Genomic DNA, 72,089 nt, shown 5'->3' with positions numbered 1-72,089 from the left:
ATCTCAATAGATGCAGAAAAAGCCTTTGATAAGATCCAACATCATTTCATGATAAAAGCTCTAAGAAAACTAGGAATAGAAGGAAAGTTCCTCAACATTATAAAAGCTATATATGACAAACCTACAGCCAGCATTATACTTAATGGAGAAAAATTAAAACCATTCCCTCTAAAATCAGGAACCAGACAAGGATGCCCACTATCTCCACTCCTATTCAACATAGTACTGGAATTCCTAGCCAGAGCAATTAGGCAAGAAGAAGGAATAAAAGGAATACAAATAGGTAAAGAAACTGTCAAAATATCCCTATTTGCAGATGACATGATCCTATACCGTAAAGACTCAAAAAACTCTACCCAGAAGCTTCTAGACATCATCAATAGCTATAGCAAGGTAGCAGGATATAAAATCAACATAGAAAAATCATTAGCATTTCTATACACTAACAATGAGCAAACGGAAAAAGAATGTATGAAAACAATTCCATTTACAATAGCCTCAAAAAAAATCAAACACCTAGGTGTAAACCTAACAAAAAATGTGAAAGACCTCTACAAGGAAAACTATACACTTCTGAAGAAAGAGATTGAGGAAGACTATAGAAAGTGGAGAGATCTCCCATGCTCATGGATTAGTAGAATCAACATAGTAAAAATGTCAATACTCCCCAAAGTAATCTACATGTTTAATGCAATTCCCACCAAAATTCCAATGACATTCATTAAAGAGATTGAAAAATCTACTGCTAAATTTATATGGAAACACAAGAGGCCACGAATAGCCAAGGCAATACTCAGTCAAAAGAACAATGCAGGAGGTATCACAATACCTGACTTCAAACTATATTACAAAGCAATAACAAGAAAAACAGCATGGTACTGGCACAAAAACAGACATGAAGACCAGTGGAACAGAATAGAGGATCCAGATATGAAGCCACACAACTATAAGCAACTTATCTTTGACAAAGGAGCTAAAAATATATGATGGAGAAATAGCAGCCTCTTCAACAAAAACTGCTGGGAAAACTGGTTAGCAGTCTGCAAAAAACTGAAACTAGATCCATGTATATCACCCTATACCAAGATTAACTCAAAATGGATCAAGGATCTTAATATCAGACCCCAAACTCTTAAGTTGATACAAGAAAGAGTAGGAAATACTCTGGAGTTAGTAGGTATAGGTAAGAACTTTCTCAATGAAACCCCAGCAGCACAGCAACTAAGAGATAGCATAGATAAATGGGACCTCATAAAACTAAAAAGCTTCTGTTCATCGAAAGAAATGGTCTCTAAACTGAAGAGAACACCCACAGAGTGGGAGAAAATATTTGCCAATTATACATCAGACAAAGGACTGATAACCAGAATATACAGGGAACTTAAAAAACTAAATTCTCCCAAAACTAATGAACCAATAAAGAAATGGGCACGTGAACTAAATAGAACTTTCTCAAAAGAAGAAATTCAAATGGCCAGAAAACACATGAAAAAATGCTCACCATCTCTAGCAATAAAGGAAATGCAAATTAAAACCACGCTAACATTCCACCTCACCCCTGTTAGAATAGCCATCATCAGCAACACCACCAACAACAGGTATTGGCGAGGATGCGGGGAAAAAGGAACCCTCTTACATGGTTGGTGGGAATGTAGACTAGTACAACCACTCTGGAAAAATATTTGAAGGCTACTTAAAAAGCTGGACATCGATCTACCATTTGATCCAGCAATACCACTCTTGGGCATATACCCAAAAGACTGTTACTCCAGAGGCACCTGCACATCCATGTTTATTGCAGCACTATTCACAATAGCCAAGTTATAGAAACAGCCAAGATGCCCCAGCACTGATGAATGGATTAAGAAAATGTGGTATCTATACACAATGGAATTTTATGCAGCCATGAAGAAGAATGAAATGTTATCACTCGCTGGTAAATGGATGGAATTGGAGAACATCATTCTGAGTGAGGTTAGCCTGGCTCAAAAAACCAAAAATCGTATGTTCTCCCTCATATGTGGACATTAGATCAAGGGCAAACACAACAAGGGGATTGGACTATGAGCACATGATAAAAGCGAGAGCACACAAGGGAGGGGTGAGGATAGGTAAGACACCTAAAAAACTAGCTACCATTTGTTGCCCTTAACACAGAGAAACTAAAGCAGATACCTTAAAGCAACTGAGGCCAATAGGAAAAGGGGAACAGGTACTAGAGAAAAGGTTAGATCAAAAAGAATTAACCTAGAAGGTAACACACACGCACAGGAAATCAATGTGAGTCAATGCCCTGTATAGCTATCCTTATCTCAACCAGCAAAAACCCTTGTTCCTTCCTACTATTGCTTATACTCTCTCTACAACAAAATTAGAAATAAGGGCAAAATAGTTTCTGCTGGGTATTGAGTTGGGGGAGAGGGAGGGGGTGGAGTGGGTGGTAAGGGAGGGCGTGGGGGCAGGGGGGAGAAATGAACCAAGCCTTGTATGCACATATGAATAATAAAAGAAAAATGAAAAAAAATTGAGAAAGTTATTTCAAATATATATAAGCCTCAGTTTTCTAGGAAATGAAGAGAATAATATGTAGTGCAATATTTTGTATGTATAATGTGTACAAACTATTTACATCATGCTTGATACACAGTAATATCCAACATACACTTTGACGTTTTAATTTTTTTATTGTTGTGCTGGGGGTATATTGTGACATTTACAAAATCTTACAATATTATCATAGTTGAATTCACCCTCTCCCTCATTCTCCCGTAACCCTCTCCCTGACTTTTTTAAATGACGGGAATAACCATGAAGGACTCTGCTTTTCTTACGATATCAGAAAATATAAGGTGTCTTCAGGGTAGTGTGAATATATGCCAACAAATGAAATGATATCCCACGTATATGGATTGAAAGAATAATTCTGGTGGCTCATGCCTATAATCCTAGCAACTCCAGAAACAGAGGTCAGGAGGATCATGGTTCTAAGCCAGCCCAGGCAAATAGTTTGTGAGACCCTATCTGGAAAATACCCTTTACAAAAAGGGCAGTGGTGGACTGACTCAAGGTATAGGCCCTGAGTTCAAACCCCAGTACCATAAATAAATATACAAATAAATAAAATGTGAATACTACTCAATGTGATATGAAGATTTAACACAATCACTATCAAATTCCCCATGTCATTTTACACAGAAATTAAAAAATAACTTCAAAAATTCACATAGAAGCTGAGAAAACTGAATAATTTTTAAGTTATTTAAAGTCATATCAGTGGCTGTGTGGTCATGATGTCAACACTAGTAAAATTACCTTAGGAAGAAAAACAAAGTTAGAGACATCACACTTCTGAACTAAAAATTATATCATAAAGCTATAATATTAAAAATAATGTTGCACTGGCACCTAGACAAATGGAACAGAATCATAAAGCCTAGAAATAAGCCCACATTTACATCATCAATTAATCTTCAGCAGTGGAACACAGAATAAAAATAAGGGAAAGCTACCCTCTTCAATAAATAGTGCTATGAAAGCAGATATCCACATGCAAAAGAATGATATTGCACCATAATTTAAAAAACAAATCAAGATTAATCAAATACTTTCATATAAGACCTGAAACCTGTCTTAACTTCAGAACCAACCACAATTACTAAGAAACCAGATATTTAGTAGGAAATATATAAATATCTGAAGAACTGTCGCTGGCATCAATAATTTTGCAACTCTCCAGCTTCCACAGGGTCCTTTATTTCTATGTAGGTCAGAAACATGGATATCCTTAACTTATATAAAAAAATGGTGATGGGATAAATATAACCCTTTTATGAAACCCCATCCCCAGCTATAGTGAAAATCAGGAGTGTGTGGCTGCCCAAAATCCTCTTAAATATATCCTGAACATCTTGTTAGTTTCCAATGTATGAGTATATTTTACTAAAATCCTAAGAATTACATCTCTTTCTGCCCCCAACACTGGGTAAAGACTTTGGTTCTACCAAGCAGGAGCATCTGAGCGAGTCTGTGTGCTGGTATTTGGTTTTTGAGGCTTAGTTCTGCATCAGTGGAACAGGTTAAACCATTTTCTCGACTTACATTCAAAAACAAGAAATATGACTGTCTAGCAAGTGCAAAACCTATGTTCAAACTCTAGTATGACCCCCTCCCCCCAAAAAAAGACAGAAAAGAAAAGAACTGCGCCTTCAAAATCTGCTCTTATCTCTGGACAATACAACCTCCTTTAGACAAATGTCTCCCTTTTAATTCATGTCTGTGCATATTGTGGAAGCCTGCTGTGTTGACCCAGATTCACACAGAGTCATACTTTGATCCTTCAAGCAAGACTTGTCCGGAGAAAATCATACCTGCTGATGGTTCAACCACACCGGTAGGGACATAGGGCCAAGGGAGGTCAGGAAACTAGGAGAGAGCAGTTCAGAAACTGCCAAATACATTAAAATGTACTACAGCCTCTCAAATTCCTGTAATACCAGTCAGCTCAGAGTATTATTCATCACAGAAAGAACATCCTTTCTTAATTTAAAAAGGATGATTCTATTATAGTTACCAAGACTCCAGTAATCAGGAATGTTTGTAATAGCTAAGAGCTATTGAGCTTTTAGTGGTAATAAAATTTTACATGGATTATGTATTTGATCCTGAAAATATCAATCATTACTCTTTAACTCAAACAAGTGTGGTTTGGCAAAGTTCACACAAATTCACAAGGTCAGCTCCAGGCAAAAATGTGAGACCCTATCTGAAAAATAACTAATGCCAAAAAGGTTAGAGTCACAAATGGTCAATGCCTGCCTAGAAAGTAGAAAACCCTGAGTTCAAATCCCAGAACTGCCATAAAACAAAAAAGAACAGAAAGAGCACAGCACCAGTGGCTCATGTCTATAATCCTAGCTACTCAGGCAGCAGAGATCAGGAAGATAGCAGTTCAAAGCCAGCATGGGCAAGCAGTCCTTGAGACACTATCTAAAAAACCAATACACACATAAAAAAAGATATCATGGAGTGGGTCCAGGTATAGGCCCTGAGTTCAAGCCCCAGTACTGAAGAAAAAAAAAAGAACAGAAAGATAAGATGAACAAAAATATTCATATCATGTCTTTTTTAATTTATATTCATTTATTCACATGTTTGGGTCATTGCTCCCCCCTACTCCCACCCACTCCCTCTCCTACCCACCCCCTTCGCTTCCAGGCAGAATCATTTCTATTTTCCCAAAATAATTCACTTTTATTTTGCGATTGCAAAGGTAGTGTTCTTGCACTGTATGATTTTTGAAGCATTGAGAGTTCATGATTCTCATAGTTTTTGCTATGAAAAAGTCAATGATCCATTAATAGGCAAAATACAATGAAAACCTACACCATTATTGCTTGAAATATGTGCATAGACCACTTTCTTAGACACATTTAAATAATTTACTTAAAATGTAGATATATCTGTCCAACAACAGTCCTGCTGCATAGATTTTTTTAGAGCTATGTCCTTCACCAAGACCCCTAAGGATTCTGACAGCCAAATGGGCAGTAAATAAAACTGAATGAGGTATTTTTTATAATGATAAACAAGTTAATGCCCAACCCTTTCCTTAAAGGGCTTAATATGCAAGCAACAACATTCTCTGACATATACTGTTCACATGGAATAAAATCTTAGAAATAATAGACTTTTCTCTTTAGCATTTGAAGAATTAAGTAATTTCATGTTTTGCAATTATTTCTCCTTTGAAGTAGTTTTGACCCAGAGTTTTTTCATAGAGGTGTTTTTCACCTCTACATTTCTGAGGGTGTAGATTAGAGGATTTAACATAGGTGTTATCATGGTATAAAACACAGCCACAGCTTTATCAATGGAAGAGGTGGTTACTGGGTGCAGATACACAAATATGCAGGGCACAAAGAATAAGAGGACCACAGTGACATGAGAAACACAGGTAGACAGAGCTTTACACTTCCCATCCAAGCTGTGAGATTTCAGAGTGTCAAGGATGACCATATAAGACACCATCAAGAGGAGAAAGTTTAACAGACAGATTAATCCACTGTTGGCAGCAACAAAGAGACCCAGGGTGTGGGTGTCCATGCAAACAAGTTTCACCAAAGGGTTCAAGTCACACATAAAGTGGTCTATGACATTGGGGCCACAGAAGGGCAGCCAGACTGTGAAAAGGATCTGAATGGTTGCATGGATAAAACCTCCAGCCCAGGCCACTCCCACAAGGAGGCTACACACCTGTTGGTTTATGATGATGGTGTATTTCAGGGGTTTACAAATGGCCACATAGCGGTCATAAGCCATCACTGTGAGAAGGATAATCTCAGCAGCACCAAAAAGATGTTCAGCAAAGACTTGTGTCATGCATTTACTAAAGGAGATAGCTTTTCTCACAGAAAGAGAATCAGCTAGCATTTTAGGAGTCATGGATGAAGAACAGCAGATATCTATAAGCGATAAGTAAAACAGGAAGAAGTACATGGGGGATCCTAGGGCCCTGCTGGTGCTGATGGTAATCATGATGAGAAGGTTGCCTGCCAAAGTAACCAAGTAGACAATTAAAAACACAACAAATGAAAGTTTCTGGAGCTCCATATTTCCAGTCAAACCCAGAAGGATGAACTCAGTGACATTATTCATTTTGCCATCAATTAACTTCACATGACAGCTGACCATCCTGAAAAGAAAAGTCATACTCATCCTTAATTTTGATACATTCACTTTATAAGAATCAAAAAGAAAAACAAGAAAAACAACTTTTATTTCTTTAACAATGTAACAGTGAAGGTGTGCTTATTTTATTCTTTGTGCTTAGTTTTCAATTTTCTACAGTAAAATAATGTCATTTTTAAATTAGAAAAGAATGACCGTAGGCATCGACTTTCAAGAGGCAACACATGATGTAGCCATATATGCAGTATTTAAAGATACATAAGATATATATATTTAATCTGAAAATAGGTGGGCATACTTACCAAAAAATAAACTTATACCAAATGTTTTGAAAATAATAGACTAAATTTAAGTTATACAAAAAGACTCAAGGACACAGATTCTTTTATGAGACATCCATTCCTTTTTATACTTTGTCTGAAAACTTCTCATCTTCCTAAGTACTTAAAATCGTGCTGTTACACCTTTCCATACTAAGGTAGTCTTAAATGTCCATTACAGAATTTGCTACATTGTCTTATGCTCATCTCTCTGTGTTAATCACTATGAGTCCTTGAAGGCAAAAATCTTGTCTTACTACAATTATAGTCATATTTACTTTTGCATTACTAGTGCTGGTCAAAACATAAACATTTATAAAGCTAAGAAAAGAAGAATAAGAGGCTACAGCGAAAGAAAGTAAAAGAAATAAAAGAGGAAGGGGGATTAGAAGTGCATTAAACAGTAAGAAAACAGGCTAGAAGTGGCAGCACACAACCGTAATCCCACAACTTGGGAGTTGAAAGCCAGAGGATCAGGAATTTGAGGTCAGTCTGGACTACATAACAAATTCCAGGCTGGCATGAACTACATAGGGAGATCTTTTCTCAAAAGAGAGAACACAGAGAGATAACGGGCCCAAAATCCAGAGACATATTTTGTAGTCTTGAATCTATCCATCATTAACAATATAGTATTTGTATAGTTCAGTTTTATCTGTTAATCTAAGGAAAATTATACTTGGGATTGCTGTGAAGGTTAAAATCATTTTCAACTTACTACTATTGTGGCTATATGATTTTCCTGCTCTCAAGGTAATATTAACAAGGAAAACTTTAAATTTTTTTCTGTAAGCATCTGCAATAAATAATCTGGAAATGTAAGCTGACTAAGTAAGGAGAGAAAGAATGACGGGGACACATGTCCAAAATAAAAGTCATTGGGGCTAGGGGTGTGGTTCAAGTAGTACAACATTTGGCTGGCATGCATGAAGCCCTGGGTTCAATCCCCAGTGCCACACAGAAAAAGGGAAAAAAAATATTTGGGGGAACCAGTAGAAGAGATGAGGAGTAAGGGAAAGAATGTTGTGGGAGTGAATAGGATCAAAGTAATAAATAAATAAATAAATAAATATATATATATATATATATATATATATATATATATATATATATATATATATATATATATATATATGTGAAGCACATTATATATGTACATATATATACATGAAATAGCACAATGAACCCCACTAAAAACTGTTTAAAGTGGAGGGAGAAAATAAGGCTGATAACAAACAGTAATAGGAGTGAATTAGATCCAAGTACATTATAAATACATATGGAAATATTATAATGAAACCCCTTTCTACTATTAACATGCACTAATAAAAATGCAGAAATAGGAAAAGATTTTTTTAAATAATAGAATAATAAAGGTCATCAGATTCAATGAGGAAGAAAGAAAATGAAAGCATCTTTAACAGAAAAACTTAATTACTGTTCATTTTGCACCTTTATTTGTGGGAGTTATTGTCTATTTATTTCATTAATTCACTTGTTGGAGCCAAATTTGGAGGAAATACATTTTCTGTGTGTTGGCATATGGCAGTAACAAATGTGGAACTTGGGGTAAATATTAATCCTACTTCAGTATTCAAATATGTACTTAGTAGATTCATTTTTGTATCTATAGTGCTGGCCAAAATTCAAAGACAAAAAAATTTAAAAAGAGTGTAAGAAAGGGTATATGTGCAATATGAGCAGAGAGAATGGATAAGAACAGAGTAATAGAAGAGAGAAAGAAGGAGAAGAAAAAGTAACAGTGAAACAAATAAAGGAAACAAAATAAAAAGGAAAAAAGATGAACACAGAATCACCTGGGGATAATTTATCTGTAAGTATATGTAGTATAATGTTCCAAATAAGTGTTTCACTTGTATCCAAAGTTTTGATCAAACTCATTTGCTGGTCATGACCATTAGGATTAACGTCAGAGAAAATTACTGACAAATGGCATAGGCTGAACTGCAAACTTGTAAAGAAAAAGGGTTCATTTTTGCACAGATCCTTATTGAGGGCTATAAACTACATATTTGTCTTCAGTTGATTCATTGGAGACTCAATATTACTTAAACTTTATCAGAATTTTCTTCAGTGCGATATATGTACAATCAGAGTAATAGTCATGTGAATTTACTGCTTAGAAACAAAACAAAACAAAAAATAGCATTTCTGGAAAAGGAAAGCCTAAAGTAAAATTAAATAGAAGGAAATCACGCTCTCACAATTACCGAAGATTACCCCATCCTGCGTGTCTAGCAATTCTCACTATGGCCTGAACGTATCTGATAATTCACTATCCAAGATGATGGATACATTGACTTTGTGTTTAAATGGAATTTGGATTTTGAAGAGAGTGAGGTGTTTTCAGCAGCACTGGCACATTTCCTTTTTCACGGGACTCATAGAAATATTAGAGTTTTCACATACAACTTGGTCCAATACCCTTGACATGGACCCTGGGAACTAGGCAATCATTTTTAAAGCTAAAAAAATACAAGTCCAATGACAAAACAGCACATGATGAAACACACCCTGGATGAGAACTCTCCTGAAACCAGTTCTTGCAAGTGTTGGCTTACAGCATTAGTACTCAGTGCAGAGCCACAGATTTTGGTCCTTAGGAGTGGGGTTGCTTTCTGTCCAAATTTCAGGAGAATCCCAAGTCTAGTTCCAAATGCATATGAGAGAAACACTGCCTTTGAGATTAGATTTGCCCAGAAATCCTCACAGCCCCAGCATCTCTATCCCTTCAATTCTTACAGTATATATGCATGACTTTTATATGAGAGATAACTGTTCTGTGCTATTTCCTCAAGGAAAGGGCAATTAATTTTAGAAGTCTTTGCCAAAATGTCAACAAAACACTTATCTCATTCCCCTTCTGTCCCTCTACTGGGGAATAAACTTTTGATAATGTTGGAGCCAACTTGACCATTTTTCTGGGATTTACTGCCTGTCTGGAATTTACCTTGGTTTCCCCACATTGAGTCTGCAAGCAGCTTTTTGCTGCCTTTGCAATATTGCACACTCCCAGCTAGCCCTGCAATGTTTCCTGTAACTGTAACCACATTCTATAGGAGAATGGGGGGGTGCAAATTCTGTAACCAGCTTGTTTTCCTGTAACTGACCCATATAGTGCAAAAGACCCCCTGTTTACCTAACTCTCCCAGAGAGTATATAACCGAGCTCCTGATCAGGGCTAAGGGATTGAGAAATTATCTCCCCAGAGTTTGCTAGCATAATAAAATTCCTGCTTCCTGTAAAGTGGTCTTGATGACTTTGTTTCCCTCACCATTTCCCACAACAATAAGAGAATTTATCTATAGGGCTGGGATAATCATCAGCCTGGAATCAAAATCTGAAAGAGTTATCTTTTTTCTTAACAAATGTTCTTTAAACATCTAAAATGTATCAAGTGTAGAGTTGTATGCTAATAACATTGACAGTAACTATCCAATATTATATGCCAGATTCTGTACTAAACACATTACATGTGATGCCTTTTGTGATTGATATGATTATTCTGATTTTGTAGGTGAAGAGACTGAAACACCGTAAGTTTAATTAATTTACCCAATACCACAAGTGAGTAGGTGACAGAACTGATATTTAAATCCAAAGAGTCTGCCCAAATAGTGTCTCTGCCCTCGTGATGCAAAATTTCAACTATAAAAATACAAAAGATGTTACACATAATAGAGCACACCTGTTAACCCATCTACTAAGCAGGAGTAGGCAAGAGGTTTGCAAGTTTCAGAGTGGCTCAGGAAGAGTTAGGAAGACCCTAACAACAAAAACAAAAGTTCTGGGGACATGGCACTAATGCTACAGCTCTTGCCTAGGAAGAGGGGTGGACACTATGAAAAGGACACAATGCTATTTGCCTGTGTAATGGGGATGTGGGCTAAACTGTGGTGGAGGTGCAATGTTTAAGGAAGACTTTCTTAAGGAAGTGATGTTAAAGTTGAAGCCAAAAGATAATACTCAAGGCCTATGTGAGAAAAGTGAGTGGGGGCTTCAGAAGGTCACCAAGTTTTAGAACGAAGCTGGATAATATTATTTTGTGAACGTATGGAAGATAACTATGTGAGTCCTGTAGGTCCATTTGTAGTTCCATCCTATTTTAAACTGAATCTAATCAGTTTCAGTTTTCCAAAGGTATCTCCTAGTGCCCTATAACCTCAAACTGTCACTCTCAACAATCTGGAAATTACTCAAGGAGAAGATGAATCAAGCAAGTAGAAATTCCAGTTACTACATATTTGCCTACAGGCAAACAAAGACAGCTCAATGGAAACAGATAGTGAATAAATGCAGATAAGTTTCTAACAAAAATTGAGCCATAAATATGGAGGTTTTTTTACCTTAAAAGAAGGTACATGGCCTTATGGAGCCACAATTTTTCTCATCTACAGAATGGAATTAATTTAGATGAATTATTTTTAAAGATTAATTAGGCCTATTATAAAAAATCAATAAAAGGCACAATTATTATTATTATTTTGAAATAAGCACAGGTTAATTCTTTCTTTCCAAACTCCTACGCATTTTTTTCTTTCTAGGTTATATTGTTAAGTACCTCCAGGGATCCAAGATGACGACTGGGACACAGTCGCAGACTGCATGAGCTCAGTGTGAATCAGGGACCTTGCTGAGGTGCTGGACACACTCTTGGCTGAGGTAAAGTACCAGGCAGAGCTGAAAGATCGGCACTCTGAACCCCTAGCTCATGGAAGTCTTATCCACACCACATTTTACTAAAAGAACTGCCAGCCTGAAAAGCCCCCACCTCATAGGCCAGCAGAGCTGCCGCTCCACTCTACTGGACACCTCTGCCCCTCAGACCCATCAGGCCACAGCTCTACATGGGCTGTCGGATCTCCACTCTGCCAAGCACTCCACCCCTCAGACCTGCCAGCTCCTAGCTCTGCATGGGCCCGCCAGGCATCCATCAGGCAAACCCACTAGGTCCCCAATCTGAAAGCATGCTGGACCTCTGCTCCACCAGGACCCCACCCCTCAGGCCCACCAGGACCCAGCTTGGCAGGCTTTCCAGATATCCACTCCACCAGGCCCTGGCTGTGAAGGCCCACAAGGTCCATGCTCTGAAGGATTACTGGATCTCTGCTCCACGGACCCACAACACACAGGCCTGCCTGGCCCCCTGCTCTGCAGGCCCACACAGCCACCACTCTGCCAGGCCTTCTCAATGCAGGCATGCTGGATAGCCACTGCACCAGGACCCCGCACAACAGGCCTGCCAGATTGCCACTTTGTTAGGCCTCCACCCAACAAGCCCTCCAGGCCCCTGCCAGCCCACTGCCTGCCACAGGAGGGCACCAAACCTGCCTAGGAGACACAGACAGACAGGACTGGAAGCTAAAGGAGTAACACCAGAACAACTAAGGCTATAATTCAACTGTTCCAGAACAGGTGATTTTTTTTTTTTTGCCTTTCTTTAAGGGTTTGGCTGTCTGGTTTGCTGTTTGATCATCCACCATCTCTCCCTGTTGTTTTCTTTGGTTCTCCATTTTTTTCTTTCTTTTGTCCTTCTTTTTCTTTTTCTTTTTTTCTTTCTTTCTTGATTTTGTTAGTATTACTATTGTAACTCAGCTAATACCAAATTAACATTGTCCAAGCTAGTAGAAACAAGGGAAGATGAAAAAGGGATGGAAACCATTATCCGCCAAAAATAAATTAGTACAGGATTCAGAGGGAAATGAAGAAAACAGATACCAAGATCCAGACTCCAAAAAACAAACATAAACTATTCCAAGGAACCTAATAAAGTCTACAAGAACTTTCTGAAAGTAGAAATCCTGCAAGTAATCAAAGAGAATTTCATAGACATGTTACTAGACATGGTCAACCAAAGCATACAGGAGGCACTCAAGAAATTCCAAGACAAAAATAAAAAATATGAGAAAACACAAAAACAAATAAATGAAAACATAGGAGACCTACATAAACATGAAAAAACAGAGAACACCATAAACAGAGAGATGAATTAAGGATGAAAATTGACAATATTAAAGAGGAAGTAATCCATGATATGGAAAACCTCAGAAAAAAGAATGAAACAGAAATACAAAACAAAATAGAAGGCCATTCCAGCAGAATAAAAGAAACAGAAGACAGAATCTCAGAACTTGAAGATGAAATGGTAATTAAAGGAAAATCTAAAGAACTATTAGTAAAATAACTCAAGACCTGTGAAGGAATGTGCAAGAATTCACCAACTCCATCAAAAGATCAAACCTGAGAATCATGGGCATTGAAGAAAGAGAAGAGGAGAAAGCAAAAGGAATGTATAATATATTCAACAAAATAATAACAGAAAATTTCCCAAATCTAGAGAAAACTATGCCCATTCAGCTACAGGAAGCCTCCAGAACACCAAACAGACTTGACCAAAATAGAACTACTCCACAACATATTATCATTAAAACAACAAGCACAGAGACTAAAGAAAGAATATTGGAGGCTGTGAGAAAAAAATAAATGACATACAAAGGTAAACCCATAAAAATCACAGCAGATTTCTCAACAGAAACATTAAAAGCAAGAAAAGCATGGAGTGAGGTCTTCTGGGCACTGAATGAAAATAACTTCAATCCTAGGATTCTCTACCCAGCAAAACTATCAGTCAAAATAGATGGAACAATAAAAGTCTTCCATGATAAGCAGAAACTAAAACAATATATGACCACCAAGCCACCACTACAAAAGATTCTCAAAGGAATTCTGCACACAGAAAGTTAAAGCAAAAAACACCATGAAAGGGCAGGCAGTACCAAACCACAGGAGAAGAAAAGGCAAGAAAGTAGAGAGTAACATTGATTCAGCTACACACAATCAAACCCTTAAACAACAAAAACAACTAAATGACAGGTATCACCACATACCTATCAATACTAACACTGAATATTAATGGACCTAATTCCCCCATCAAAGACACTGATTGGAATACTGGATTACAAAGGAAGATCCAACAATCTGCTGCCTACAGGAGACCCATCTCATCAACAGAAATAAGCACTGGCTAAGAGTGAAATGCTGGAAGATTTACCAAGCCAATGGCCCCCAAAAACAGGCAGGAGTAGCAATCCTTATCTCAGACAAAGTAGACTTCAAACACACATGGATCAAATGAGATAAAGAAGGACACTCCATGCAAATAAAAGGGGAAATACACTAAAAGGAAATAACAATTATCAATCTCTATGCACCCAATGCCAGTGCACCCAATTTCATCAAACATACTCTGAAGGACCTTAAAACATATATAGACTCCAACACAGTGGTAGTGGGAGGCTTAATACCCCCCATCACCAATATATAGGTCATCCAAACAAAAAAAACCATAAAGAAATTGTAGAACTAAATGACACCATAGATCAAATGGACCTAGCTGATGTCTACAGAATATTTAATCCAACTGCTACACAATATACATTCTTATCAGCAGCTCAAGGAACCTTCTCTAAAATTGATCATATCTTAGGGCAAGCCTTGGCAAATATAAGAAAATAGAAAAAAATCCCATGCATTCTATCTGACCACAATGCATTAAAACCAGCAATCAACAAAAAAACAGTAGTAAAACTCCTAAAAAAACAAGAACAAGCAAAACCCAAAACAAGCAGAAGGAGAGAAATAATAAATAGAAACAAAAAAATATCATACAAAGAATCAATGAAACAAAAGCTGGTTCTTTGAAAAAATAAATAAGATTGACAGACCTCTGGCAAACCTGACTCAAATGAGGAGAGAAAAAAACAAAATCAGTAAAATAGAAGTGCAAAAGGGGAGATAACAACAAACACCATGAAAATCCAGGAAATCACCAGAGGCGACAAAAATTATGAAGAAATGGACAGATTTCTTGACACGACCATCCAAAACTGGACCAAGAGGATATTAATCATCTAAATAGATCTATAACAAAAAAGGAAATTGAAGCAGCCATAAAGAGTCTTCCAAAAAAGAAAAATATAGGACCTGATGGATTCTCTGCTGAATTCAATTAGATGTTTTAAGAAGAAATAATACCAACCCTCCTTAAACTCTTCCATGAAATAGAAAGGAAAGGAACACTGTCTAACTCATTTTTATGAAGCCAATATTACTGTCATCCCAAAACCAAAGACACCTCCAAAAAGGAGAACTATAGGCCAATTTCCTTAATGAATATTGATGCAAAAATCCTCAATAAAATAATGCCAAACAGAATCCAACAACACATCAGAAAGATCATACACCATTACCAAGTCGGCTTCATCTTAAGGACACAGGGGTGGCTCAACATATGCAAATCTATAAAAGTAATACAGCACATCAATAGAAGCAAAGACAAAAATCACTTGATCATCTCAATAGATGCAGAAAAGGCCTTCAGCAAGTCCCAACACCACTTCATGATAAAAGCTCTAAGAAAACTAGGAATATAAGGAAAGTACCTCAATATTGTAAAGGCTATATATGACAAACCTTTAGCCAACATCATACTTAGGGGAGAAAAACTGAAACCATTTCCCATAAAATCAGGAACGAGACACAGGTGCCCAATATCCCCACTCCTATTCAACATAGTACTGGAATTTCTAGCCAGAGCAATTAGGCAAGATGAAGAAATAAAAAGAATACAAATAAGTAAATAAACTGTCAAAATATCCCTATTTGCAAATGATATGATCCTATATCTTAAAGACCCAAAAAAGCTCGACCCAAAAACTGTTAGACACCATAAAGAGCTACACCAAGATGGAAGGATACAAAATCATATTACAAAAATCTTTAGCTTTTCTATACACCAACAACAAAAAAATTGAGAAAGAATATATGGAAACAATTCCATTCACAATAGCCTCAAAAAAAAATCAAATACCTAGGAGTAAACTTAACAAAGGATGTGAGTGACCTCTACAAGGAGAATTACAAACCCCTGAAGAAAGAGATTGAGGAAGACAACAGAAGATGGAATGATCTCCCGTGCTCACTGATTGGTAGAAACAACATAGTAAAAATGGCTATACTACCAAAAGCAATCTACATGTTCAATGCAATTCCCATCAAAATCCCAATGACTTTCATCACAGAGATTGAAAAATCTACCCTAAAGTTCATTTGGAAGCACAAGAGACTACAAATAGCCAAGGCAATACTCAGCAAAAAGAGCAATGCTGGAATCATCACAATACCTGACTTCAAACTATATTACAAAGCAATAGCAATAAAAACAGCATGGTACTGGTACAAAAACAGACATAAAGACCAGTGGAACAGAATAGAGGAACCGGATATGAATACACACAACTACACCCACCTCATTTTTTACAAAGGTGCCAAAAATATACGATGGAGAAAAGACAGTCTTTTCAACAAATGTTGCTGGGAAAAGTGGTTATTCCATCCGCAAGAAACTGAAACTAGACCCAAGTCTATTACCCAGTACTACTATCAACTCAAAATGGATCAAGGACCTTAATATCAGACCTGAAACTTTGAAGTAGTACAAGAAGAAGCAGGAAACACTCTGAAAGTAATAGGTATAGGCAAGGACTTCCTCAATTGAACCCCAAGAGCTCAGCAACTAAGAGAAAGGATAGACAAATGGAACTTCATAAAACTAATTAGCTTCTGCACTACAAAAAGATGATCTCTAAATTGAAAAGACTATCTGAAGAGTGGGCAAAAATATTTGCCAGCTATACATCAGACATCAGACAAAGGACTGATAACCAGGACATACAGGGAATTTAAGAAACTAAACTATCCTAAAATCAATGAACCAATTAAGAAATGGGCAACTGAACTAAACAGAACTTTCTCAAAAGAAGAAATTCAAATGGTCAAAAATCACATGAAAAAATGCTCACCATCCCCTTGTTGTGTTTGCCCTTGATGTAATGTACACATATGAGAGAGAACATACGATTTTTGGTCTTTTGGGCCAGGCTAACCTCACTCAGAATGATGTTCTCCAGTTCCATCCATTTACCAGCGAATGATAACATTTTGTTCTTCTTTATGGCTGCATAAAATTCCATTGTGTATAGATACCACATTTTCTTAATCCATTCGTCAGTGCTGGGACATCTTGGCTGTTTCCATAACTTGGCTATTGTGAATAGTGCCGCAATAAACATGTGTGTGCAGGTGCCTCTGGACTTTGAACACATGATAAAAGCGAGAGCACACAAGGGAGAGGTGAGGATAGGTAAGACACCTAAAAAATTAGCTAGCATTTGTTGCCCTTAACTCAGAGAAACTAAAGCAGATACCTTAAAAGCAACTGAGGCCAATAAGAAAAGGGGACCAGGAACTAGAGAAAAGGTTAGATCAAAAAGAATTAACGTAGAAGGTAACACCCACGCACAGGAAATCAATGTGAGTCAATGCCCTGTATAGCTATCCTTATCTCAATCAGCAAAAACCCTTGTTCCTTCCTGTTATTGCTTATACTCTCTCTACAACAAAATTAGAAATAAGGGCAAAATAGTTTCTGTTGGGTATTGAGGGGGTGGGCGGGAGAGGGAGGGGGCAGAGTGGGTGGTAAGGGAGGGGGTGGGGGCAGAGGAGTGAAATGACCCAAGCCTTGTATGCACATATGAATAATAAAAGAAAAAAAATGCTCACTATCTCTAGCCATAAAGGAAATGTGAATCAAAAACACTCTAAGATTCCACCTCACCCCTGTTAGAATAGCCATCATCAAAAATGCCACCAACAACATGTGTTGGCGAGGATGTAGGGAAAAAGGAACCCTAGTCCACTGCTGGTGGGAATGCAAACTGGAGCAACCACTCTGAAAAAACTTGGAGGCTTCTTAAAAATCTAAACATATACCTGCAACATGATCCCGTAATACCACTCCTGGAGATATACCCAAAGGAGTGCAACACAGGTTACTCCAAAGCCATCTGCATACCCATGCTTATTGTAGCATTATTCACAATAGCCAAGTTATAGAAACAACCAAGATGCCCCACCACTGACGAACGGATCAAGAAAATGTAGTATTTATAAACAATGGGATTTTACTCAGCCATGAAGAAGAATGAAATCTTATCATTTGCAAGTAAATGGATGGAATTGGAGAACATCATTCTGAGCGAGGTTAGCCAGGCTCAGAAGAACAAAAACCATATGTTCTCCCTCATATGCGGATTTTAGATCTAGGGCAAATACAGCAACGTGGGTGGACTTGGATCACCTGACAAGGGGAGAGCACATACAGGAGATATGGGAATAGGTAGAAAATCCAAAATATGAAAGTGTTTGATGTCCTCACTTCAGAGGATTAATACAGAAACTTTAAAGCGACAGAGGTCAACATGAGAAGGGGATCAGGAACCAATGTAAAGATCAGTTAGAGTTGAATCAACATGGGTGGTAACACATGGGTACATGAAAGCAATAGTAGGAATCTCTCTATATAGCTATCCTTAACTCAACTAGCAAAAATGCTTTGTCTTCCTTATTATGCTTATGTCTTCAACAAAATTAGAGATAAGGGCAGAACAAGTTCTGCCTGGAAGCGAGCGGGGGAAGAGGGAGAGGTTGAGGGAGGGAGCAGCGGGAAGAAATGACCCAAACAATGTACGCACATGTGAATAACTGAGTAATAATAATAATAATAATAAGAGGACATCCAGTACAATCATGAGCAGAAATAAAGTGACTGATCTTTACCTTGTTTCTGATCTTAGCAGTAAACCCATTTTTGCACTAATTCACTGCAACCTGTTTGTAATGCCTTGTATCATTTTAAAGATTTTACTCTTATCTCTAAATTGCTCAAAATTTTTATCATAATGGGGGAGGAGTGATATGTTAATCAAATGGTTTTTATATGGTTTTATTTTGTTAAAAATTGAATAAATTAATTTCTTTTTTTTGGTGGTGGTGGTATTATGGCATAAAATCTTACACACCTACCATCAGAGCAACTAAATGCATATAGCAAATATTGACAGATCCAAAGTGATAAATCTGTTACAATAGAATAAAATTCATAGACTTCAATGCCTCTATTTCAATAGTGGATACAAATTTCAGTTAAAAATCAATTGAGTTTTTATTTAATTTGAACAATATTATAAATAAAATGCACTCAGCAGACATGTTCAGAACTTTTCACCAAATAGCCGAAGGCTAGATTTTCTACCCAAGTGCAAATACAAATTGCTTACTGTAGGTTACATGTTACATTACAAAATATGCCTTAACAAATTTAAGAACGTCAAGATTATTCCAAGTATCTTTTCTGACCACTATGGTATGTGCCATGAAAGCAATAACTGTAAGAAATGGGAAAATTTAATAATCCATTGGAAGCTTAGTCCCCATTGCAATGGTGTTCACAGGAAGAGTGCAACTGGAGTTGGTTGGGTCTAAAGGCTTCACCCTTGAGAATACATTGTGGCTGATTATAAAGGACCTTGGGAACATAAGTTTGACCTTTTGATCTTTTATCTTCTGCAATGGGATAAAAGAACAAGAGGCTCTCACTGCATACAACCACTTGATCGTGGACTTCTTGGCCTCTGGAACTGTAAGAAATGAATTTCTTCTCTTTATTTTTAAACTATTTGGGAATAAGACAACCATTCTTGAACAACTATTGAGTCGATGTCAAAAGGTAATTTTAGAAATATCTGAAGTCAAGGAAAACAAAAACACAACACACCAAAACTTGTGGGTGGTAGAAAAAGCAGTGCTAGAAGAGAGTTTATCTTAATAAATGTAAAAAGAAAAATTAATCCCAACAGAAGGTAGGACGTAAATAATAAGGATTAGATTGGAAACATATAAAATAAAGACTAAAACAACTGAAAGATCAACAAAACTAAGATTTAGTTTTTTGATTAAATATGATCAACAAACTCTTAGACTAGGAAAGAAAGAGGGAAGACTCAAATAATAAAATAGTATTATAGCAGAGCAAAATAGAAAAAATCAGTCCTAACACCTCTTGCTGACAAGCAGTAGCTGTGCTCACTGACATTTAACCACAAAGGCAAAAACAGAAGCTTGCACCTAGAGATTCAGCAAGGAAACTCCAATAGCCGAAACTGAGCAACAAAAGTAAGGACACCTTGCCACCTTTTGTCTTACCCTGGTAGAGAGATAGGCTTAAACCCAAATTAGAAATGTAAAAGCTGTCCTCCAATGAGCAATCATTGACCTCCTGCCTTGATGTACTCAAAACCTGCTAATTATAAAAGTGATAACCCTACTGTGTTCAGGGCTCAGACTTTGGAAGTTATCCCTCTGAGCCACTGCGCCACCAATAAAGTGCTGCTTCCAGATCTCGGTGTCATGGCCCCTTTGTTCCCACTACAATATATATTCAAAGAGACATTAGGATGAATGCCTAAGAAATATCAAAGGATCACAAAAGAATATTATGAGGCATAATATGTCAACAAATTCATAGCCTTGGATAAATTCTTAAAAGACAGTCAACTTAACAAAACTCAATCAAGAAGAAAAAGAAATAATTAATGAACCAATAATGAATAAGATCAAATATGTAATTGAAAAGTTTCAAACAACAATAACAGAAACAGGAGTAGATATCTTCACATGCAAATTCTAACAAGTATGCAAATAGAAACTCAAACCATTCCTTATCAAAATCTTCCAAAAAGTAGAGAAAATACTTCCAAACTCATTCTGTATGTCCACCATCACCTAATGCCAAAACCAGATCATGATAACACAAGAAAATAAAATTGCATGCCAGTATTCCTAATGAACACAAATCCTCAAAAAATAACAGCAATTTAAATTCAACAGCACATTGAAAATATCAAACACTATGACCAAGTGAGTTACAGGATAGATCAAATATGCATATCAGTCAATGTTGATAGACCACATCTCTAGACACAGAAAAGAACTAGTCTAGATGCTCATCGACCAATAAATGAATAAAGAATATGTGCTACATACATAAATGGATAATTATTCAACAATGAAGAATGAGGGGTGGAGTTGTGGCACAAGTGGTAGAGCACCTGCTTAGCTAGTGCAAGGCCTTGAGTTCAAAACCCAGTATTGAAATTATGTCATTTGCAAGAAATCAGATGGTGTTGGAGGTCATCATGTTGAGCAAGAAAATCCAAGTTCAGAAATACAAATGTCAAATATCTTCATTCATTTATGGAATGTAGACCTAAAAATATCAAGAAGGGGGACTGTTTGGAGTGAACCAGCACCACAGAGGAGGAGGGAAGAAGGTTATAGGGGATGAATATAACCAAAGTATATTATAAATATGTATGAAATAGCATAATGAAACCCACTAAAAGCTTTTTAAAGATGGGAGGAAGGGAATTCAGAAAAAAAATAAAGGATGTTAATTTCTTTAAAGTATATTATATACACATATGGAAATAATACAATGAAACCTCTTTGTATCAATTAATTTATGCTAATAACAAAGAAAAAAGTATTTGATGAAATACATTTCATGAGGAAAGAAACCACTCAACATAACAGGGAGGAAATTACCTCAAATAATAAAGACCACATGTGAAAAACCCACAGCATCATAATCAATAGGGGAAAACTGAAAGGTTTCCTTCTACATCTCACACAATGCAAGCATGCCCAATCTTGCCACTTCTATTAAACATATAGGAAGTCGTGATCAGAGAAATTAGGCAAGAAAAGAAGTAAACGACATCTAAACAGGAAATGAAGAATTAAAATTACCTCAGCTTTCAAATGACAAAACCATCTTTGTTGAAAACACTAAAAATGCAACAACAACAACAAAGACTTAGAACTATAATCAATTTGGTGCAGTTGCAATATACAAAGTAAACATAAAAAATAAACACATTGAAGCAACTAAATTTTCAAAAAAGAATGGGTTGTAATACACATATGCATGGAAACACAAGGTACAACACAAGGAATCTCCCTGTATAGCTATCTTCATCACAAACTAGCAAAAATGCTATTTTTCTTTTTATCTTTTATGTTTTTTCTTCAACAAAATCAAAGAACAAGAGGGTGGAACAGGTTCTGCCCAGGGTGGCGGGTTGGGGGGAGAAGTGACCCAAAAAATGTATATACATGTAAGTAAATGTAAAAAAGGTATAATTTAAGAAAAAAGGTAATAAAATTTGGTATTTCCCAAGCCAGAACTTTTTTACAACAGTAAAAAAGTGAGATGGTTAATAATAAATTTAACTAAAACGAGAAAGATTTAGACACAGACAATGAAGGAACTGGTGAGGGAACTTAAAGAATACACAAATAAAAAGAAATATACCACATGTTCATAGATTGCAAGAATTATACTGTTGAAATTTGCATACTACAAATTCAATGCAGTCTCACTTGAAATCCCAATGGCATTCATTACAATCATGGAAAAACAATCATAAAATTTGTATGGAACCACAAAGACTCTGAACAGCCAAAGCAGTCTTGAGGAAGATCAAGCCTGCAAGCATTGCACATTTTTTCAAAAGCTATTGCAAGGCTGTATCTAATTGTGTAGTATTATACATCTAAATAGTATAGTATTGGCACATAAACAGTTATTCTACTACACCAGTATAGTAGAATAGAGACCCCCCCAGAAATAAACCCACACCTAAATACAAAAATCAACTTAAGATGAATTAAAGAATCAAATGCAAGTCCCACCCACTGTAAAACTTCTGGAGGAAAATGCTACCTGCATGTCTGGGAAATGATTATTTTAGATATGATACGCAAAGCACAAGCAAAAACAGATAAACTAAAGTCTTCTGCAATGCCAAGGAATTAAGTGAAGAGGCAATCTATGGAATGGGAGAAAATATTTGCAAACCATGTACTATATACTGAGTTAATACCCAAAACATAATAAGAAGTCATGGAACTCAATACCAAAAAAACAAAAAAACAAATAACCATTGAAGTCCATTGACTTTATCCAAATTTTTCAAGTTTGTCCATTAATGCCATTTATTATTAGCTCCAAGATCTAATCCAGGGTACCACATTGCACATCTTGCATTTATTTAGTCTTTATATCTGTCCAGCATCTCTGATCTGTGATACTTTCTAAGTCTTTCCTTGTTTTTTAGATTTTGACAGTTTTGACAGTACTGGTTAGATGTTGTACAGGTGCCTCCCAATTTTCATTTGCCTTATGTATTTCTCGTGATTAGACTAGGGTTATGGGTTTTTGGAAAGCATGCTATACAGGAGAAGTACATTTCCAAAAATAGTACCAGAGAATACATGCTGTCAATATGATATTCTTACTGATACAACGCTTGATATTCTCGTTAAGGTAGTATCTCCAGATTTCTATATTATATTGTTTAAGTTTTTCCCACTCTGTCTTTAGAAGGGAGTCACTAAATCCAGCCCATCCTCAAAGACAGGAGTGAGGGTACAGCAGAGTTAAATTTCACCTCTTGAAGGGAGTAGTTTCTACATATATAGCATATCCTGTATGGAAGACTCTTATTAGTTATCATGTATTTATGACAGTAGGAACTTGTGCATATTTATTTTATTTGGGTGTTACAATATAATATGCACTGTTTGTTTTGTTACTTAAATTATTTCCAGAATTGGCCATTGGGAATAAGGCCCTTTGACTTAGCCCCATACTTTTGCTTTTTAAGTGTTTCCTTACTTTCTGTTACTATAAGATGACTCTGCTTTGTTTTGTACTTTTGTTACTCCAGCTGTATAATCAGCTCTCCTTCAAATATCCTTTGTTCCTTTTTTAGAAAATGATATTTAGAAACCAAGGTCTTGGTAGTTTGTATTATTTTGTATTTTTCTGTAAATCTGAAATTATTGCAAAATAAAAAGTAAAAAAAAGGTATAAAGATTATATGATACAAATCACATTTGTTATTAAATATTCAGTTTTAGTTAAACTCTTGACAATTATCAAATGTGACCTCTTTAAATTCATAAATGCTTATTCTTTCTAAATAAAAATTGAATTTATGCTTCATTTAATTCTTAATAAACTTGTACAACCACAAAATAAAATGGGCAAAGGATGACAATAAATATTTCTCAAAGGAAGGTATAAAAATGTCTAACCGTTAGATACAAAAGTGTTCAAAATAAGCAATCATCATATAAATTCATATAAAACCACAATGAAATATCACCTCATAGCTGTTAGGATGGCTTTATCAACAACAAGAAAAAGACTGTGTTGGTGAGGATGTTCTGGAGAAAAGGGAAACTTTATACTCTGTTGGTGGGAATGTAAATTTGTATGGCCATGATGGAAAACCATATGGAAGTTCATTAAGAAAGTTATATAACTTCCCCCAAAATGTTTGTTTTACCTTTTTAATCCATAACTACTTTATAATCCAGCAACCTAAGTTTGGGTGTGTGTTCAAAAGAAACCAAATCAGTTAAAAGAGATACTTCCAATCCCATGTTCGTTACCACACAATTCATAATAATCAAGGTGTAGAATCAATGTAATTATCCATCAATGGACTAATGAACATAGGAAATGGGTGTGTTGTGGTGGAGAAATTTCACATGTATAATGGAATACAAACTTTAAAAAGAATTTAATTCTCCATTTGAGATAATGTGAATGGACGTTATATTAAGCAAAAGAAGTCAGATATAAAGACAAATAGTGTATGATCTCACATATGTGTGAAATCTAAATTCAAAATCATAGAAGTGGAAAGTAGAATGAGGGTTGCCAAAGGCTTAGAGGAGGAAGAAAGTGGGAGATGTTGGTCAGGAGGTGCAAAGTTTGACTGATTTAAGATGAATTCATTCTGTATATCTAATGTACAGCAAAATGACTATATCTGACAGTTCTAAATTGTACACTTGAAATTTGCTATGAGGGTAGATCTAGGTTTCCCATTACCAAAATATAATGTTAAGAGCAATAATGCTAACTATGCAAGGTGATAAAGATGTTAACAAGCTTGCTTTATAGTGTACATATATGCAAAAATCATCATGTAGTACATCTTAAATATAAGCCATTTTATTTATCAAATATATCTCATAAAGCAGGGATGGTAGTAAAAGAGTACATTTTTGGAACAAAGTACTTTAAAATAGCTACCATTAATTGTATCCTCACTGCTCTGGCTCTCAAACAATCAAGAGTGGATTTTCAGAAAAAGTTTAATATTGATAAGAAAACTGAAGCTTCATCTGTTGCATGAGTCAAAAAAGAAATTGGAACAGAGGCTTCCATGCTGGAATTATGCCACCTTGATATTAACATGGCATTCAGATTTCTTAACAACCCAAAGGTCATACAGTTTACTTTCCTTGGGTAGGGAATTTTATTCCCTACCCAAGAATGGTTTTTTTTTTTTTACTAACTTGTCTCTCCAGAATATCTGCTAAGACAAAAACCTTTCCATCAAAAAAGATGATTAATTCCTGGGAGAAAAAGCACAGTTACAAGACAAGGTCCCTGAATCTTTATAAAAACCTTTTAAAATGTCTGTGCAGTACAAGATTAAAAGAGTTTGTTGTTAATATCTCCAGAACACTCATCATGAGTGGAGAGACTCACCAAAATGTATTTCTTCCACATTTCCTTTATTTTGCCCTGTGGAAACCTCAGATTTGCACAGAATATCATTTCTCTACAACATTTCAAGTAAATCCATTAAAAATTAAAACCCTAGATTTTCTGTAAAACTGTTTTTGAAGCTTTAGGCTAGAAAAGAAATTCTATATTTAAAATGACATTTTCTTAACTTTGATTTAATTTCAAATTTTAAACACTATTTTTAGGTGTGAAATATATTTCATATTGAAAATTATTTACTCTTAGGAGTGACCTTAAAGAAGAGATTGTGTCTGAACACTCTTAATGTCATTAGAATCATTGAAGACAACTAAGGTAAGTTTTTCAGTAGTATTAATGTTTATAAAAGATTATTACTTTTCATACATAGTAAAATTATTTTAAAACTTTTCAAATATAGTATTTCAGTCTTTTAGCCTTACCCTAATTCTACAAAATAAAATTAAAAATATTACTCACATGATTTGACAGTTACAAGGGTTTTTTTTGACAGTTGCAATAATTTAAGCAATTTGTAGTATCCAACTCTCTGAAAGCAATTACCATACATTTTCCATGGAACATCTCCTTAATAATCAAGACAAATCATGAAAAAAGTTTTCAAATATTTCACATACATAAAATAACTAAATATGAACCATAAATATCAAAAATATTCAGCTCTCTCCTCAAATCACAAACACAGAGAATGCTTCCTAAAAACAACTGCAGTGAATTATGTGAGTCTATGGCTTCTTTGAGAGTAATACTGACAATGATTCTTCCTAAGCTTACTGGACAGTTAAACACGTCTCTGCTTTACTGCTCTATTGTCAGTTCTGCCTGTCTCTTAGCTGTATACACTTAAAACTAAGGCCACAATCGATATGTATCCAGAGTACTGTGATGGATCTTTTCATATATTCTCCTTCTATCAATTCTCATAAAATCCTGTGGTGTATATTATTATTTTCACATTATAGAAATAATATAAAGTGAGAAATAATTAGGTAAGGTGTGAATAAATGCACCCAGGATTTTGTTTAAATTGCATTTGAAAGAACTAGTGTTCTAATCTAGATTTGGAGTTGTAAAATCTATATACTATAACAACTATTAAGTCTTTTTTGACATTTTGAAGAAGAGTCAAAGGGCTAAATTCTGTAATAGTATTAGAGAAGAAGGAAGTTGGGGCTGTGAGAGAGGCCAAGACAGAAAGCTCATTACTTAATGAGATAGCACATTATAATGCAAAGATATCATTATGTGCATGCATGTATGCTAATGAAAATGTCTCACACAAATTTTCCTCTTAAGTACTATTAAAATAATTGTAAATGTCATATTAAAAGAGATTACAAGTTTAATATTATTTATTAGAACATTACAGGGTCTGTGTTGAGAAGTTGAAGTACAAAGGATAAATACATAGGAATAAGATCTAATCAGCTCTGCTCTTTAATTGGCTGCTGGATCATGGTCAGAATCTCTAACTTCTGTGCTTCTCTTTTCTAATCTGTAAAATAAATATAAAAATAAAAGTAACATGTTTTAAAATTGCAGTGAAAAGGAAACCAGGAAATGTCTGTAAACACAGAACACACCAAGTATGCAATGGTTTTGCATATCATTATCATCTTACTCCATGTAATGACTTTGAATCTGTGAGGTTGTTGCCCCACTTGCAAAATAGATAAAACCATATTAACTATGCAGTTTGTTGTAAGTATTAAATGGAATCATTTAATGATTAAGTGTACAGAAAACTTTATGCCATGCCGAACACATAACAATTAACAGTTTAAAAGTATATGTTGTTAGCTGTTATAAAGTAATTAGGTTTAACAAGAAGCATTATTAATTCTTCTACTGCTACATTAAATACATTATATTTCCATCAACTGTGCCCTCTTACTTTGTATGTCAACTACACTAAATAATCTTTTAACTGGAGGTCCTTTCTCTGCTTTCCATTTCCTTACTGAGCCTCACCCAACGCATGCAAGCAATTTTTCTAGAGTAATATCCAAGGATTTCCCTTCCTCAATCCCTCCATCTTTCTATTCATATAATCAGTACATTCCAAGGTTCTCCATTACCTAAAGATGCAGAGAAAATTCTTTAGTTTTGTATTCATGAATTTTACATTCATCATTTACCTCCCCTTTAAGGCTTAGCTTCCACTACTATATGACTCTGTTTCAAGTTACATTCTCAGTCATCTCAAATGGATACGTATATATATCTCGCTTCTCAGCCTTTTGGCTAAGATCAAGTGTAGTATCAAGTGGATAAGTATATAAAGATCATTCCTAACATTTATGTCCATAAAAGGACCTCATGTATATACTCAAAACAATCTTCACCCAGAAGCAATCTAGATAATCTTCAAGAATTCAGAACATTTTTTCAATCTTAAAACAAACTCATAGTAATTCACAGCTTGATAGAATGTAGACATTTATGGTTTATTAGAATGGGGAAATTTAATAAATTTAATTTAACAAATGCATGACTGCATTAATAATTTTTCAGATAATGTAATTAGCCATCACATTAAATAATGGAGAACAGGAACAATGTATCCTGGGACTTTCAGAGAATCCAAAGATGCAGAAAATAATATTTGCTGTGTTTTTTGTCATCTACATCATTTCTGTGGTAGGAAATGCACTCATTGTGGTCATTATCACTGGAAGCCCATTGTTGGGGTCCCCTATGTACTTTTTCCTGGCCTACCTGTCCTTTGTTGATGCCTGCTATTCCTCTGTCAGCACCCCAAAACTGATGGTAGATTCACTTCGTGAAAAGAAGATCATCCTATTTAATGGATGTATGACCCAAATCTTTGGGGAACATTTGTTTGGAGGTGCTGAGATCATTTTGCTTACTGTGATGGCCTATGATCGCTATGTGGCCATCTGCAAGCCCTTGCACTATACAACCATCATGAATCTGCATATGTGTGGCTATCTGATGGGAGTGGTGTGGATGGGAGGTTTTCTTCATGCAACTATACAGATCCTGTTTATCTTCCGATTACCATTCTGTGGCCCTAATGTCATAGATCACTTTATGTGTGACCTAAATCCTTTGCTCAATCTCATTTGCACTGATACCCATACTCTGAGACTCTTTGTTGCTGCCAACAGTGGGTTCATCTGTCTGTTAAACTTCCTCCTTCTGCTGGTCTCCTATGTGGCCATCCTGCGCCCCTTAAGGACACACAGCTTAGAGGCAAAGCGCAAGGCTCTCTCCACCTGTGCCTCCCACATCACAGTGGTTGTTTTATTCTTTGTGTATATGAGACCTGTAGCTACTTTTTCCATTGATAAAGCAGTTGCTGTATTCTACACTATGAAAACTCCCATGTTAAATCCCTTAATCTATACCTTGAGAAATGCTCAGATGAAAAATGCCATTAGGAAAATGTGTAGTAGGAAAGTTCTTTCAAGTGACAAATAAATGTTCTTGCAACTCATCATGGATTCAACTGAGGCAAAAATCAAAAGGACACTATATTTCAGCCAGTCAAACATGTTGGATAAACAAAAAATTAGCCATGCAATTGACTTACAGATTCTCCACTGAAGGAGGTAGAAACAGGTGCAAGAAAAGAGAAAATCTAACCATGGCCACTCTGAATATTTGAGAAATTCTGTTAAATTGGCACAGTTTTAATAGCTTGTTCCTTGCATATGGATTGGAATTATCATCTAATAAAAAGTAAATAAATAATACATGCTAGTATATATGACAATATATTGTTATATAACAATTGTAATTTCTGTGACAATCTAAAGTAGTAGGTTTTCCTATCTTTTTCCATTTTATTAGTGTGAAGAAACTGACAGAAAAGGAAGGTATTAAAACCTTAATGTGTGATATTTACTAGCCATTGGCCATGATATGACTGATTTCTTACACCATTTTTTCCTGCAGGCTCTGCCATGCAATGATGATAGAAAGGTCAACTAGATATAGATTCTCAACATAGGAGCAAAAATTTACCTTGATGTTCTCTCTCCTCTTGGCAAGATTTCATTTTCTTAAGAATGTAATCTATTTATGTTATATTTCTCTGTTAACCAGTTTAGTTTTAGATAGCATTTCATTATTAGAGACTGTTTTTTAGAAATTACAGTTCTACGTGGGAATGACATGTGAAAAATGGAAAGAAAATGGTTAATGGGTACAGGGATTAATTTGGACAGAGAGAATAATTTCTAATGTTCTAGAATATGATATGGTAACTACAGATCACAGGAATCAATTGAATATTTCAAAATAGCAAGCAGAAATAATTTTGAATGTTTCCATCACAAAAAAAGTGACATGTATCTAAGATGATAGATGTGCCGATGTGTCACAGATATCCATTTATACATGTATCAAAGTGTCACACTATACTCCATAAATATGTATAATTACTATGCATCAATTAAAAATAAATAGGTATATATATATAGCTCTACACCTTATGCTTATTGTTCATTAATCAACAAAAATTTTAAGCTCAAGAAATGTAGGAGGCACATTGAAATTTCGTAGACTATAGAGAATAAGGAGAATTCCAGTTCCTGCCTTGACATAGCTTGGGGTCCATTGAGACATTCTCAGAATTAGCAACACCGCCAACAACAGGTGTTGGCGAGGATGCGGGGAAAAAGGAACCCTCTTACACTGTTGGTGGGAATGTAAACTAGTACAACCACTCTGGAAAAAAATTTGGAGGCTACTTAAAAAGCTGGACATCAATCTACCATTTGATCCAGTAATACCACTCTTGGGGATATACCCAAAAGACTGTTACTCCAGAGGCACCTGCACATCCATGTTTATTGCGGCACTATTCACAATAGCCAAGTTATGGAAACAGCCAAGATGCCCCAGCACAGACGAATGGATTAAGAAAATGTGGTATCTATACACAATGGAATTCTATGCAGCCATGAAGAAGAACGAAATGTTATCATTCGCTGGTAAATGGATGGAACTGGAGAACATCATTCTGAGTGAGGTTAGCCTGGCCCAAAAGACCAAAAATCGTATGTTCTCCCTCATATGTGGACATTAGATCAAGGGCAAACACAACAAGTGGATTGGACTATGAGCACATGATAAACGCGAGAGCACACAAGGGAGGGGTGAGGATAGGTAAGACACCTAAAAAACTAGCTAGCATTTGTTGCCCTTAATGCAGAGAAACTAAAGCAGATACCTTAAAAGCAACTGAGGCCAATAGGAAAAGGGGAACAGGTACTAGAGAAAAGGTTAGATCAAAAAGAATTAACCTAGAAGGTAACACCCACGCACAGGAAATCAATGTGAGTCAATGCCCTGTATAGCTATCCTTATCTCAACCAGCAAAACCCCTTGTTCCTTCCTATTAATGCTTATACTGTCTCTACAACAAAATTAGAGATAAGGGGAAAATAGTTTCTGCTGGGTATTGAGGGGGGGGGAGCGGGAGGGGGTGGAGTGGGTGGTAAGGGAGGGGGTGGGGGCAGGGGGGAGAAATGAACCAAGCCTTGTATGCACATATGAATAATAAAAGAAAAAAAATAAAAAAAAAGACAAACAGATAACCTCTTAAAAAAAAATAAAATAAAAAAATAAAAAATAAAAAGAAATTTAAATAAACCCAGTTCTTGCTTAAGGGTTACTCACTGTATACTGCAATCTATCATTTTTCATGTAATAAAATAACAAATGAGAGATAAAAAAAAAAAGAATTGGACAGAAAATTGGAGCACAGTGTTATAAATAGTAAAACTGGAAACACATAGTGCTATGAAAGCATGTTGCAGGGACACACAAAAGCTGAAGAGTCAGGAAAGGATTCCTAGTTGAAAAAAATAACAATGGACCTAAAGTATAAAAGAAAAGAATCATCAGAATGCAGAGGCATGAGGGTGAGGTGAGAATGATCCTAGAGAAGAACTATATAACAAAGGCCAGGAAGTGAGAATTTTCAGGAAACGTATCCAATTTGATATGGCTATGATTATTAATGCATGTATTCATTCAACAATTATTTGTTTAATCCCCACTGAGTGATAGGCACCATAATGGATACAGAGTGTAAAAGGAAATAGCAAGCAAGAAGCTGGAAGAGAGAACAGGGAAGTTCAAGAAGGCTCTCAAAATAGAGTTAGGGCTTAATGCTAGCATGAAGACAGATTGAAAGTATTTTAAGGTAGAGAATTATGCAGTTTCATTTGACTTTTAGAGTGATAACTCTAGCTACAGCATTGGAAATGAACTGAAGGGAAGAGAACAGTTTAAGCTTATTGTAATGATTTTTGTGTGAAAAATTGAAGGCCTGAACCATCCTGTTGCCAGTAAGGAAGCAGGGTGTGGGGAACACTGTTTAATCCAGCTCAAATCCCCTCCACCAGGCCAGAGCCATGCCCCAAGTGCTACAAGTCTGGTCTGCTAACAGCTCATAGCCCCACCCTTCTCTGGACAATACATCAGAGAAAATAGGAGGGATAGTACCCATATTTCAGGGGCCCCTCTGGCCAATAAGTGACAGAGATGAGAGTGAAAAGAGCTGGTTCCCTTGCCACCAAGTTGAACTAATTCTATAGCATAATGTACTCTCAATAATGAAGCCAACAGCAGTTGAGGCTACATCCTTTCTTTCTCTTCCATAGTCATCTTCCCCCAATCCCTTATAATTCACTTTCATTAAAATGCCCATCTAAGACTCTTCATAGAGGCAACTTACACTAACAGGGAGTTAAGGAGAGCTCACTAAATATTTACTAGTTATAACAAAAGATCTTTTTATATGAAGACTATTAGAGACAGAAGAATCATTAATAAAACGGTTTCTGGTTTATATCACTGGATGAATGAAGGTCCAGAAAAGATGGACCAGGGAGGTGAGTCTTCTTGACCATGTGAAAAGATTTCATCCAATCACTTGAAGCGTTGAATGTAACCAAAAGCCTGAATAAAATAAAATTCTCTTTTTGTGTGATTGTCCTCAACCTGAGACATCAGTTTTCTTTCTCTGTGTTCAATGTGAATTATAATATCTGCTCTTCCCACCAGCACTTACAGAAAAACTACACTATTGACTCTCCTTATTTAAGCCTTAGTCTTATACCACTGGCTGTCCTGTGTCCAAATGTAGATCGTGGAACTTGTTAGCCTTCATAATCACATAGACCAATTTCTTACAATGAGTAAGTATATGCATTCCTTAAACAAATTCATTATTATAGTAAGTATACTTTATTCATTCAGGGCACTGTGTTCATCAGCTTTCTCCAGAGATATAGAACCAGTATAAGATGATAGATGATTGATTGATTGAGATAGACAGGTAGACACATAGACAGATAGATAGATGATAGGTAGATAGATAGATAATAAATAGATAGATAAACATCTCCTATTAGTTCCAGTATATCTTCTACTGATTCTGATTTTCAGACTTTGAGAATGTGACAGTCTTTTTTAAAGCTAGAAATAACCAAAAATTCATCCATTGATTAAAAGTGCCTTGAGTGAGAAAACTCCTAAAACCAATTCTCAGCCTTCTTTCAAAAGCACTGAGTCTCAGTATAGAGTAAAATATTTGGATCCTTGGAACTAAGCCTTCTTGCTCCCATCATTTCACTAACGCCCATATCTAGCCCCAGGGTATGATTAGCTCTAGTCAGAAATCCTCACAATTTCTCCCTCCAAATCTTTCAATTCTTGTACTATACAAACAAGTTTTATTCAAGTGAGTGATTCATGTCTTTCCTCAAGGGAATTTTAGGACTCTTTGCCAAAATAGCAACCAAATGCTTATCCCTTCCTCCTCCTGTCCCTTTGACCAGTAAATGGCTTTTAACAATGTAATATTAAATTTGATTAGGGAAAGAATACACTTTCAATAGACTGAAATCAGAATGAGAATAACAGTAAATGACATTTTTGACAAGCGTTAGAACTCATCTTTAGAACAGAGATAATCATCAGACTGCAATTAGAACCTGTTTTTTGTTGTTGTTTCTCTTTTTCAACAAATGTACATTGAACATTTGAAATATACCAGGCACAGTATTGTTAAATAATAATGATGACAATAAGTGCAAGTGCTGTACACTGGATCCTATAGTAAACACATTAACTGAGTTAACTTTATGATAGGTATTACTCTGAATTCCATTTTATAGATGAAAAAATTAAAAGTTCTATGAGTTTAAGTAATTTACCCAAAACCAAAAGCAAGTAGGTGACTGAAATAAGATGTAAATCCAACAAGACAACTTCCAGAACCCATATACTATATCTGACATCATGATGCAAGAAATCAACCTTTTTTTTCTAAAAATTAACACAAAAATACATAGTTCCATGTGTAATAAAGATATGGTTTAAGCTGGCATAAGAGTTCAGTGCGCAGGAAATATTTTTATGGAAGTGATATTTAAACTCAAATCAAAAGATTCTATATAAGCCCTAGATTATATAAGTAATTGAGGGCTGAAAAGTTTAGGAATTGAGCTAGACTATGTTATTTGGTGAATAAGAACAAGATACATGTGTAAGTTTATCAGCAACATTTGTAGTTCCATCATTTTATGAGCTAACTCTAATCAACTGTACTTTTCCAAAGGCAGCTTCAAGTGTATTATAGGCTCTCATTTTAACTATCAATTATCTGTAGCTCTACAAATTTATTGAGCAATTAAAAATACCACAGTTTAAGTGATTGACCTACAAGTGAAAAAAGACAGTTTAGTAGCTAATATGAAGACATTGGATAAGCATATACAATCTTACAATCTATGCTATGTGTAAGTTCTCCTACTTGGAAATAAGCTAAATTAACCTTTCTTAGCATCAATTTTCTCATATTCAAAATGGGACAAATAATATATGTCATTGTTTTGAAGAATAAATAGACAAGAAATAAAAATGGAAGCCATTAAATTTTTTTTCTAATCTGAAAAAAATGCTAGATGCTTAAATTTGAACTCAAATTTCTACTGAATGTTTGAGAATTTGTCTTTATGTAATTAAAGAAATCTATCTTCTTCAACATTCTTTGTGAGTTATTTCCCACCAGAACAACTAATATGGTCACCATCTCCCTGGTTATGCTTTTCCTACAGGTCTCAAATGCTGAACTCTATGGCCGCTGCAGCTTAGGGTACATTCTTTGGGCTCAGACAATGCTCCTGGTGGTGCTTCATGCTGACAGCGCTTTGCAGATTTCTAGGTGGTTTCCACTATCTCAATATTACTAAAAGTCTGCAACAAAGACCCTGATACACATCCTAGATGTAAATATGCCAATTATCACTTGAGAATATATAGAGAAGTTGAATATATCAGTACAAATACGTATGTTTAAGATTACTAAAAAATGCCATTTATTTCCAAAGTAATTGTTCCAATAAACACTTGAAACAGCAGTGAGTAAGAAATCACATTGGTTCATTTGGAAGTTATCAAACTTCCAAATTTTGAATATTAAATGGATACAGAATGCTATCTCACTGTGGGTTTGACTTGCAGTTTCCAAATTACTAGCAAGTTGATTGTTGCTTCATGAATTAATTCATCAAATCTTTCTTTTCCACTAAAATACTTGCTTATGTTCTTTACCCATTTTTGAATTTGGATTATTTTTTATTTTCAGTTTGTTGGCTTTTCTTCTGTATTCTAGCTAGTAATATTTGTTACTTATGTCTTGTAAATATTATCTAGTTTATGGTTATTTTTCATTTAAGATTGTTCTTATCAATATTAGTTCTTAATTTAACTCACATTCTTTTAAGGTAACATTTTTTGTGTTTTGGATTTTTTTGTTGTTATGAGTTTTTTCTTTGTTTGTTTTGTTTGTTTTTTGCAATGCTAGGAATTGAATCCAGGGCCTTGATCATGGCAGGCAAATGCTCTATCATTGAACTGTGCCACCAGTCCTTTATTTGTGTTTTCTTAAATAAAAATTTGCAAACCTCAAGGACAAAAAAATTCTCAATTATATCATATTCTAAAATACAGAATTTGGCTGTTGGTATTTAAGTTCTTAAATTAAAATCAAGTATGAAATCTTTACTAACCCCTGACTTGGAAAGACACACTCCAGTCTTCTATACTTACACTTTTCGTTTTTATCTTTAAGTGTACAATTTGCCTCAAGTCAATGTATTGTGTGATGTGAATTAAAAACTGAGGTTCACATGAGGGAATAGAAAAAGAAGTTGATGGAGAGTGAATATGATCAAGGTATGATCCATGCAAGAAAATTGCATAATCACCCTCTGAAAATTGACAGTCATGATACTGTATCCAGTTTCAACCACTACTGAGTTTCATCAGAAAGCAAAATATTTCCAACTTCATTTTCAATATGAAAAGAAAGATGTAAAATTGGATTATTCATTGGATAATAATATATAATTATGTAAAGATGACAGCATGCTTCCTGTGCTGTCAACTGAACCATGGGCTTAAATGTCAGAATTTGCAAAAGGAAATCCCGTGCTCTTTGAGGAATTCTTGGAAACTGCTGAATTAAAGGTTTATGTGGCTTAATCATGTCAATCATAATGTAAACTGGATTTATACTGAGAACCTCCTGACAACCTTCTTCCTGTGCAATAGGAATAGAATCTAAAATCAGTTGTATTTGTTCAAGTTCATGTACACCTGGAAAGAGTGTTTGACCAGTATTTCAACAAAGCTGCAGCCTGCAGTCAATAACTTGTAGCATAATTAGTATGAAAAAGTAAAAGATGTGCAGATCTGTACCAAAATATGACCCTTCTGATATTTATGATGATCCATGACCCTACCAGACCAAAGTCACCTGTCTTCGGCACCAAATCTTCATAATTTTTTAAATTTTATTTTATCATTTTTACATTTACTTACATGTGAATGCATTATTTGAGCCACCTTCCCCGTTTCCCCCCAACTTCTGGGCACAAACCGTTCCTCCCTCTTGTTCTCTGATCTTGTTGAACAGAAAGCATATGATAAAAAGAAAAACATGCATTTTTGCTAGTTTGGGATGAAGGTAGCTATATGGGGAATTCCTTCTGTTGTTTCCATACATATGTGTATTACAACCCAAATTGGTTCATCTCTACCAGACATTTTCAATACTTCCTAGTCTCCTTCCCAGAGGGGCTTCTGCCAGTTTAAGATTTGTTCCTATACAGTGAGCTTATCAACCACATTCAAGGTTTGGGTTTCCTTCCCCTTCCCTATCCTTCCTGTGTGTGGTCTCCCCTCAGTGTGTGTCCCACATCCAATAACATTACTGCATTTGTTTTGGGTCGATAATCCACACATGAGGGAGAACATGTGATTTTTGGTCTTCTGAGCCTGACTACCTTTGCTTAAGATGACGTTCTCCACTTCCATCCATTTTCCTGCAAATGACAAAATTTCATTCTTCTTTGTGGCTGAATAAAATTCCATCGTGTATAATACCATATTTTCTTAATCCATTTGTCAGTGGTGGGGCATCTTGGCTTTTTCCATAACTTGGCTATTGTGACTGGTGCTGCAGTAAACATGGGTGTGCAGGTGCCTCAGTAGTAACCTGAGTTGAATTCCTTGGAGTTTATCCCTAGGAGTGGTATTGCTCAATCACGTGGCACGTCTATTTGTAAACTATTAAGATGCCTCCATATCCACTTTGCTTTGCAAAGTGGTTGTAGTAGTTTACATTCCCACCAGCAGTGTATGAGGGTTCATTTTTCCCCACATCCTCGCCAACATTTGATGTTAGTGTTCTTGATGGTAGCAATTCTAACACAGGTAAGGTGGAATTTTAGTGTGGTTTTCATTTGCACTTCCTTTATAGCCAGGGATGGTGAGTATTTTTCATGTGTTTTTTTGGCCACTTGGACTTATTCCTTTGAAAAAAATCTGTTTTATTAAGTTGCCGATTTCTTTATTGGTTCATTGATTTTGGGGGAGTTTAGTGTTTTGAACTCCCTGTATATTCTGGTTATTAGTCCCTTTTCTGATATATAGCTACCAAAGATTTTCTCCGAATCTGTGGGTGGTCTCTTCAATTTAGAGACCATTTTTTTGTTACGTAGAATTCTTAATTTCATGTAGTCCCATTTGTCCATCCTTTCTCTTAGTTGCTGAGCTGCTTGAGTTCTACTGAGGAAGTCCTTGCCTATGCCTACTGCTTCCAGTGCATTCCCTGCTCTTTCCTGTACTAACTTCAAGGTTTCAGGACTGAAATTAATCCACTGTGAGTTCATACTAGAACAGAGTGAACATGGATCTAGTTAACAAGTAGACAACCACTTTTCTCAGCAACATTTGTTAAAGAGGCTATCTTTTTTTTTTCCATTGAATGTTTTTGGCACCTTTGTCAAAAATTAACAGTGTGTAGCTGTGTGGATTCACATCTGGTGCCTCTATTCTATTTCACTTGTCTTCATATCTGTTTTTGTACCAGTACCACACTGTTTTTATTGCTATGTCTCTGTAGTATAGTTTGAAGTCGGGTATTGTGATACCTCCGGTGTTGCTTTTTTTGCTCAGTATTGCATTGGTTATTCATGGTCTTTTGTGTTTCCAAATGAACTTTAGGGTATTTTTCAATTTCTGTGACAAATGTCATTGGGATTTTGATGGGAATTACATTGAACACATAGGTTGCTTTTGAAAGTATAGCCATTTTTACTATGTTGATTTTGCCAATCCATGAGCATGGCACATCTTTCCACGTTCTGTAGTCTTCTTTAGTCTCATTCTTCAATAGTTTGTAGTTCTCCTTGTAGAGATCATTTACATCTTTGTTAAGTTTATTCCTAGGTATTTGATTCTTTTTGAGACTATTGTTAATGTAATTATTTTCCTATATTTTTTCTCAATCTGTTCACTGTTGGTGTTTACAAAGGCTACTGGTTTTCATAAGATGATTTTATATCCTGCTACTTGCTAACATTATTTATGGTGTCTGGGAGATTTTATATGGAGTTTTTTGGATCTTTAAGGTATAAGATCATGTCATCTGCGAATAGAAATAGTTTGACTATTTCTTTACCTATTTGTATTCCTTTTATTTCTTTTTCTTGCCTTATTGCTCTAGCTAGGAATTCTCTATTGAGATGATCAAGTGGTTTTTGTTCTTTGCTTCTATTAATGTGCTGTATTACATTTAATGATTTGCATATGTTGAACCATCCCTGCTTCCCTTGGATGAAGCTGACTTGGTCATGGTGAATGATCTTTCTGATATGTTGCTGAATTTGGTTTGCCATTATTTTATTCAGGGCTTTTGTTCATTAAGGATATTGGCTTGTAGTTCCTCTTTTTGGATGTGTCCTTGTCCAGTTTGGGATGATCATAATGCTGGCTTAATAGAATGAGTTAGGCAGTATTCCTTCCCTTTCTATTTTGTGGAAAAGTTTACAAATATTGGTATTAGTTCTTCTTTAAAGGTCCGGAAGAATTCATGGATAATCCGTCAGGTCCTGGATTTTTCGTTTTGAGGAGTCACTTTATTGTTGCTTCAATTTCTTTACATGTTAGCAATCTGTTCAGATAGTTATTTTCTTGGTTCAGGTTTGGATGGTCATAAGTATCTAAAAATTTGTCCATTTCTTCAAGATTTTCCAATTTATTGGAATATAGGTTTTCAAAGTAGTCCTTGATAATTCCCTGATTTCCTTGATGTTTGTTGTTATCTGACCTTTTTGTTTCTGATTTAACTAATATGGATTTTTTTCCCTCCTTATTTTTTCAGATTTGCTAGGGGCTTTTTAATCTGTTTATTTTTTTCAAAGGACAAGATTTTTGTTTTGTTAATTCTTTGTATGATTATTTTGGGCTCTATGTCATTAATTCTGGCCCTCATTTTCATGATTTCTCTCTTTCTTCATGTTTTGGGTTTTGTTTGTTCTTGTTTTTCAAGGAGTTTGAGAAGTAGCATAAGGTCATTTATTTGAAATGCTTTTGTGTTTTTAATATATACACTCATGGCTATAAACTTTCTTCTTGGGACTGCCTTTGCTGTGTCCCATATGTTCAGATAGTTAGTGTTTTAATTTTCATTAAAGTTCCAGGTGTTTTATTATTTCCACTCTTATTTTTGCTATGACCAACTGATTGTTGAGCAATTTGTCATTCAGCCTCCAATTAATTGCACATTTTCTCCTGTTGCTTTTGTTGCTATGTTCTTGTTTTATTGCATTGTGATCAGATGGAAGGCAGGAGATTATTTCTGTTTTCTTATATTTTTTGAGGTTTGCTTTTGTGCCCAAAGATGTGGTCTATTCTGTAGAAAGTTCCATGGGCTGTTAAGAAGAATGTATATTGTGCTGTTATTGGAAAAAAAATATTCTGTAGACATCTCTTACATCCACCTAATCTATGGTGTCATTTAGTTCTAGGATTTCTTTGTTGATTTTTTTGTTTGGATGACCTACCTATTGGTGATAGAGAGGTATTAAAGTCTCCCACTACCACTGTGTTGGGTTCAATATGTGCTTAGGTCCTTTAGTGTATGTTTGATGAAATTGGGTGCAGTAACATTGGGTGCATATAGGTTGATAATTGTTATTTCCTTTTGGTGTATTGCTCCTTGTATTAGTATGAAGTGACCTTCTTTGTTTCCTTTGACCAATATAATTTTGAAGTTTATTTTGTCAGATATAAGTGTTGCTATTCCTGCCTATTATTGGGGGCCATTAGCTTGGTAAATCTTCTTCTAGCTTTTCACCCTAAGCCAGTGTTTATTTCTGTCAACAAGTTTGGTCTCTTATAAACAAAAGATTGTTGGATCTTCCTTTTTTATCTGGTTTGGCAAATGGTGTCTTTTGATGGAGACATGAGTGCAATGACATTCAGTGTTAATATTGATAGGTATATGGTGAATCCTGCCATTTAGTTGTTTTTGTTATTAAAGGATTTAAGTGTGTGCAGCTGAATCAGTACTACTCTCAGATTACTTACTTTTTCTTCTCCTGCAATTTAATACTTCATGTCCTTTTTTTTTTCTTTCATCTTCTGTGTACACAATTCCTTGTAGAATCTTCTGTAGTGGTATCTTGTCATATATTGTTTTGGTTTCTGTTTATCATGGAAGACTTTTACTCCTCCATTAATTTTGAATGGTAGTTTTGTTGGGTAGAGTATTTTAGGGCTGAAATTATTCTCATTCAGTGCCCAGAATATCTCACTTCATTCCCTTCCTGATTTTAAGGTTTCTGTTGAGAAATCTGCTGTTATTTTGATGGGTTTACCTTTATACATTATTCATTTTTTCTCTCTTACAACATTCAGTATTGTTCTCTGTTCTTTGTTGTGCTACTTGTTTTATGGATAATATATCATGGAGAGGTTCTATTTTGGTCAAGTATGCTTGTGTCCTGGAGGCTTCCCATACCTTAATGTGCAAATATTTCTTGAGGTTTGGGGAATTTTCTGTTACTATTTTATTGAATATATTACCTATCCCTTTGTCTTGCAACTTTTTCAATGCCCATGGTTCTCAGGTTTGACTATTTGATGAATTCCCTGAGTTCTTGAATAATCCTTTCACAGCACTTGAATTGTTTGGCTAAGAATTCTTCTGGGTTTTTTTTCTTTAATTTCTATTATTTCTTTAAGCCCTGAGATTCTGTCTTTCACTTGTTCTAGTATCCTGGAGTGACGTTCCACTGTGTTTTTTGTTTGACTAGAGTACCTTTTTATTTCCAAAATTTGACTCTTTTTTCTGAGGTTTTCTATATCTTTGCTTAACTCCTCTTTTATATTTTGTGTTATCTTCTTTATTTCATATGTCTGTTTTTTCTTAATAGTGTCCTTTATTTCACTTTGGTGTTTGTTAAAATCCTTTCTAAGTTCATTTATTTGTTTCTATGTCTTCTCAAGTTCTTCATTTGTGGTGTCTTGAAATTTCTTAAGTGTATCTTGTACTTTTTGGTTAACCATATCTAATGTCTTCTTCATGAGTTTCTCAGTGATTTCTTCTATGATTTCCTCTTTGATGATTTTTTGATTGGTGTCACTGGGCTTATTAGTGACATATTTCATTGTTTTGTTGGTGTCAGTAACTGGGTAACCATTTTCTTCATTTCCCACTAAATCCTCCATTGAATTTTTTTTGAGAAGTGTAGTTTTCTTCCCTTCTTTTTCTCTTCATTGCTCCAATTGGTGTATATGAGTATGTTCTTCTTTGGCTAGTTGGTGATTTTAATTGCTGTTTTCTTTCCCTTGATTTAATTTTTTGTTTTGCGACTGACTTAGTTGTTAGCTAGGTTGATGGGCTCTTTCTGGGCCATCCTGAAGGTATAAATTAGCAACATCAAATTCACAGGTTCAGTGCCAGGCTAGTCTTTTTTATCCATTATATATTAAAATCCTTGGTGATAATATCTATAACAGTAGAAGTTGGGGGGGTACTGGTTATTTAGCTAGAGATAGAAACTTGAGTAATTAGTAAAAATGGCACAAAAGGGTGAGTGGGTAGGGAAAGAGGAATGGGGTCTGCTGGGTTTTGTAGCCCTTGTGTGTGTTTCAGTGTATTTCCACTCTTGTAATAGAGGGTGCATATGTCAGATATTGCAGGTGCTGGGTTTGTGTATGGTTGGTACAGTAGGCTAGTTACTGGGTGGCAAGTGTGTAGAAGGGAGGGGTAATGTGACAGGTTGGGAAAAGATAGGAAGGGGAGGTGAAATCAGGGGGAGAGAGTGTATGAAAAGGGGCAGAAAGAGTAGTTTGGAGGGAGAAAAATGGATTGTAGCACAAGAAAAAGAGGGAAAGGGAAGAGAGTAAGAATAGGGATAAGAAAATAATGATGGTAAAGTTAATACTACAGAAAAAAGCAGGTACAGCACAAGAAAAAGTTCAGTCTGCTGGGTAAAGTTCTGGACTTACTACTTTGGCATCCAATCCTCATATTGGTGTTTGGTATTCTGGGCTTTGTAGGGAAGGTTGCTGCCTGCCTTGTTGGACAACTTGGGATGAAGATAGCTGGAAGGTTTTGTTTTTTATTTTCTGCTTTCATTAGTCTTTTGTGTCATCCATTCCAGGTGGGAGCCCTGAAGTGGTCTCAGAAGATGACTGGCTTGTGAGCAATATTTGGTTCCTTCTGTCTGCCAGGCAGGTTGCTATTGGGACCTGAGGTAACTCATTGCCAGTTCTTCCAAGGTGGTCAGATCTGTTGTTGTCTCTTCTATGCAAAAGATATATTGCCCTTAACAACTGCAAGTCTGTCCGGTCAGCCACTCCTCCAACAAGCCTGGGCAATTCAGTTTGACTATAGCCCTCAGTGCCACAAAACTAGTTCAGGGATCCACCATGCCCCAGTTTGGGAGGTTGACCTGTCAACCCAGCCCCACTCTCAGCCTTCCCATCTCCGCTCACAATGAGTTTGGCTCCTTGTCCCACCCCCGTTTTCTGGGGCAGACTTAACATTCTGCCCCACCCCTGCTGTCAGTGTTAGATTACAGTTTGTTATTTATGCTTTTCAATTTTGTTGGGATGGGGTTCAATCTACCCAGAGGCTGCACTGGATTATATTTCAGTTGGGAGGGTAAGAGAATCGCATATGCTGTGTTACTCACTTGTTTGGTCTGCAGGTTTATGCAGGCAGCTTTGAAACCACCAGGTAGGAAGACATGCATGCTGCTTTTCTCAAGGTAGACACTTCCTGGGACTAGACTAGGTGCAGCAGGGTGTAGGGAGGCATTTCATGGTTAGGGGTCCTGGATGTCACAGAGCTCAATTCTGGTTGATGCTTTATCTTCTGCTTAAGACAGGGGACTTTTTTTCCAAGGCAGACACACCTGTTGGCTGTGCCATGCCAGGATTTTCCTGGGTGGTAGGTCTAATTAAAGGCTGTTTTAAGGATCAGTTCTTGAATTTTACATGTGCCTAATGTGTTGGTGGTTATTATTTTGGATAGAAGCAATCAGAATTACTCAAGTATAGCTCCCACATCTTAAGGTGGTTCCTGGAGTCACAGAGCTCAGGAATTTTGATTCCCTACCCTAACCACCATCTTGGATCTCCTAAAGTTTTCATTATTAATGAAAAGATTACCAGGTTTGATGTCTCTTTGCAATACATTTGTAGATTGTATATACTTGAGCCCATGTAACAACAGATATATGAAAACTCTGGCATGCAATTTCAGTAGTGAGACCTACTCCAGCACATTACCCATGTCTTTCTCCATTTCTCCTTCACAATGTAAACACTGTTGAATTTGGTAAGAAATTCTACATCATCTGTCAACTGGTTTCCACCAGGACCAAAAATTTCAAGTACTTTCACACTGTTATCATGATTATGTCTTCTAATAATTTTGATTTCCCAGAGAGCATGTTCGACACTCTGAGACTCAATAAGAACAATTCTCTTGATAGCTACTCTTCCCTTTCAGTCATTGTATACAGCAGAAAAAAAAACCAAGCCTTTACTTCAACAATCCAGTGGTTTTAAGTCAGTATACTTAAAGACCAATTCAAAACCATGAATGTTCACTAGACTTTCAAATATCTTTGTTGAACTTGTGTAAACAAGGAAGAAAACTAGCATCAAAGGGAAAGATCTTTCAAAGAAGGAGAAGAAAAATAATTATGCTTCCCCAGCAAGATGATTTCATATCCTTTCAGATGCCAACCAGTCCATTGAGTTCCCCTTAGCTGTAAAGCTCAAAAATCTCTACTGACAATGAGAGTGAAAAGATTCAGAAAGGGTAGTAACTCAAAGACATTTAAAGAAAATACTCAAGAAACTATAACAGAATGAAAAGATATACTATGCTCAGATTTACTGTGCTAAATTATTTAACAAAAGCAAAACTAGACAAATGGGTGGCATCAATCTATAAGGCTTCAGTACAGGAAAGGGAAAAAAAGCACAGTAAAGAGACAACCTATATAATGAGAGGAAATATAGGCAAATAATGTATCTGGCAAGGGCCTAATATCCAAAATACATAAGAAACTCTATTCAATAACAAGAAAACAGTCCAATATTTTACAATACAAAAAAGACATGTTAAAGACATCCCTCAAAAAAACACATAGAAATGACTAACAGGTATATGGAAAATATTCAACATCCCTAATAATCAGAAAAATGAAAATCAAAATCACAATAAGATATCATTTTACATCTGTTGGAATGGCTATTATCAAGACATCAGTGTTGGCAAGGATGTGGTGGCAAGGGAACACATGAAAGCTATTCTTGGGAATGTAGACTATTACAACCATATGGAAAACAGTAAAGAGACTCTGTAAACAAAAATAAAAATAAAACTCCTATATGATTCAGCAATCCCAAATCAGGGTACACATCCAAACGATATGAAAGTACTATTTCAACGTCATGTCTATCACCTCATTTTTATTTCAGTGTTATTCAAAGTAGCCAAAATATTGAATCATCTAAGTGCTCATTAATTGATGAAAGGATTAAGAAAATGTGATTAATACACACACACACGCACACACACACACACACACACACACACACACACACACTAAACTGCTATTCAGCCTTTAAAAGGAAGGAAATTTTCAGCAATATAGATAAGCCTATGAGACATTATGCTAAGTGAAATAAAGCACTGTAAGACAAATACTACATGATTTCACTTATCTGTGGAAACTAAATAATGTCATTCATGGAGTACCAAGGGTTGAGAGAAAAGGGTAATGGGAAGCTATTGGTCTTTAGACAAATGAACAAATTCTAGAGGTTTGATGCACATTATGAAGATTATACTTAATAACAGTGTAATGTATATTTGAAATTCGCTAAGAGAATAGATCTTAAATCTTACCAAAAACAAAATGGTAATCATGTGAGGTGATGGATATGCTAATTAGCTTGATTGTAGCAATCATTTCACAAAGTATACATGTACCAAAACATCATGATGGGTCATATTCATTCTGTCTGGAGATGACTTACTTTCAGTCTATTGAAAGTATATTTTTTTCCTAATAAACTTTACTATCACTTTCACTGCAAAAAAGAAAACATCATGTTGTACAGCTTAAATACACAATTTTGTCAATAATGACTCAGCAAAGTTAAAATTGTAAGATGTGATTATTTTATAACTTGTATTTGATTTTTATTTTAAAAGTATCAATGTTTGTGATTAATAGCTTCACAAATTCAAACTGTTAATGAGAAGATTAAATTGAGTGCAGCTTGACAGTTGATGGCAATGTAAGCTAACATAGCAGCTTTTTATCATGTTTCATGGAAATTAAGTTTGCACTGTAATACAAAGGAACAGGAATTGCATGAAATGGAGATAAGCTAACATGAACAATGAAGTGCAATGTACATAAAGATCATCATTTATTAAGGCTGTTTACCTAGAGATAATCTTCAGGGCCATTTTCACTTGCTCAAAGGAAAATTCACATGCAATGTTTCACAAACATCACCAGCTTCATTGACCTCCTTTATCCAAACTGTCTGAGCATCTGTGTTCATTTCCTCACAACCTTAGGATGAGTTAAAAAGAACTCTAAAGTTGTGCCCTAGGAATCTCTCAAGGCAGCATTTTCTACCCATCATTCTGGAATTTCTTAGGTGTTAGGAATCCGTCTTGTGACTTACATGTGATTTCACATTTTGTCTGATAGAAGTTTCATTCATCTGTTGAAATCAATTCTAGTTTTGTCCCTGGTTGCTTTCAATTTCATTTTTGTCCATATCTTTGACTTCTTATTACTTTCCTGCCACCAATAGGTTGCTGAAATCTGACTTCTATAGACTCATCAACATTTTTCTTAAAAGAGCAGAGACTAGTTCTTTCCCATTTGGATGAGTGTTACCCTTACTGGCCCTAAAATTCAGTTAAAAACCTGAAAAGATTAATATTTAAATCTCTTCTAAAAAATCACCTTCAAGTAATGATTCATCCTCCTGTTTTCAGTGAGAGTATTTATAGAAACCAGCATATACCTAAAAATAAAATTATATTAAATTACCATAAAATAAAATATCATGGATCTTTTAACAAATTTTGTTCTTCTTATTCATTTTCAGGCATTACCATAAAACTTGCAACTACCTAATAACACAAAAGCCATGTAATTTTTACTTAGCACTGTGTAATAAGCAGAAAATACATAAGAAAAGGATTCATATATTAGTTTATGTCTCAGTTCTACCACTATGAGATTTGATCAAATAGTGCCATGTTGAATAGCCTGGAAAGTATGTTGTAAGAATTTTGGGTTAAACTTGTGTAAAAGTTGTCAACTCATTGCCTCTCACATTCAAATACATTCATTGCTTGCTTCATGTTAATGAAAATGGACCCTGTAAACATTTCTTTCCCATACCTGCTCTGTTATGGTGTTAATCTTTATCAGTATAATGCACAAAGGGCAGATCCTCCTGATTTAAAGGGGTTTCTGTTTCCATCTTATTTTGACTATGTAGTTTCCAACAGCGTGTGTGCTTGGGTGGTAGGGGGAGATGTCCCATGGTGCTCCATTGAGTTTTACTGACATCTGTACCTCAACCTGCTTTCCAGGCCACAGCTCCTTGTCCACCAGCCTCAGTCCCTCCTCCATTATTCCAGTGGGAGGCTCTCAGCATGTAGTACCAGACAAGATTCTTGTATACAGCTCTGTCCAGCTACTGTGAATGAACTTCTCCACCAATCAATAAAAAATAACTACAACTTTCCATAGTATTAGATTCCCAGGGAGCAACCTGGGAATACCTTTCTTAGATAATCATCTTTCAAGCACAGGGCATTCTTCTTTACCATTAACCCCCTGATAAGATTAATACTTGTATGTAAATTTTCCCTTCAAATTAGGGAAGCTGTGTGGTCTGGGCCCTGCTTAGACCATGACTGATACAATATGGAAGAAAATACTAGCTTTATAAACATTAGATAAACCATGTCTCTGTTCAACTATGCAGCCAATAGTATAGTTAATGAACAATAAAATCTACAAGGGAAAGAATTTTTGTAGAGGACAGAGTACAAAGTAAAAGGATATCATTAAACATGTTGTTTTCAATAATCAGTTATAAAGAGCATCTCAATGTTATATAAGATTATCTTAATATCAAACCACTATTCAAGGTAAAAAGTACTTTTAGCTTCTAGAAATATTTCTAATTACTAGTAATTTATGCATATTTAATGACTAAGAAGCAATAAGGTATAATAACAAAGTGTGGACTGGGAGACAGTAAGTCTGAACTGCAGCCTAACTTTAACTTTATGTTAAAGTATTTGTCTGCTAATAATATCAAACTTCTTATGAGAGTTGATGTATTCATGTATAAATCAAAAATTTTGGGCTACATGACACTTAGTACCTCTATGTATAATGTTCAGTGGTTCTGCTTAATTATTATCTAAAGTCACTTTTTTTCTCCAGAAAAAAAGTTGCCTTTTTTACCTCAGCATTTCTGAGGGTATAGATTAAAGGATTTAACATAGGAGCCAGCATAGTATAAAAGACAGCAATAGCTTTATCTATGGTCAGAGTGGTAACCGGGTGCAGATACATAAATATGCAGGGTACAAAGGATAAGACGACTATTGTGATGTGAGACACACAGGTAGAGAGGGCTTTGCGCCTCCCCTCTAAGCTGCAATTCTTTAAGGAACGCAGGATGACCACATAGGATCCCATCAAGAGGAGGAAGTTGAATAGGCAGATGAACCCACTGTTAGCAGCAACAAAGACACCAAGAGTATGAGTGTCCATGCAGACAAGTTTCAACAAAGGGTACAAGTCACACATAAAATGGTCTATGACGTTGGGGCCACAGAACGGTAGCCAGACTGTGAAGAGGGTCTGGATAGTTGCATGGAGAAATCCTCCAGTCCAAGCTACTCCCACCAAGAGCATGCATAGCATAGCTTGTGGTTCATGATGGTCAGATAGTGCAGAGGTTTACAGATAGCCACATAGCGATCATAGGCCATCACTGTCAGCAAGATGATCTCAACAGCACCAAAAATGTGTTCTGCATAGACTTGAGCCATACATCCATTAAAGGAGATGACTTTCTTCTCTTGCAGGGAGTCCATGATCAGCTTAGGAGCCGAAGAAGACATATAAATTGTATCTATCAAAGAAAGGTGACTCAGGAAGAAGTACATGGGGGAATTTAGGGCATGGCTATTGATAATGGTGACCACAATGAGAAGATTTCCTGATAACGTTATCATGTACAGAACCAAAAATGTCACAAACACTACTTTCTGCATTTGGGGGTTTTGTGTAAGACCCATTAAAATAAATTCAGTCACGTTTCTTTCATTCTCCATCTAGGTGGTGGGGTTGATTTTAAACAAAATACTCCAGGTAGGAATATTTTATTCACCTTTAGGAAAAGGAAAAGAAAAAAAAGAATCAAAATAATTCAAAAGACAGAATAATCAATCACAATCCATTTAATACAAAATCTATTTTCATTTACTTGATGAAGAATGTACATATCACTCAAACTTTGAAATAGTTTTTTAACTGTTTTGTCATTATTAATTCTCACTTAATTACAGGCATGGTGACACATACCTGTAATTAAGTTCCTTGAGATGTGGAGATAGTAATCATGAGTTCAAAGCTAGCCCAGGTCAAAAAAAAAGTGCTGAGACTTTAATCTCAAAAAAAAAAAAAAAAACCAAGTAGAATGGGGTAGAACTCAAATAATAGCTCTTTCCTAGCATGTGTGAGACCCTGGATTCAATACCTCGTATGTAAAAAAAGAAAAATATTCTCACTTTTTCCAGTACCTCAAATTTTAATTTTAAAATGTAAGTGTAAAATGAATTGCTCCCATTACATTTAAGAATAACATATAACCATTTGCATATAAAGGACATCTATTCCAAAAGATCCCCTGAATGCTTCATTGAGAAACTGTACGTGGAGCTCCATGGCCAGGATCGTAGCTCCCTTCTGGAGAACCCAATGTGTCAGAGAATCCTTCCAGGGACCATAGCCCTGTGAGAACAAAACTGAGTGAACTTCTAATTGCAAACTTTCCCTAGAGAAGACAGCCCTTGGGAGAACCAACAATGGACTAAGATGTGTTACCACTTCCAGGTATGTGGCATAGGTAACTTTTCATGATCAAAACTAGCCTAGAAAACCCTATACTGACTCATTCATCTCCATTAATTCACTTAATTAGTTCAATTTCTCACAAATCTTGAAGTATTCTGAACATATTTAAAGAACAAGTTTCTTCTACAATTTTCATCTTCCTCCATTTTCCTCACACTGCACAGACACAAACATAAACAAAACAACCCAGTCTTTAGTTAAAATTGATGTCTTTGCCGTTGCCAGTCTCAAGCACAAAATCAGTTTCTTTTTCTGTCATAGTGCAAAGATCAGTAGTGTACCCATTAACATGCAAATCTTCTAATACCCATATTTTTTGCAGGAAAACATCTGATCTCCATAACAGGACTCTCAGAGTACAATTTAGAGGCAAGGATCTAAAAAGACAAACTTCCTCCCAGACAGAGGAAACATCATTACTTATTTAAATTCCACAGACTCAAACATTTTGAAATGAAACCTCTACTGTAATTCTGCTTTTCCCCAGTCTTAATAACTGCAGAGGCATACTTGTTCATCACCTACTTCCTATGTAATATTTCAATTGACTGCTTTCCATATACTCAGCACTATACAAAAATTTATAAAGATGATTTCATCGAATCTTTATAACGTTAAAAAGTTGATACACTTCTATTCATATAATACCTCTATATTCATATAATACCTATCTTTATTCTCCAAAAGGGGTAGACCTGAGTTGAAAGGTGCAGAAACTCAGTCACATTGCTAGTATCAGATCCACTGCAGCCTAAACAAGCTGTCCCCTGGTTAAAATAATATCTGACAAAGTTTGATAACGTCAAAATAAGCAGTGTCCCTGAGCCTGGACTTTAATATAGATTCCCAGTCACAGCAGAAATGCACTCTTCCCTTACAGAGTCTATATTTTGAATGCATTCCTCTTTGGTATCTCACTTTCACAGTTGAAGAAGTTCCTTGAAAAACAATTCAAATGCCATTCCTCTTCTTCCATGCTGAACTGTCTTCACTATAGTAAGATCACATACCTTATCTCAGCTCTACCTCTTATTTGCCTTTTTTTATTCTGGTTGCTTTTCATATCTCCTCCTCTGAGTATAAAGTGCTGTCTTCCTTCTCTTTCATCCCTGGGAATTATTAAGGCAGAGCATTGTTTCAAGGAAATGAGTGACTGTACATGTACCATTCTGATGATCCAAACCACCACATCACACACCTTATCGGGGAAGAAACTCTCAGTGATCCAGCCAGAGACTCCACCTAAAAGTCTAGAAATTGGCTTTGCAATTCCATAAATTGCAAAACTTTTCCTGATATACTGTTAAAAAGAACATAGTTAGGATAAGAAATATTTATTTTTCTTTTATTAACATATATCAATAAAATTTTTTCCACAAAATATCCTAGAGCATCTGAAAATGATCAGAAAATAATGCTTCCACAATTTTAATTGCAAACACATTAAGGGGAAAATGGAAATTTAAGAAATAAGATTAAAAGTCAGCAATTCTAGATAACTTACTGTGGCTGTCTCTGTAGTTGAGAAGATTGTGCAATGTAGCCAAAAACACAAAGTAATCCTTACAAGCAGCTATTCAAACACCACTTTATGCAATGTGTATTTCCCAAATCCCTACTGACGACACAATATTACAGGAAGCAGAAAAAGACAAAATTGCACAAATTTCTTAAAATGGATTCAGCCAGCATTAAGCTCCAAGACCTTTGTAACCCATATTGAAATATTTACAAAAGGAAAAATAAAATGCTATGTTGAATTTGGAATCAAATCTTCAGATACTAAAGAGATTCTTCTGATTTTCTGAACTTAGATCAAGAGTTATCGAAAAATAGACACAAATGTTTTACCTCTTAATACCCCCCCAATTCTGTCTGTAACATAAGAAAACATTCTTCTGGAATCATGGAGGATAGAGAGGATACTGAGAATATTTTTAAAGGACATATTCTATCTAAGGCTTTGCCTCCAAGGAATTAATTAACTCTGGATTTTTTTAAAGATTGTAACTAAAAAACAGATATTTTGAAGTATTTACCTATAAGTCAACTAATTAGTTTTTTTCTTACAGTTGAAACTAACTTGGTAAAAACCTATATTTTATGATCTGGAATATTATATGACAAAATGCTTCTCTACTAAGCCCTTGAGGATTGTGAAGTGGGACATGAAGGGCTCTAAATGTCATGCAGTTAACAACCCGGAGTTTCACTGAGGTCATATCCCTGAGGAAATTTCCTCACTGTCTGAAGTCATAAAAAAGATTGAGATACTAAGTCTATCAACTTTACCATAAACACATTAGGACATATTCTGTCCAGAGGAATGAACCTTTGGTTTTGATGCACTTTCAGGGTAGTGTAATATCTACAAGTTGGAAGGTAAATAGAGGATAAAATCCTTAGCTTTCCCAATGCAAAAACCAAATGAATTTTTCCTAATTTTGATGCCTTCCCATTGAAATTTTCGGAACTTCAGGAATTTCACTGTATATTCAGTTGATGAAGGCTCACCAAGAAAACACATTTTAAATTTTCTACACACATAGTATCCCAAGAACAGTGGAGATTTGCACAGCCAATATGTGCACACATCTTACAAGCTCATAGTACAGCAGTTATTCTGCAGTCTGGAGGACAGGATGTTGTGTAAATCACATAGCATAAAAGTTAAAACATGTATATGCTATATTGCTTGTATGGCTATGCAGTGGATGGAGAACCAGAAAATGTATAGTAATAGCAGTTATCAATAGAAACTAGCATTACTGTACACTATTTCCTTTATCCAATTAATATGATATATTATATTGATTGGTATTTATATATTGAAACAACCTCCATTCCTGGTACAAGCTCCACTGGTCATAATGAGGAAAAGTTTTTATAAACTAATGAATGAAATATACTAGCCTTTTATGGAGAATTTATGCACCTATATTCATAAAAGTATTGTTTTCTTTCCTTACAATACTTTTGTGTGGTTTTGGTATCAGAATAATGGTTTCACACAAAAAGTTGTGAAACTGCCTCTGGAAATGTTCATGAAGGATTACTGTTGATTCTTTTTTTTTCTTTTATTCATATGTGCATACAATGTTTGGGTCTGTTGATTCTCTTTTAATAATAAAATTCAACATTGAAGCCATCTTGATATGGATTTTTTTTCTTTTGGATGAAGTTATTTGTTTATTTTTATTGTATTGTTTTTTACATTTACTTACATGTGTACACATTGTTTGGGCTAACTCCCACTCTTCCCTTCTCTGGGCAGAACCTGTTTCATCCTTTTCTCCAATTTTGTCAAACTGAAAACATAAGAGATAATAAGAAAAACATAGCATTTTTGCTAGTTTGAGATAAACATAGCTATACAGAGAGATTCCTAGCATTGTTACCATGCATATGTGTATTGCAACTCACATTGGTTCATCTCTACCAGACCTCTTCACTACTTTCTAGGCCCCTTCCCACAATAGTCTCTGCCAGCATATGATTACTATATTTGCTTCTATACAGTGAGTATATCAACCAAAATCAAGTTTTAGGTTTCCTTCCCTTTCCTTATTCTCCTGTGCACTCTCTCCCCTTAGTGTATGCCCACATCCAATAATATTTCTGCATTTGCTTCAGGTCTATCATCCACATATGAAGGAGAACATGTGATTTTTGGTCTTTTGAACCTAACTTCATTTAAGATGATATTCTCCAGTTCTAATAATTTACTCGAGAAAGACAAAATTTCAATTTTCTTTGTGACTGAATAAAATTCTGTTGTGTGTAAATAACACATTTTCTTAATTCATTCTTCGGTAGTGGGGTATCTTGGCTGGTTCTATACCTTGGTTATTGTGAATAATGCTGCAATAAGCATAGGTGTGCAAGGGCCTTTGTAATAACCTGAGTCACATTCCTTCCGGTATATCTCTAAGAGTGGTATTGCTGGATCATATGGCAGATCTGTGTTTAGTTTTTTAAGAAATTTCCATATTGTTTTCTGTAAAGTGTACATTATGGAATGTTGTACTAGCTTACATTCCCACCAGCAGTATATGAGGGTTCCTTTTCACCATATCCTTGCCAACATGTGTTGTTGTTGGTGTTCTTGATGGTAGCAATTCTGACAGGGGTGAGGTGGAATCTCAGTGTGGTTTTTCATTAGCATTTCCTGAATGGCCAGGGATGGTGAGCATTTTTTGTGTTTTTTGGCCATTTGGGTCTTCCTTTGAAAATTTTCTGTTTAGTTCTGCTGCCACTCCTTTATTATTTCATTTATTTTTGGAGAGATTTCATTTTTTCAGCTCCCTTTATATTCTGGTTATCAGTCCCTTGTCTAATGTGTAGCTAGCAAAGATTTTCTCCCATTCTGTGGGTGGTCTCTTCAATTTAGAGATCTTTTCTTTTGTTGTTCAGAAGATTTTTAATTTCTTGTAGGCCCACTTATCAATCCTTTCTTTTAGGTGCTGGTCCACTTGAATTCTACAGAGGAAGTACTTGCATATATCTTCTGTTGCTTCCTGTGTATTTCCTGCTCTTTTCTGAACTAAACTCAAGTTTTCAGATCTGATATTAAGGTCCTTAATCCTCTTTGAATTAATACTAGTACAGGGTGAAAGGCATGGAACTAGTTTCAGTTTTCTGCAGGCAAATGACCACTTTTCCCAGCAACATTTGTTGAAGAGTCTGCCTTTTCTCCATCATATGTTTTTGGCTCCTTTGTCAAAATTGAGGTGGGAAAAGCTGCTTGGATTCATATCCAGGTCCTCTATTCTGTTCCACTGGTCTTCATACCTGTTTTTGTGTCAGTACCATGCTGTTTTTATTGCTATGGCTTTGTAGTATAGTTTGAAGTCGGGTATTATGATACTCCCAGCATTGCTCTTTTTGCTTAGTACTGCCTTGGCTATTCATAGTCATTTGTGTTTCCAAATGAAATATAAGGTTGATTTTTCAATCTTTGTGATGAATGTCATTAGGATTTTGATGGGAATTTCATTGAACATGTACATTGCCTTTGGTAATATAGCCATTTTTACTATGTTGATTCTGCCAATCCATCAACATGGAATATCTTTTCACCTTCTTTAACCTTTCTTTAGATGAAACTGGGTGCATATAGGTTGTTATTTCCTTTTGATATATTGCCCCTTTTATTTGTATGAAATTTCCTTCTTTGCTTGTTTAACTAGTATAAGTTTGAAGTCTACTTTGTCTGCTACTCCTGCCTGTTTTGTGGGGCCATTAGCTTGGCAAATATTTTTCTAGCCTTTCATCCTAAACCAGTGTTTATTTCTGTCAATAAGGTGAGTCTCTTGTTAACAACAGATATTCAGATCTTCCTTTTTAATCCAGTTTACCAGTTGGTGGCTTTTGATGAGGGAATTGAGTCCATTGACATTCAGTGTTAATATTAATAGTATGTGGTGATTCCTGCCATTTAGTTGTTTAAGGACTTGATTTTGTACAGCCGAATGAATGGTACTGTCTGATTACTTGGCTTTTCTTCTCCTGTGAATTAATAATCCCCCTCCTCTTGTGAAATTTTTGCTTTCACATCCTATGTGCAGAATTCCTTATAGAATCTTCTGTAATGGTGACTTGGTGTTCATATATTATTTTAGTTTCTGTTTATCCTGGAAGACTTTTATTCCTCTGTCATTTTTTAATGATAGTTTTACTGAGTAGAGTGTCCTAGGTTTGAAATTATTTTCAATCAGTGCCTGATACACCTCATTCTGTGCACTTCTTGCTTTTAACATTTCTGTTGACAAATCTTCTGTTATTCTGATAGGTTTACCTTTATATGTTATTTGTTTTTTCTCTCTTACAGCTGTCAATATTCTTTCTCTGTTCTCTGTGCTTGTTATTTTAATTATAATATGCTGTAGAGAAGTTCTATTTTGGTCAAGTCTGTTTGGTGTCCTGGAGGCTTCCTGTACCTGAATGGGCAAAACTTTCTCAAGGTTTGGGAGATTTTCTATTTTTAGTTTATTGAATATATTACACATCACTTTTGCTTGCACCTCTTCTCCTTCAATGCTCCTGATTCTCAGGTTTAGTCCTTTTGATGAGTTGTTTAATTCTTTCATCTTCCTTTCACAGCTCTTCAGATGTTACACTAAGAGTTCTTCTGTTTTTTTCTTTAATCTCTATTTTTTCCTTGAGCTCTGAGATTTTGTCTTCTGCTTGTTCTAGTCTGGGGAAGTCTGTGTTTTTTGTTTGACTAAAGGAAATTTTTATTTCTAGGAATTCTGTTTGATTCTTTTCTCAGATTTTCTATATCATTATTCAACTTCTCTTTTATATTTTATGTTGTCTTCTTTAATTCATATATCTCTTTTTTTATATTATACTATGCTTCACTTTGGTGTGTGTTGAAGTACTCTCTAAGTTCATTTGTTTCTTTGTCTTCTCATGTTCTTCATTTTTGGTGTTTTGAAATTTCTTGAATTCATCTTGTATTTTCCGGTTAACCACATCTAGTATCTTCTCTATGAATTCTCAGTGATTTCTTCCATGATTTCCTCTTTGAGGGACTTTTTTGAGGACATCCCTGGGCTCATTAGTGACATTTATCATTGTTTTTTTGGGGTCAGGAACTGGATGTCCATTTCCCACCAAGTCTTCTATCAATTTATTTTTTTGAGGAGTGTAGCTTACATTCCATCTTCTTTCCATCATTCCACTTGGAGCTGGGCAACTATGTTCTTGATAGGCTAATTGGTGGTTTCAATTGCCTGTTTTATTTCCATCAATTTAATTTTTATATTGTGACTGACTTGGTTGTTAACTGGGTTTATGTGCTTTTTCTATCCTGGCCTGGAGGTTTAAATTAGCAATAAGAAATTCATAGGTTCAATTGCAGACCATATTTTATAGAAAACCCCTAGATGATAATATCTATAAACACTGGGCATTGGGGTGTAAATGGTTCTTAGGTTCTTCGGCTAGAGATAAAAAAAGAGATTTCAACTCCTTGCCCCACCCTCATTCTTGAGACAGGTTCTCTCTCTCTCTCTCTCTCTCTCTCTCTCTCTCTCTCTCTCTCTCTCTCTCTCTTTCTCTCTCTCTCTCTCTCTCTTTCTTTCTTCCTCTCTTTCTCTCTCTCTCTTTCCCTCCTCTTTCTTTTTCTCCTCCTCCTCCTCTGCCCCCCACACCCAGCCCAGGGATCAAACCCAAGGCCTCACAAATGTTAGGCAAGCACTTTAGCACTGAGTTACATCTAGTTCCTCTCTTTTTGAAAACATAAACCTTAAAAGAAATGTCCCACTAAGCACAGTCTTCAGGACATTCCATGGATCATGGTATGTCATGTTTTCATTTTCTCTCATCTCAAAGAATTTGCTAATTTTCTTTGTGATTGCCTCTTTGACTCATCAGATATATGGTAATGTGATGTTTAATTTCTATATATTTGTGAATTTCCCAGTTTCCCTCCTATTTATGCACAGATGACATGCGCAGGAATTTCAGGTGCTCGGGATTCTTGAGCCTGCTCTGAGAATGAAAGCACAGACAGACTCTAACAGCAGATGTCAGAAACATTTTATTTGTAGAGAATTTATTTGTAGAGAAGAGAAGAAAAACATGGCATATTGGGGAATCCAGGGGGACCCAGAAACTGGTGATCCCATGAGTCTGGGTGGGGAGTGGGGTTTTATAGCCTTTTTTGTATTGCCTGCCTTTCAGATGCAGATGGGCATTCCCTAGGGAGGAGACATGTCTCTTTGACCACTTATCACCTTTTGGGACCTCCCGCAGTCCATCCTTCAATCCCCCCTCTCAACGGTTGCCCTAACTGCTGTTAGGAATAGGGACTACAAAGTCTTTTCAGTAACTGCTTCCTGCTGACAGAGGGCGATGAAGGGGCCTGCAGCATCAGGGCTGACCATGAGAGGGGTCGTCAAGGGGACCACGGTAGTGGGTCATTTTCATCTCCACCAGAGGCACTTGTAGTTTGATGGATTCTAGGTGAGAAGAAACAAACTTGACAAGTAAGTTGAAAATGCAAGTCCCAAACACAAGCAACTACAGGCAACTATAGGCCCCAGAAAGGGTAGGAACCAAGTCCTGGAGGGGAGCCAGGATTTTATTTGGTCCCATACCTGAGTAGAAACCTGAGTTTCAAGAAATTGCTCCCAGAGCCACTTAGCCTGTTGGAGAATGTAATCTGCACATTCCTCTACAATGTCTGAAGTGTTTATATATGTGCAACAGGAAGTATTGGCAATGGCACATACCCTGCCTTATTTGACCAAAAGAAAATCTAGGGCCAGGCGGTGGTCCATTACCATACAGGCAAGGGACAACAAAGACCTTTGCATATCCTTAATGGCAAGGCCTACCTGGTCTGAGGTGTCCTCTACCACTTTGGTTAGGATTTTTGCAGTTACATGATTGGCAATCACCCCATAGCTAATTCCAGCAAGGGCTGCAACTAATGCTATTATCCCTAAAACTATTAATGTAATCTCCCTTTTATCCCTATGGGAAGCTGTTCCTGTTGTAGTTAACATTTCCCTTTCCTTCCAAATGGCTGCATGATCATGCAGGATCAGGAAGACATACTTAGAATATGTACACATGTTTACTCTCTGTTCTTTTGACAGTCTTAGGACTTCTGTTAGGGCCACTAATTCTGCCAATTGAGCACTTGTATTAGGAAGAAGAGGACCTGATGTGAGGGTGCCAAATTCTGTCACAACTGCAAACCTTTCATGTTTGACACCATTCTTGACAAAGGAACTGCCATCAGTGTATAATTTAGGGGCTGATCAGTTAAGTTAGGTAGGGCAACATAATTTTCCATAAGCACCTCCTCACACAAATGTTCAGGATTTCCCTCTGCCTATGGTAGAAAGGATGCAGGAATTAGGCTCCGACAGCTCCTTAAAGTTATTTCTGTCCCTCCCAGAAGTGGGGCCTACTATTTTAATATATGCCTGCCAGATAGCCAAAGTTCTCCTTTTGAGTTTAAAATTCCCCCTAGGTTGAGTGGGACGTAAACTGTTAGGGGCTAGTTTAGGATAAGTTTCTGAGATTTAGGCAGTAGAAGGTTAACTGCAGTGACTGCTCAAAGATATACTGGCCATCCTTTGGCTACCTGATCTAATTATTTACTTAAGTATCCTACTGGCTGGGGAGTGATGCCACAGAGCTGAGTCACCATTCCCAAAGCAAGTCCTCCCTTTAAATAGACATATAATTGAAATTTTTCTTGTACTGGGAGACCCAGGGCTGGAGCTGTCACAAGGGCCTTTTTTAATTGGTGGGATTCATTTTCTGACTCATCATCCCATTCAATAAAGGCTGGGAATCCTTCTGTGCTTCCTCAAGGTTGTGATATAAGGGCTTGGCTAAGTCTGCATATCCCAGGATCTAAATTCTACAGTATCCTGTCACCCCAAAAAGATTCTCAATTGTTTTACAGTTTTAGGTAGAGGAAACACCAAGATTGGAAAGGTTCTATCTTCTAGATCCCTCATTTCTTTCTCCAGGACAAGACCTAAATATGTAACCCTAGACTGAGACAGTTGGGCTTTTTCTTTAGAGATTTTTATATCCTCTATCTGCTAGGATGTTTAGATAGAAGGTCTTGCCCTAGCAGAGGAGTAGGGGTTTCTAGGACAATTAAGAAGGAGTGACAGAAATGGAAATCTCCCCAGGAGCAAGCTCAAGGCTGAGTGAAATAACACTCTAGAGGCTGGCCTGATATGCCTCAAACAGTGATTTTCTTAGAGGACCTGGGTCCGGGAGAGAAAGGCATAGCTGGGATACTGGTTCCAGTATTGATAAGGAGGCTGACCTTGTGTTTATCCCAGGGCTCCTCTGCTTTTACAGTGGCTACAGAGCCTGGATGAGAGGCCCCAGGACCCATCATTGGGTGGGAAGCTCTGGCCTCGGTTCCCCTGGGAACTAGGGAAAATGTGCCTTCCTATGTTTTCCCCCAACAAATGGGGCAGGGTCCTGGAGGTAGCTTTCTCCAGGGGCACTGCCTCCTAAAATGGCCTGCCTGTTCACATTGAAAGCATGTCCTTGGGTTTGGACTTTGCCCTGGGGGAGCCTCTCTGAGCGCTGCAATCAGTGCCTCCTGCCACTTCTCTTTTCTCTTTTCCTTTTCTAGGTTCTTCTTTCCTTTTTCTAAGTCCCTAATATAGTATACAAACATGGCTACGTGGATCAATTGGTCTAGATCTCTAGATCTCTGCTCCCTTCAGCCACCAGTTTTGGGAGCTTTTTATGGATATCTGGTGCTGACTGTGTTAGAAACTTCTCTTTTAGTATGATTTCCTCTTCCTGTCACTCTGGTATAATGTTGGTATGCTTTTGTAAAGCATCCTTAAGTCTCTGTAGGAAAGCTACTGGGGTTTCTAAGAGTCCTTGCAGTATAGCTGTGACTTGGGAGTAATTAAGAGGTTTTTCCTTGGATCTCCTTAGACCCTCAAGAATGCAGTGGATGAAATGGTTATGACTCCATTCATCCTTGTCATTTTCAGGGTCCCACTTAGGGTCATACCTAAACATTGCCTGATCTCCTTTTGGAATTGGGAATTGAGGCTCCCTTCTAGGTATCCAATGCCTTTATCTTTCTTCTCCCTCCCCCTCTTCCTCCTCCTCCTGTGAGGGCCCAGTCTGAGACAGGCCTGTAAGGCTGCTTTTATCTAAGTGATAATTGTCTCCAGCTGTGACTGCCCAATCTAATACCCACTGTTTCTCCAGAGAAGTGAGGGTCTGAGATAGCAATAGCATTACAACTTTTTAGCTCAGTTCAAAGTTTTGGCTGACTTCTCTAAATGCCTGGATGTACTGATCTGGGTTTTCTGTGTAATTTCCTAAATCCTTTTTTATTTCTTTAAGTTCACTCACTCTAAAAGAAACATGAACCCTATCTCCTCCAGGAATTAACTGGAGGGGATAGAGTCCTGTGGGACCATGTCTGGTGTGTGGGTTAGCTGGGTAAGGGGGAAGTAGTGGATCTGATGGAGCATTAGATGGGTATTTTTATTCAAGGGAGTTTGGGGGCTTTTTGCAAAGAGTTACTATAGTCTGGGTATCTAGCCTGCATTTGTTCAGCCATTCTAGGTGATCTCTTAGGAAAAAGAACAGTTGGAAATGTGGAACTTCAGTCCACTTTCCTTCCTTTTTACAGAACATATCTAATTGAAGAATGGTGTTATAATTAATGCTCCTTTCTTCTGGCCATCTTTCCTCATCTCCCAGAGGATACTGTGGCCAAGCCCAGGTGCAGTATAACTTGAGTCACTTTTGCTGAAGACTTTTTGGATCAAGATCTTTCCAATGTTTTAATAAGCAGACAAGGGGGGATTCTTCCTGGATCCTTGAGGCTTGATTCCCCATCTAAAAAAAGAGAAACAAGGGAAAATCGGTCACCTTAACAGAGGTTTCTCCTTTTATCTAGGCATCCCCAGATGAGGAAAAACTCTAGTAGGAGAGGACATCCCGCTCTACCTTGCTCCTTCCACTGCCACTTGTGGGTAAAGTTGTGGAGGATTAACAGACATTTCAGGTGCACCCACTCCCCTGAAATGATTTTTGACCAATCTCTCATCTATTTCAACTTGCCTGTTTTCCCTGTGACCCAGGTAGGCTTAGTTCTTCTCTACCAGCTGAAGGCTTATAATTTAAAAAAAGACTCTATCAAAGTAACCAAGAGGGCTTGCATGGCCAGAGGGAGGACCCCATAGAGGCATGGATGGGGACTCTTGATGAAGTAGACTTTTGTCCCCCTATATATTCTGTGAGACATACATGCTTTTTATGAAAAGAGAGAGACAGCATCTGAAGGCTTTTGCTCTGGTAAGGGGCAAAAATGGAGACCTGAGGTTTTTGCCTTTAAACTGTTTTATTTTCTTTCCCTGAGGGCAGGCTGCAGAACCTGTTTAACCAGTTAACCTGATGCTTGGCAAAGACACTTAAGCCTAAATTGGAGATTACCACTTACTGGTGCCTGTAGGGATTTTTCCCAAACTCCCTGAGGGAAGAAGCTCACTGCTCTTTAGAGCAAAGGGAGGAGGGGTGCACACTCACCCTGAACTGCCTGGGAAAGGGGAAGGAGAGGCTGAGGGTTGGGGAAAAAGAGAGTTTCCAGGCTCAAGACAGGAAGGATTATTGGTCATCACTGCTGTCCAGGTCAATCCTGCCCAGGGGCAGTACTGGAGCACTGGAAGCAAGGGGTGACATCCACTGTCAGGCTATGGAAACCATGAAGGATGCATAAGAGATCTGATTGTCTGTTTGCCATGGACATGGCTGGAGGGGTCCCACATTTAGCCACCTGAGGGTGGGTCAGGAAGTTGCATCTGCAGCCTTTGAGTGGCCCCAGCCAGAACACCTTTTTGGGCTGTTTTCCAACCTCTTCTTAAGTGGGTCAGATCTTGAAAGATAGAGTTAGAGTTTAAGGAGAGGAAAAAGAAAAGGCCTTGGTGCACTGAAGTTGAGTTCCACCCACATAGCATTGGCAGTGCTGTATAATCCCCTGCCTGGTGTCTGAGTTTCATCAGATTGCCTGCCTTACAGCTGTAATGGGCTCAGAGCTTTTCCTCAGTTTCCCAAGGGAGAAACCCTCCTTAAAAAGACAGAGCAAGAGAGATAAAAGGTAGACCTAAGAGTTCCACTGTAGCTAGGCCATGGTGGAGTGTCTCTCCTGGAAAATAGACTCCACCAGAGTGCAGGATGCTCACAGTCACGTTTCTAGGCAGTCTTTCCCAGTTTGGCACAACCTATACCAACCTCAGGTGCTGGCTGGTCCCTTCATGGTCGCCAAATATGGTGCATGGATGACATGCCCAGGAATTTCAGGTGCTCAGGGTTCTTAAGCCTGCTCTGAGAATGAAAGCACAGACAGACTCTAACAGCAGAGGTTGGAAACATTTTATTTGTAGAGAAGAGAAGAGAAAACTTGCATATTGGGGAACACAGGGGGACCCAGAAACTGGTGATCCTGTGAGTCAGGATGGGGAGTGGGGTTTTATAGCCTTTTTTTGTATTGCCTGCCTTTCAGATGCAGATGGGCATTCCCTAGGGAGGAGAGATGTCTCCTTGACCACTTATCACCTTTTGGAACCTCCTGCAGTCTGTTCCTTCACTATTATGATTTTTAATTTCATTAAATTGTGGAGAACATGTGTTATATTGTCAATTCTTTTAAATTTATTGATTCTTGTTTTATATCCTAATGTACATCCTAACTTGTTGAATAAACTTCTTCCTAGTTGCATACCCATATGAAAGTCAGAGATTGAAATCTAAAGTTATTGTGTCTCTTCATTTATTTATTTATTTTCTATTCTCTCTTCTATTATTTAGGTGACTGTTTTTTGCTGCATATATTTTGCAGCTCTGTTATTAGCTGTAGATGTGTCTATGATACCTTGATGGATCAACTACTCATCATTATAAAATATCCTTTGGGGTCTCTATATGCTTTAACGCTTATTTTGTCTGATATTAGCTAAAATACAATAATTTCATGCTATTTGCATAGGATTTATTTTCTATGCTCTCAACTTATTTTGTCTAAGAACCTGAAGTATCTCCCTTGTAGACAGCATATGTTTGCGTTATGTTTTTTTATCTATTCTGCCAGTCCCTGCCTTTTAATTGGAGTATAACTCCACAACTTACATTATAGAAAATAGATCAAGTTAACACCAACTGAATGGCAATAATACATAAGAAAACTTCCATTTATCTCCACTCCTCCGCTCCTCCTTTGTGTTGTTATTGCCATTCAAGTCACATAGTTACAAATTATGTACCCATCAAGATACATTTATAATTACTGCTTTAAGCAATTGCCTTTTAAATCAGATGAGAGGAAAACAAAGTCTGTTTTATTCACCTCTGTAGTTGCCTTTGGAGTTCAGGATTCTTTTTTCAGGACTAAAGTTATTGTCTGGCATCATTTCATCTCAGTCTGAAGGATTTCCTTTAGAAATTCTTACACAGCATATCTGACAGCCAGGATGCTTCTCAATTCTTATTTGCCTGAGAATATCTTAATTTCTTCCTCATTTTTGAAGGATATTTTTGGTTTTTTTTTTTTTGGTTTTTTTTTTTTTGTTTTTTTTTTCTTTTATTATTCATATGTGCATACAAGGCTTGGTTCATTTCTCCCCCCTGCCCCCACCCCCTCCCTTACCACCCACTCCACCCCCTCCCGCTCCCCCCCCCAATACCCAGCAGAAACTATTTTCCCCTTATCTCTAATTTTGTTGTAGAGACAGTATAAGCATTAATAGGAAGGAACAAGGGGTTTTGCTGGTTGAGATAAGGATAGCTATACAGGGCATTGACTCACATTGATTTCCTGTGCGTGGGTGTTACCTTCTAGGTTAATTCTTTTTGATCTAACCTTTTCTCTAGTACCTGTTCCCCTTTTCCTATTGGCCTCAGTTGCTTTTAAGGTATCTGCTTTAGTTTCTCTGCATTAAGGGCAACAAATGCTAGCTAGTTTTTTAGGTGTCTTACCTATCCTCACCCCTCCCTTGTGTGCTCTCGCGTTTATCATGTGCTCATAGTCCAATCCCCTTGTTGTGTTTGCCCTTGATCTAATGTCCACATATGAGGGAGAACATGCGATTTTTGGTCTTTTGGGCCAGGCTAACCTCACTCAGAATGATGTTCTCCAGTTCCATCCATTTACCAGCGAATGATAACATTTCGTTCTTCTTCATGGCTGAATAGAATTCCATTGTGTATAGATACCACATTTTCTTAATCCATTCATCTGTGCTGGGGCATCTTGGCTGTTTCCATAACTTGGCTATTGTGAATAGTGCCGCAATAAACATGGATGTGCAGGTGCCTCTGGAGTAACAGTCTTTTGGGTATATCCCCAAGAGTGGTATTGCTGGATCAAATGGTAGATCGATGTCCAGCTTTTTAAGTAGCCTCCAAATTTTTTTCCACTGGAAGTGTGGCTCAAGTGGTAGAGTGTCTGCCTTGCAAGCATGAAGCCCTGAGTTCAAACCTCAGGACTGCCAAAAAAAAAAGAAAGCAAAACCAAATTTTTTTCCAGAGTGGTTGTACTAGTTTACATTCCCAACAACAGTGTAAGAGGGTTCCTTTTTCCCCGCATCCTCGCCAACACCTGTTGTTGGTGGTGTTGCTGATGATGGCTATTCTAACAGGGGTGAGGTGGAATCTTAGTGTGGTTTTAATTTGCATTTCCTTTATTGCTAGAGATGGTGAGCATTTTTTCATGTGTTTTCTGGCCATTTGAATTTCTTCTTTTGAGAAAGTTCTGTTTAGTTCACTTGCCCATTTCTTCATTGGTTCATTAGTTTTGGGAGAATTTAGTTTTTTAAGTTCCCTGTATATTCTGGTTATCAGTCCTTTGTCTGATGTATAATTGGCAAATATTTTCTCCCACTCTGTGGGTGTTCTCTTCAGTTTAGAGACCATTTCTTTTGATGAACAGAAGCTTTTTAGTTTTATGAGGTCCCATTTATCTATGCTATCTCTTAGTGGCTGTGCTGCTGGGGTTTCATTGAGAAAGTTCTTACCTATACCTACTAACTCCAGAGTATTTCCTATTCTTTCTTGTATCAACTTAAGAGTTTGGGTCTGATATTAAGATCCTTGATCCATTTTGAGTTAATCTTGGTATAGGGTGATATACATGGATCTAGTTTCAGTTTTTTGCACACTGCTAACCAGTTTTCCCAGCAGTTTTTGTTGAAGAGGCTGCTATTTCTCCATTGTATATTTTTAGCTCCTTTGTCAAAGATAAGTTGCTCATAGTTGTGTGGCTTCATATCTGGATCCTCTATTCTGTTCCACTGGTCTTCATGTCTGTTTTTGTGCCAGTACCATGCTGTTTTTCTTGTTATTGCTTTGTAATATAGTTTGAAGTCAGGTATTGTGATACCTCCTGCATTGTTCTTTTGACTGAGTATTGCCTTGGCTATTCGTGGCCTCTTGTGTTTCCATATAAATTTCACGGTAGATTTTTCAATCTCTTTAATGAATGTCATTGGAATTTTGATGGGAATTGCATTAAACATGTAGATTACTTTGGGGAGTATCGACATTTTTACTATGTTGATTCTACCAATCCATGAGCATGGGAGATCTCTCCACTTTCTATAGTCTTCCTCAATCTCTTTCTTCAGAAGTGTATAGTTTTCCTTGTAGAGGTCTTTCACATCTTTTGTTAGGTTTACATCTAGGTATTTGATTTTGTTTGAGGCTATTGTAAATGGAATTGTTTTCATACATTCTTTTTCCGTTTGCTCATTGTTAGTGTATAGAAATTCTAATGAGTTTTCTATGTTGATTTTATATCCTGCTACCTTGCTATAGCTATTGATGATGTCTAGAAGCTTCTGAGTAGAGTTTTTTGGGTCTTTAAGGTATAGGATCATGTCGTCTGCAAATAGGGATATTTTGACAGTTTCTTTACCTATTTGTATTCCTTTTATTCCTTCTTCTTGCCTAATTGCTCTGGCTAGGAATTCCAGTACTATGTTGAATAGGAGTGGAGATAGTGGGCATCCTTGTCTGGTTCCTGATTTTAGAGAGAATGGTTTTAATTTTTCTCCATTAAGTATAATGCTGGCTGTAGGTTTGTCATATATAGCTTTTATAATGTTGAAGAACTTTCCTTCTATTCCTAGTTTTCTTAGAGCTTTTATCATGAAATGATGTTGGATCTTATCAAAGGCTTTTTCTGCATCTATTGAGATGATCAAGTGGTTTTTGTCTTTGCTTCTGTTAATGTGGTTTATTACATTTATTGATTTTCGTATGTTGAACCACCCCTGCATCCCTGGGATGAAGCCTACCTGGTCGTGGTGAATAATCTTTTTGATGTGTTGCTGAATTCGATTTGCCATTATTTTGTTGAGGATTTTTGCATCAATGTTCATTAGGGAGATTGGCCTATAGTTCTCCTTTTTGGAGGTGTCTTTGCCTGGTTTTGGGATAAGTGTAATACTGGCTTCATAAAATGTGTTTGGCAGTTTTCCTTCCCTTTCTATTTCATGGAACAGTTTAAGGAGGGTTGGTATCAGTTCTTCTTTAAAGGTCTGATAGAATTCAGCAGAGAATCCATCAGGTCCTGGACTTTTCTTTTTGGGGAGACTCTTGATTGCTGCTTCAATTTCATTTTGTGTTATAGGTCTATTCAGGTGATTAATTTCCTCTTGGTTCAGTTTTGGATGATCATATGTATCTAGAAATCTGTCCATTTCTTTTAGATTTTCAAATTTATTTGAATATAGGTTCTCAAAGTAGTCTCTGATGATTTCCTGGACTTCCATGGTGTTTGTTGTTATCTCCCCTTTTGCATTCCTAATTCTACTAATTTGGGTTTTTTCTCTCCTCATTTTAGTCACGTTTGCCAGGGGCCTATCGATCTTGTTTATTTTTTCAAAGAACCAACTTTTTGTTTCATTAATTCTTTGTATGGTTTTTTTGGTTTCTATTTCGTTGATTTCAGCTCTTATTTTTATTATTTCTCTCCTTCTATTTGTTTTGGGATTTGCTTGTTCTTGTTTTTCTAGGAGTTTGAGAAGTATCATTAGGTCATTGATTTGGGATCTTTCAATCTTTTTAATATATGCACTCATGGCTATAAACTTTCCTCTCAAGACTGCCTTAGCTGTGTCCCATAGGTTCCGGTAGGTTGTGTTTTCATTTTCATTGACTTCCAGGAACTTTTTAATTTCCTCTTTTATTGCATCGATGATCCATTCTTCATTAAGTAATGAGTTATTTAGTTTCCAGCTGTTTGCATGTTTTTTGTCTTTACTTTTGTTGTTGAGTTCTACTTTTACTGCATTGTGGTCAGATAGTATGCATGGTATTATTTCTATTTTCTTATATTTGCTGAGGCTTGCTTTGTGCCCTATGATATGATCTATTTTGGAGAAGGTTCCATGGGCTGCTGAGAAGAATGTATATTGTGTAGAGGTTGGATGAAATGTTCTGTAGACATCTACTAGGTCCACTTGATCTATTGCATATTTTAGATCTTGGATTTCTTTATTGAGTTTTTGTTTGGATGACCTATCTATTGATGCTAATGGAGTGTTAAAGTCTCCCACAACCACTGTGTTGGCGTTTATATATGCTTTTAGGTCTTTCAGGGTATGTTTGATGAAATTGGGTGCATTGATATTGGGTGCATACAGATTGATGATTATTATTTCCTTTTGGTCTATTTCCCCTTTTATTAGTATGGAATGTCCTTCTTTATCTCGTTTGATCAATGTAGGCTTGAAGTCTACTTTGTCAGAGATAAGTATTGCTACTCCTGCTTGTTTTCGGGGGCCATTGGCTTGGTAAATCTTCTTCCAGCCTTTCATCCTAAGCATATGCTTATTTCTGTCAGTGAGATGAGTCTCCTGTAAGCAACAAATTGTTGGATCTTCTTTTTTAATCCATTTTGTCAAACGGTGTCTTTTGATGGGTGAATTAAGTCCATTAACATTAAGTGTTAGTACTGATAGTTATGTGGTGATTCCTGCCATTTAGTTATCTTAGTTGTTTGAAGGTTTGATTGTGTGTACCTAACTTGATGTTACTCTCTACTGTCTTGCTTTTTCTTATCCTGTGGCTTGGTGCTGCCTGCCTTTTCATGGTTAAGTTGGGTGTCACTTTCTGTGTGCAGGATCCCTTGCAGAATCTTTTGTAATGGTGGCTTTGTGGTCACATATTGTTTTAGTTTCTGCTTATCATGGAAGACTTTTATTGCTCCATCTATTTTGAATGATAGCTTTGATGGGTAGAGTATCCTGGGGTTGAAGTTATTTTCATTCAGTGCCCGGAAGATCTCACCCCACGCTCTTCTTGCTTTTAATGTTTCTGTTGAGAAGTCTGCTGTGATTTTGATGGGTTTACCTTTGTATGTTACTTGTTTTTTCTCTCTTACAGCCTTCAATATTCTTTCCTTAGTTTCTGAACTTGTTGTTTTAATGATGATATGTCATGGAGTAGTTCTATTTTGATCTGGTCTGTTTGGTGTCCTGGAGGCCTCTTGCATCTGTATGGGAATAGATTTCTCTAGATTTGGGAAATTTTCCGTTATTATTTTGTTGAATATATTACGCATTCCTTCGCTTGCACCTCTTCTCCTTCTTCGATGCCCATGATTCTCAAGTTTGGTCTTTTGATGGAGTCAGTGAGTTCTTGCATTTTCTTTTCACAGGTCTTGAGTTGTTTAATTAATAGTTCTTCAGTTTTTCCTTTAATTACCATTTCATCTTCAAGTTCTGAGATTCTGTCTTCTGTTTGTTCTATTCTGCTGGATTGGCCTTCCGTTTTGTTTTGCCGTTCTGTTTCATTCTTTTTTCTGAGGTTTTCCATATCCTGGCTGTTTTCTTCTTTATTGTTGTCTATTTTTGTCCTGAGTTCATTTATCCATTTATTCATTGTGTTCTCTCTTTCACTTTGGTGTTTATACAGTGCTTCTATGGTTTCCTTTATTTCTTCTTTTGCTTTTTCAAATTCTCTATTTTTATTGTCTTGGAATTTCTTGAGTGTCTCCTGTACATTTTGGTTGACCCTATCCAGTATCATCTCTATAAAATTCTCATTGAGTACTTGTAGTATGTCTTCTTTTAAATTATTCTTGTGGGCTTCATTGGGTCCTTTGGCATAGTTTATCTTCATTTTTTTGGAGTCTGGATCTGAGTTTCTGTTCTCTTCATTCCCCTCTGGTTCCTGTACTAATTTTTTGCTGTGGGGAAACTGGTTTCCTTGTTTTTTCTGTCTTCCTGTCATTGTCCTTGGTGTTGTTACTGTCCCTGTACTGTGTGTAATTAAGTATTTTCTAGCTTGTAATAATAACAATGGTAATATTGAGAATGGAAGAGTGAGCTGAGATGGAAAGCAAGAAGTTAAAGAAAAGGGGAAAACAAATATACAGACAAGAGGGAGAAAGCAGAACAAGGTATCAGACAAGAGAGTTTCAAAGGTATAAACAGGGAGTGTTAGTGTACTAATCGACAGTAAGCTGAACAGACAATAGAGAGACAGAGAGAGGATTGAAAATCAAAGATAAAAAAAATAAAAAGTAAGTATATGAAAGTAATATCTATTTATAAAAATGAATTAAAATAAAATGGAAAATAGAAAATTAAAAAAAAAAACAAAAAACCAAAAACTTCCAAGTTTATATGCAATGCAGTTTCAGTCTTAATAATTTGGATGTCCGTCTCAATCTCCAGTCCTGGAGTTGGTGCCTCAGATGTTGTTCTGTAGTTGTCTCATCAAAGGGGATGCATAAAGTAGAACAAAACTACACACTCACACACACACAGAGGATTAAAAAAAAAAAAAAAAACCCCACCAAGTGTCCCCAGTTCAAATGCAATACAGTTTCAGTAAGTTTTTCGGCTTGCAGGTGTAATTCGGTTGTTCTCTCATCAAAGGTAGGGAGAAAAAGAAAAAAAAGCGTCTGGAGGCAGTTCTGAGAGTGGGATCTGAAACTGTGGCTTGCCTGCCTGCTGCTCTCCGCCTGTAGCTGGCGGCATTATTTATGCAGATCTCTGGGGTGAGCTAGCACTCACCTGGTCCCACAGGCTTTGTTTGCTCAGAGTTCTCCTGTGCGGGGGGCCTCTGCTACAGGCTTTCCCCTTTCCAAGCACTGGGAAAGGTGACACTGCCCTGCGTTGTCAGGCCTGCGTGTTTATTTACAGTTCACGTGGGAAGTGGGTCTTCCCTCCTCTCACAAGCGTCCCTGCTCCTGGTTGCTGGGTGCGCCCCGCTCCCGCCAGAGCCTCTCCGGCCCGCCCGGCTCGTTTATTTACAGTCCCGGGAAGGATTCCCTTCCCCCAATCTTCAGCGCTCAGGGCGCCCCACCCTCTTTCCAGCGTGTCTTAACTGTTCTTATTGCTTAGTACTCAGTTTCTCTTTTTTTTCCCGGGTGGAGGTCAGTCTGTCTAGGGGGCTATGCTGCTCTGGCCCAGGCTTGTCTGGGGGGCTACCGTGGTACTGCGAGGCTCACCTGGTCCACGTCTTCCCAAGCTGTATGGGCGCCAGCCACTGGCGGCCCCGGGGGCCATCCTCGGTTCTCCGTTTAAGGTGAAGTGGAGATTCTCTGCGCCAGCTGGAGATGTGGAGGAGTCAAAGTTATGCCTTTTCTCAGTGATTATGCCTGCAAAGTCTGTCTCCAGTGTCTCTCCAAGATTTCACTATAGGAGGGTCGCTTTCTGCTTCCTACCTCTAGCCGCCATCTTGGAATTTCTGTGATATTTTTGTTTTGTGGCAGAACTAGGGTTTGAACTCTGGGTCCTGCAGTTGTTATGCAGGCACTGCAACACTTAAGGCATGCCACCAGCACTTTTTGCTTTACTTATCTCTGAGATAAGTTCTCATTGTATCCTACGTCCAGTCTGGACCATGATCCTCCTATTCAGGCTTCCCTGAGTGATGGGATGACAAGCACATGCCCCCATGCCCAGCCAGTAGTGAAATGGAGTCTCATAAACTTTTGCCTAGGCTAGCCTTGAACTGTGAATTTCCCAATCTCCACCTCCAGAATAATTAAGATTACAGGCTTGAGCCATCACCTACAGTGTTTCTCATTCTTACCGTTATTTCTTTATACATAATTTCCTTTGGTTCTTTGAATATATTCAATGAAACTAATTAAAGTTTTTATCTAGTAAGGTCTGCCCTTCTCCCAGAGGTAATTTCTATTGGCTGCATTTCTCTCCAGTGTATGGATCCCTTTTTTCTTTGTATCATGCATAATTTGTTGTTTTCCTTGGAAACAGGCATTTTATATACATAAAATGTGTGCTGTGGTCTAAATGTCTATGTCTACCCAAAATTCATATATTGAAACTTAAGCCAAATGTAAGAATATTTAGAGGTGAGGCCTTAGGGGGTGATTGTATCCTGAAGGCAGGGCTCTCACGAATATGGTTAAAAGTCTTGTAAAGAAATACCAAGAGATATGGGTTTTGAGTTCCTTGGGTCCTTGTCCAGGGTCAGGCAAAGAATGACAAGTCCAGACAATGGGTGAGTGGAAAAGAAGTTTATTCAAGCAAAGAAAGGCAGAACACCCAGGGGTTAGACTCAGAAGGACTGAGCCATGGGAAGTTGGATGTATGAAAGTTTTTGTCTAGATTTTGGCACACTATTGGGGCAGACCTTGCAAGTCCTTGAATACAGCATTCTGGTAAGTGGGCACTCAATTTTTTTCCTTACAGGGTCTTGGCATGCTTTTTTTTTTCCCTTCTCCCTATAGTTATTTGTTTTTAAATTTTCACTGTCCTCATCTTTCTCCAGGACCTGGGCCCACTTTAAAGTTAGCTACTCACCTAAAGCTTAACCTGCTCTTTTATGTAAGAGTAATCTACATCTTAAACATCATTCAGGCCTGGCATTGGGAATTATGCAGTGTATTTAACAAAACGAAGAATGACACCTAGGAGATAGAGCAGAGATTAGCAATTTCAAGTAGAAACTCTCATCAATTAAAGCAGGAAC

The 72,089-nt window shown here is 36.8% G+C and overlaps 3 protein-coding genes, 1 non-coding gene and 2 pseudogenes across 4 annotated transcripts; 3 read left to right on the top strand and 3 right to left on the bottom strand.

Moving 5' to 3' along the window:
- Positions 1-5,733: 5,733 nt before the first annotated feature.
- On the bottom strand, positions 5,734-6,660 carry LOC109703076 (olfactory receptor 4C12-like). Its single transcript, XM_020188284.2, has one exon. It carries the CDS (start codon positions 6,652-6,654, stop codon positions 5,734-5,736), a length of 921 nt encoding a protein of 306 aa, XP_020043873.2. The 5' UTR covers positions 6,655-6,660.
- Positions 6,661-11,739: 5,079 nt separating this feature from the next.
- On the top strand, positions 11,740-29,019 carry LOC109703075 (olfactory receptor 4C46-like). The gene is made up of 2 exons (XM_074044704.1): positions 11,740-11,965; positions 28,103-29,019. Exons 1-2 carry the CDS (start codon positions 11,740-11,742, stop codon positions 29,017-29,019), a joined length of 1,143 nt encoding a protein of 380 aa, XP_073900805.1.
- LOC141415809 (U2 spliceosomal RNA) lies at positions 27,800-27,896 on the top strand (annotated as a pseudogene).
- Positions 29,020-34,656: 5,637 nt separating the features above from the next.
- Positions 34,657-44,085, bottom strand: LOC109703074 (mitogen-activated protein kinase 6 pseudogene; annotated as a pseudogene).
- Positions 44,086-47,890: 3,805 nt separating this feature from the next.
- On the bottom strand, positions 47,891-48,900 carry LOC109703072 (olfactory receptor 4C12-like). Its single transcript, XM_020188280.2, is given in 3 exon segments — positions 47,891-47,930; positions 47,932-48,410; positions 48,413-48,900. Coding segments are annotated over 3 exon segments (930 nt in total). The 5' UTR covers positions 48,824-48,900.
- A 15,657-nt stretch (positions 48,901-64,557) lies between these two features.
- Positions 64,558-64,630, top strand: Trnaa-ugc (transfer RNA alanine (anticodon UGC)). The gene has a single exon. It is a non-coding gene; the product is annotated as a tRNA-Ala (tRNA).
- The last annotated feature ends 7,459 nt before the right edge of the window (positions 64,631-72,089 follow it).

This window comes from Castor canadensis, chromosome 1, assembly GCF_047511655.1.
Source record: "Castor canadensis chromosome 1, mCasCan1.hap1v2, whole genome shotgun sequence".
Lineage (NCBI taxonomy): Eukaryota > Metazoa > Chordata > Mammalia > Rodentia > Castoridae > Castor > Castor canadensis.
This window is presented reverse-complemented; position numbering and strand designations above follow the sequence as displayed.

What these genes read in the sequence shown, in the direction of transcription:
- LOC109703075 (XM_074044704.1), top strand. Translation starts at nt 11,740, where the DNA reads ATGGAAGTCTTATCCACACCACATTTTACTAAAAGAACTGCCAGCCTG. An exon ending in GCCCGCCAGGCATCCATCAG is followed by an intron (nt 11,966 to 28,102) that starts GCAAACCCACTA and finishes TAATGTAATTAG; the next exon opens with CCATCACATTAAATAATGGA.
- LOC109703076 (XM_020188284.2), bottom strand. Translation starts at nt 6,654, where the DNA reads ATGAATAATGTCACTGAGTTCATCCTTCTGGGTTTGACTGGAAATATG.